The sequence below is a fragment of the Hibiscus syriacus genome, unplaced genomic scaffold (genome assembly GCF_006381635.1).
Source record: "Hibiscus syriacus cultivar Baekdansim isolate YM2019G1 unplaced genomic scaffold, ASM638163v2 tig00110450_pilon, whole genome shotgun sequence".
In the NCBI taxonomy this organism is placed as follows: domain Eukaryota; kingdom Viridiplantae; phylum Streptophyta; class Magnoliopsida; order Malvales; family Malvaceae; genus Hibiscus; species Hibiscus syriacus.
This window is the reverse complement of record NW_024062743.1, coordinates 6,980,137-7,052,225: the sequence shown is the minus strand read 5'-3', so window position 1 is coordinate 7,052,225 and position 72,089 is coordinate 6,980,137. Positions and strand designations below refer to the sequence as shown.

The window sequence follows — 72,089 nt, the reverse complement described above, 5'->3', positions numbered from 1 at the left end:
CGCCTAGCTCCTCTCGTACTCAACCTCCTCCAGCACCGGCTGTAGACGATGATCCCAAGCTTCAAGGGCTATTTCAAGATATTGACGATCCTGAAAATGCGCCGGCACAACAAGAGGATCAAGTGCCTCCATATTTCTGTTCCTTTTTGGAGACATTTGATCTACGATTTGCTTCCATCGAATCCCATTTAGCTGCAAACAACGAAGCGGTGAATCATTAATTAGACACTTTGGAAGCTCACCAAATGGAGTTTCAAAGGGAGATGCTTGGACGTATGGATGCTCTTACTCTTGAGACGCAAGCACTATTTCCTCCTCCTCTCGATCCTTCTATGGACGAGTAGACATTTCTTTGTTTTTTTTTATCTACTTAGAACTTTAATTGTTAAAACATTTTGAATGGTTTTGGGATTGTTTTACTTTGATTGTTGGATGTTTGAATTTTTTTGGATTTATACTTTGGTTGCTTTGGATATTAGATCTTAATATATATATGTTTGGTTTGAATTTTTTTGGATATCAATACTTATTTTTGCATCATTAGACATATATGACCAATTACCCATTACATGTTTATGAATATTGATTATGAAAACTAATGGCTAATCTCTCTTTTCTTTCTGATCTTAGCAGCTTAAGCTTTAATTTTAATTTTATAAAGAACAATTGGCTTATTTTAAAAATTATTCAAATGTTTTGTTATATCAAAAAGGGGGAGATTGTTGAAAACATTTTGATGTTTCGATATAAAAAGTTAAGTATAAATGAATTTTAAGATTTTACAAATAATTTTCTAAGTATATTCGATTTAATTACTCGAATATCAAAATATTACTCCAAGTGTTTCAAAGATCAATTTCAATCCTTACTAAAGTCTAAAATTGTGTTTTAATCTTAAAATAATTTTGAAATAATTTTCACAAAGTATTTTGAACAAAAAACGAGCCTAAAATCAATTTTTCAAAAGAGTGTATCGATGCACCAATCCATGCATCGATGCACTCGCATCGATACACTCAGGCTATTTTGAAACATCGAATGCACTTCATACATCGATGCACTATTAGTGCACCGATGCACTAAGGGTCAAACGATAAAAATATTTGAATTTTACACATAGTGTACTGCACTAGCCTTATACATCAATGCACCAGACACTCCCAACTGTTTTATTCATTGTATTGAAACATTTTGATGTTTCGATATAACAAATTAAATTAAATGAATTTTAAGATTTAAAAAAAGATATTTTATATGTATATTCGACTTAATTGAATATCAATTTATTACTCCGAGTCTTTCAAGATCAATTTCAAACCTTACTAAATGTGTAAAGTTGTGTTTTATACTTAATATATTTTTTAAACTAGTTTCTTAAAGTATTTTGAACCAAAATCAAGCCTAAAATCAATTTTTCAAAGTGATGCACAGATGCACTAATCCATGCATCGATGCACCATGGAATAAATTGAACATCGAATGCATTTCATGCATTGATGCATGATGCATCGATGCACTTAGGGTTTTATGAAAACATCGAATACATTTGATGCATCGATGTACCAACCATGCATCGATGTACTCAGGCTATTTTGAAACATCAAATGCATTATATGCATCGATGCACTCTTAGTGCACCGATGCACTAAGGGTCCAACGGTCAAAATATTTGAATTTTACACTTGATGCACCGATGCACCTAGTGTATGCATCGATGCACTGACGCTCCCAACTAATTTTATTAATTGTTTTCACACTTAAACGACTCTATTAACTCCGCTAATCATCCACAACGTTCAAAATCAATTGAAGGGGTATTTAAATAAGCTTAGAAGCCATTGATCAATAATAAGAAAACATAAGAAACAAGAATCAAGAGACAATCAAAGAGAAAGCATCAAACCTCAAGTTTGAGAATTTCAAGCCTATTTTTCATTCAATATTCATTTTGCTTTCAAGAACACTACTTGTACTCAATTGTATTCATTTTTTAGTGTTCTTTTATTTGTTCTAGAATTGTGCAAACAATCTACCTTGCGAGGATTTCCTTGTAAGTTTGCAAATTTGTAATCTTCTCTTTTAGAATATTGTGTTCTCAAGAATTGGGGTATATTCTTGAGGGAGTTGTAAGGTTATCTCTTTGGCCTCAAAAGAAAGAACAAATTAGTAATTTGTTGGAAAATCCTTAGTGTGGATAGCTAAGGTAGTGGACGTAGACTTTGGTTGAGAAAGTCGAACCACTCTAAATTGTTGTGCAAATCTTTTCAATTTTCTGTTAAAGCTTCCACCAAAATTTTAATTACCAATTCACCCCCCTCTTGGCAAATTCCATCGATCGATTAACTCATCAATTGGTATCAGAGCCTCACTCATTTGAAGGTTTAATCTCCTCTTGAGTCGATTCGGGAAGATTTACATCGATTATCAAGTCATCAATGGCCTCTACTTCAAATATCGACTCCGGTCTCGATTCGATGCCCGTCAACAAGCCTCCTTTCTTCAATAGAGCTAACTATGCCTATTGGAAGAATAGGATGATGTATTTCATTCAAGCAAGTGACATGGGATCATGGAATATTGTAGAAGACGGATATATCAAGCCTCTCACTCATCCAAGATTATGGAGTGAAAGAGAGACAAGAATGTTCAAGCTCAACTCCAAAGCCATCCATATCACATTTTGTGCTCTTGGACCTGATGAATATGGAAGAGTTTCATCTTGTACAACCGCTAAAAAAATATGGGATAAACTACAAGTCACTCATGAAGGCACCGACAAGGTAAAGGAATCTAAAATTAGTCTTCTAACACATAGCTATGAAAATTTCAGGATGAAACCAAATGAAGATATCAAAACTATGACGGATAGATTCTCAACGATTGTAAATGGTCTCAAATCATATGAAGAGATCATTCCAAACGAAAAGCTTGTGAGGAAGTTAGTTTACTCACTTCCAAAATCATGGCAATCCAAGAAGACGACAATCATTGAGGCTAAGAACCTAAAGTCCTTAACTCATGAAGAGCTAATCGGTTCCCTTATCACTCATGAAATGATGCTTGAAGATGAGGTGGACCTCGATAAGATTGATGAGACCCCAAAGGAGAATGAGAAGAAGAAAAATATTGGAGTTGCTCTCAAATCCACAAAAGATAAGAGTGATTCAGATGATGATGACGATGACGATGACGAGGAAATAGCATTGTTTGCCAAACGGTTTAGAAAAATGATGAGACCTTACCGAGGAAGAAAATTCAAACGAAATGAAGGCCTAAAAATGAACCAAAAGAGAAGGACCCTATCATTTCTATGAATGCAAAAAGATGGGGCATGTCAAATATGATTGCCCATAACTGAGGAGAAATGGTCAATCAAAGAATAAGCACAAGGCTCATGTGGCTACATGGAGCGATGAAGAAGGTTCCGATGAAGAAAAACAAGAAGTAGCAAACTTGTGCTTGATGGCATTCGGGGAAGATTTTAAGGTAACCTCTAACTCATTTGAATTAGAGGATTTATCTTATGATGAGTTATTAGAGGAATATAATGGGTTGGCTTCGGATTATGAGAAATTGTTTTTAAAATATAAAAATGATGTTTCAAAATTGAAAATGAAAATAAGCTCATATCCAAAACCAACAATGATTTTGAAAGAAAAATTAGTGATTTGCAAATCAAACTAGAAGAGTTTGAAAAGAAAAATTTAGATTTGCAAAATTTACTTTCAAATGTCAATGATTATCATCAAAAGAAAATTGATGATCTTAAAACTTCTTTTAATAAAGTTGGAACAAAACATTTTTAAAAAGGGGAAAATTCAAAAACCAACTTTATTAGAAAGAGTTTAAAAAACTACAATCATAGAAGTCCCCGAAAAACCTCTAATGGAAAAATTGTTAAAATTATATAGGTTCCTAAAGGACTCATTACTACTAAAGATAAGGATATCCTACACAAATGGATACCTAAAGGGACTAGGATTTTGGAAACTAATGAATATGGACCCAAAAGAATTTGGGTACCAAAAATCAAAAATTAATCTATGTTTGTAGGAAAATGAGCATTGATACAAGGCACGGGAAACAAATTCAAACTCATGGTACCTTGATAGTGGATGCTCAAGACATATGACCGGAGACAAAAGCCGGTTCATAGAGCTCAACGCCAAAAATAGAGGAGAAGTGACTTTTGGTGATGATTCAAAAGGTCACATTAAAGGTATAGGTACTATAGGTAATACATCTTCCATACAAATTAATAATGTTTTATATGTGAATGGATTAAAGCATAATCTATTGAGTATTAGTCAATTGTGTGATAAGGGATTCAATGCCATGTTTGATATTAATGGTTGTAAAGTCATTGACATTGCATCTAATTGGATTATGCTTGTTGGTCATAGAATAGGAAACATATACATGGTGCATTTAGACTCTATTGATATGACTAATTTATACCTAGTTGCTAAGGATGAGCATGATAGTTGGTTATGGCATAGGAGACTAGGACATGCTAGTATGAGTGTTTTGCAATGGCTAATTCAAGGAGATTTAGTTCGAGGGTTGCCTAAACTAAAATTTGATAATGATAAAATCTGTGATGCTTGTGCTAAAGGAAAACAAAAGCGAGTTTCTTTTAAATCCATTAATGATGTATCAACTAGTAGAGTGTTATAATTGATCCATATAGATCTTTTTAGGCCAACTAGAACTACTAGCTTGGGTGGAAAATAATATGCATTTGTCTTGGTAGATGACTATTCTAGATATTCTTGGGTTCTATTTTTAAGTACTAAAGATGAAGCATTAGAACATTTCATCACATTTTTAAAAATAATCCAAAATGAAAAAGGTTACTCTATAACTAGTGTTAGGAGTGATCTTGGCACTGAATTTGAAAATATTGGATTTACTGAGTTTGTAATTCTAATGGTATTAGCCATAATTTTTAGCACCTAGAACCCCTCAACAAAATGGAGTTGTTGAGAGGAAAATCGAACTTTAGAAGAAATGGCTAGAACCATGCTTTGTGAAAACAATTTGCCAAAATATATTTGGGCAGAAGCCACAAATACTGCTTGTTATGTTATAAATCGAGTAATGATTAGGCCGATTTTAAAGAAAACTCCATATGAAATTTTCAAAAATAAAAATCCTAACATTAGCTATTTTCATCCTTTTGGATGTAAATGCTTTGTTTTAAACAACGGTAAAGAAAACCTTGGCAAATTTGATGCTAAAAGTGATGAAGGAATTTTTCTGGGTTATTCTTTAAATTCTAAAGCTTATTGAGTATTTAATAAAAGAACTTTAGTTGTAGAAGAGTCTATACATGTTGTTTTCGATGATAATCCCCTTCCGAGGAAGGATTCTTGTGTGAATGATGATGTAGGCATTATAAATATAAATGATGTTAGACATGACATTGGAGAACCATCATCAAAGGAAGAAACGAAAGATAAGGAAACTCAAGATCCTCTCGAGAATCCAACCATTGAAGAAAGGGAAGTATCTTACCCAAGGGAATACAACTATGTCAAGGATGGTGAGATTATAGGTGATCCATCCAAAGGGGTAACAAATCGATATTCTCTTAGAAATATTTGTAATTATGTTGCATTTATCTTATGCATAGAGCCTAAGAATATTAAAGAAGCATTAAATGATGAACATTGGATTATGGCTATGTAAGAACATTTAAATCAATTTGAGAGAAGTAAAGTATGGACATTAGTTGAAAGGCCTAGTAATAAATCTACTGTAGGTACTAGATGGGTATTTAGGAATAAGCTTGATGAAAGTGGTAATATAGTGAGAAACAAGGCTAGACTTGTTGCTCAAGGGTATACTCAAGAAGAGGGCATACTCTATGATGAAACATACGCTCCAGTAGCTAGGATGAAAGCAATTAGAATGTTATTAGCATTTGCATGTTTTTATGAATTTAAATTATATCAAATGAATGTTAAAAGTGCATTTTTGGTTTTATAAAAGAAGAAGTGTATGTGGAACAACCTCCTGGTTTTGAAGATTTAAAATTTCCAAATCATATTCTTAAATTGACAAAAAACACTTTATGCTTTAAAACAAGCCCCTAGAGCTTGGTGTGAAAGATTGTCAAATTTTTTAATTGAAAAAGGTTTTTCCAAAGGGAAGGTTGACACTACATTGTTTTTAAAGCATAAAGGTAAAGATTTATTAGTAGTTCAAATTTATGTTGATGATATAATATTTGGTTCTACTAATGATGTTTTTTGCCAAAAATTTTCTAAGCTAATGCAAAGTGAATTCGAGATGAGCATGATGGGGGAGCTCTCATTTTTATTGGGACTCCAAATCAAGCAAAAAAAAGATGGCATCTTCATCAATTAATCTAAGTACGTCAAAGATATTCTCAAGAAGTTTGGACTGGAAAATGGGAAACCTCATGACACTCCAATGAGCACATCTACAAAGCTTGACATAGATGAATGAGGTAAATGTGTGGATGTTAAATTATATAGGTCAATGATTGGCTCTTTGCTTTATCTAACTGCAAGTAGACCGGACATTATGTTTAGTGTTTTCTTATATGCTAGATTTCAATCATGCCCTAAGGAATCACATTTACTAGCTGTTAAGAGAATCTTTAGATACCTTAAGGACACTCCTATATTAGGACTTTGGTATCCTAGAGACTCTAGCTTTAGCTTGCATGCCTTTTATGATGCATATTATGGAGGATGCAAATTAGATAGGAAAAGCACCTCTGGTACTTGCCAATTCCTTGGAAATATGCTGATTTCTTTGTTTTCAAAGAAACAAAATTGTGTTGCATTATCTACCACTGAAGCAGAATACATTTCAGCTGGTAGTTGTTGTGCACAAGATTTATGGATGAAACAACAACTTTTTGATTATAGAATTGAAGTAGGTACTATTCCTATCAAGTGTGACAATACTAGTGCTATTTGTCTCACTAAAAATCCCATCCAACACTCTAGAACTAAGCACATTGAAATTAGACATCACTTCATTAGAGACCATGTTGCTAAGAAAGATGTAGTTCTAGAATTTGTTGATACTTTTCACCAATTAGCGGATATCTTTACAAAACCTTTAGACAAAGAAAGATTTTGGACACTTATGAGAGAATTAGGTTCAACTGACCTATCTTCACTTAGTGTTTAAAATAATTTTAGCACTTTTAAGAATAAATGAAAAATGCTTATAATAGTAATTTTTGATTGCACTCATTGCTATTAGTTAGGGGGAATTTATATTCTTTGGTGAAAATTAATTTTATGTTCAAATGTAGTTTAAGAATTAATTGATTGATTGAACATGATTATTTTCAATATATGAGTTGTCAATACCACTAGAGCTAATTAATTTAGCATTCTGAGTGTTTTAAAATGGATTTTTGACATTTTTGTGCTTCATGCATCGATACACTTAACAGTGCATCGATGCATCCCTTTGAATGTGCATCGATACACCATGAAGGTGCACCGATGCACGCCCTGAATGTGCATTGATGCACACTGCCATGCATTGATGCATCCGTCTGGTTTTGGGTTTAAAAGGCTTATTTTCTCATTTGTTTTAAACCCTAAAAATACACGCTCATCAGTTGCACACCCCTCTCACTCTCTAAATTCTCCTCTTACTCCAAAATCATCATTTTTAATCGGAATTTATCCTCATTTCATCTCAAAGTCCTGCTACTATCATTAAATCATGCAACACAACATCTTATTCTCATCAATCCAAAATTTTCAAGGTATTTTTTTTCTAAAAACTTCTAGTTTATCATATTTTGATCTTAGGACTATTTTAATTAGTTCTAGGATGAACATTATATCGGGCATTGATTGTTTGATGATTTCAAACTAGATTTTACAACCAATTTCATCAAAAACTCACAAATTTTCAAAACATTTTGAATTTTTCGAAATTAAAAAAAATCAAAAATCTGAATTTAATTTTTAAATTTGATGTTTTTGATTTAATTATGTTGTTTTCATGAAAACAATACATATTGTGATTTTTCAAAAATTATTTTCAAATAGTTTTCAAAACCTTGCCCATTAGGATTCGGTTTAGAGAACATTGAATTATTGAGGACTCAATTAAGTTTTGGGATTGATTATTGTGCATACATGTGTTTCAAATTGCAGGTTTCATTCCTTATTCCGATACCTTAACCATGTCCAATCCTAAACATCCTAGGACTTCATCGAATCGTTCAACCCGACCTCCTAATCTCGTTCCTCCTCCACTTAATAGTCTTATAGGATCCTGTTTTAATATACCTGAACTTCGTAGAGACGACTTGTACTCTAGGTACATAAATTCTTTCCAATCCTATAAAATCCGGGAAGAGCGTATTCCTTCTCTTCAAGCCATGATAGATATTGACTTCGAATACCTTCCGATTCTTAAAACTTGGAAGTTTGATAAAATGTTTCACCTCAAACCTATCGTATATCATCAGTTAGTCAGCATTTTCTACTCCAATGCGGTATGCATTCAAAACCAAACTCAATGTGGGACTATAGCAATTAGATCATATATTTTAGGCCAATATATTAATATTGACCCCGAGACTATAGCTTTTCGTTTTGGGCTAGATGATGATGGGTTACATAATGAGAATAAAACTGTGGAATATCCCTATGTTCCAAACTCTAGTGTTAGTACTCTACGATCTCATCACGATCGTTTTCTTCATTTGATGATCTCTTGGTGGTTTAGACCATCCGGAGGTAGGTACTCCACGCTTCGTACTAGGGATTTATGGTAGATGCACTGTATCAAGCATAAGAACAAAATAAATCTGCCCCACATTATATTTAGTCAACTAATGGATATCATAAACATTGTTCCTTCAAAACATGTTGAAACATTAGTTTATGGATGTCTTCTTAGTAACCTTTTTATCAAACTCGGTCTAAATGTCTCTCTCAACAATCTCATCCCTCTCCAAAATAAAATCAATCTCACCTCGTTGAAGAAAGCATATTGGAAACAAGACAAGGAAATCAGTCTTTGGGTCTTTCGACCCGGTAAGCAAACTCCGGGAGCGAGTTCTTCGCGAGCTGCTCCTAGCTCCTCTCGTGCTCCTCCTCCACCTCCGGCTCCGGCTACTGACGATGATCCCGAACTTCAACAACTTATGCAAGATATCGATGATCATGTACCAGATAATGAGCCTGCACCCGAACTAGCTCCACAAGAGGATCAAGTGACTCTATATTTTCGTTCGGTTTTGGAGACATTTGATCTACGGTATGCTTCCATCGAATCCCACTTGACTGCTACTCACGAAGAGGTAAATCATCGCTTAGATACTTTGGAAGCTCAAAAGATGGAGTTTCAAAGGGAGATGCTTGAACGTATGAATGCTCTTACTCTTGAGATGTAAGCACGATTTCCTCATCCTCCTCCCGATCATTCTATGGACGAGTAGACCTTGTTTTGTTTTGGAACAACTTAGAACTTTAATTGTTAAAACATTTTGAATGTTTTGGGATTGTTTTCTTTAGTTTGACGTTTGTTTGGATTTATGATTTATATGTTTGGATATTTAAGCTTATTATCTATATTTGGTTTGGTTTTAACGTTCAATTTGAGCTTAATGTTTATTAATTTTTGAATCATTAGACATATATGACCAATTATCCATTACATGTTTATGAATATTGTTTATGAAAACTAATGGCTAATCTCTCTTTTGATTGTGATCTTAACAGCTTAATCTTATTTACTTATAATCAATTGGCTATGTTTTTCAAAACCTTGTTTAAAACATTTTAGAGTCTTTTTTATTTAACAAAAAGGGGGAGAAGTGTTAGAGTAAGGGGGAGTAATTTCAAACTTGATTTCAAAATTTATTTTCAAAATCTTAAAATTACACAAATATTTTGTTATATCAAAAAGGGGGAGATTGTTTAAAACATTTTGATGTTTCGATATAACAAATTAAATTAAATGAATTTTAAGATTTTACAAAAGATTTTTTATAAGTATATTTGACTTAATCGAATATCAATTTATTAATACAAGTCTTTCAAGATCAATTTCAAACCTTACTAAATGTGTAAAAGTGTGTTTTATACTTAATATATTTTTGAAACAATTTTCAAAAAGTATTTTGAACCAAAATCAAGCCTAAAATCAATTTTTCAAAGTGATGCACCAATCCATGCATCGATGCACCATGGAATAAATTGAACATCAAATGCATTTCATGCATCGATGCGCTTACCATGCATCGATGCACTCAGGGTTTTATGAAAACATCGAATGCATCGATGCACTCAGGCTATTTTGAAACATCGAATGCATTATATCTATCGATGCACTCTTAGTGCACCGATGCACTAAGGGTCCAACGGTCAAAATATTTGAATTTTACACTTGATGCACCGATGCACCTAGTGTATGCATCGATGCACTGACGCTCCCAACTGATTTTATTAATTGTTTTCACACTTAAACGGCTCTATTGACTCCACTAATCATCTCCAATGTTCAGAATCAATTGAAGGAGTATTTAAACAAGCTTAGAAGCCATTGATCTATAACAAGAAAACACAAGAAACGAGAAACAAGAATCAAGAGAGAATCAAAGAGAAAGCATCAAACCTCAAGTTTGAGCATTTCAACCCTATTTTTCATTCAATATTCATTTTTCTTTCAAGAACACTACTTGTACTCAATTGTATTCATTTTTTAGTGTTATTTTCTTTGTTCTAGAATTGTACAAACAATCTACCTTGTGAGGATTTCCTTGTAAGTTTGGAAATTTGTAATCTTCTCTTTGAGAAAGAGTGTTCTCAAGAATTGGGGTATATTCTTGAGGGAGTTGTAAGGTTATCTCTTTGGCCTCAAAAGAAAGAACAAATTAGTGAATTTGTTGGAAAATCCTTAGTGTGGATAGCTAAGGTAGTGGACGTAGACTTTGGTTGAGAAAGTCCAACCACTCTAAATCAATGTGCAAATCTTTTCAATTTTCTGCAAAAGCTTCCACCAAAATTTTAATTACCCATTCACCCCCCTCTTGGCCAATTTCATCGATCAATCAACTCAACAAATTGTTTTCACACTTAAACGGCTCTATTGACTCCACTAATCATCCCCAATGTTCAAAATCAATTGAAGGAGTATTTAAACAAGCTTAGAAGCCATTGATCAAAAACAAGAAACAACAAGAATCAAGAATTAAGAGAGAATCGAAGAGAAAGCATCAAACCTCAAATTTGAGCATTTCAAGCCTATTTTTCATTCAATGTTCATTTTGCTTTCAAGAACACTACTTTTACTCAATTGTATTTATTCTTGAGTGTTCTTTTCTTTGTTCTAGAATTGTGCAAACACATTTGCCTTATGAGGTTTTTCATTAAGTTTGCAAATTTGTAATCTTCTCTTTGAGAAATTGTGTTCTCAAGAATTGGGGTATATTCTTGAGGGAGTTGTAAGGTTATCTCTTTGGCCTCAAAAGAAAGAACAAATTAGTGAATTTTTTGGAAAATCCTTAGTGTGGATTGCTAAGGTAGTGGACGTAGACTTTGGTTAAGAAAGTCGAACCACTCTAAATCGCTGTGCAAATTTTTTAAATTTTCTGCAAAAAGCTTCCACCAAAATTTTAATTTCCTATTCACCCCTCTCTTGGCCGATTTCATCGATCGATTAACTCAACATAAAGTATTTGAGTGGAAATGAAATGATTTCGGGCTTAAAATTGATTTTTGGGCTGGTGTGTATCAGTACACATTTAATAGGTACCGATACATCAAGAGTAAAATCTGGGAAGACGTTCAAAGTGTACCGATACATTAAGGATTGTATCGATACCCCTTGAAAAGGACAACTTTCGAATTTAGTTTGTGTATCGATACACACTTTAAGGGATGTACTGATACACTATAGAGTGTATTGATACTTACCTTAAATAGAAAATGAATTCCGCCTTTCCTTTAGTTTAAGGAAATGAAAGATTTGAGTATGCCAAGAGGAATAATGATATGTATAATATATGATTATGTAGATATCAATAGAAAGCAAATCCAGATCAGTCGACAAGTATTGGGCATAGAAGAAAAGATAAGAGAACGATATTGACTAGTGAGGCCAGGTGAGTACACTTTATTTAGTATATGATGTTTAATGGGAAATAAGACTTACGATAAGTCTATTTCCAATAGTAAAACTATGAATTCATAGATAGAAGTATGTGTTTGTTATGATTTATATGTGTGCTTGAGTATATGTGATAACATGTTACTATGAATGTTACATGATTTCTATAAGTCATGTGATATATGATTTATATGAAAATGATCTACGTGTGTAGGTGAATATGTGTAAGTGAATTATTTAACTATGTGACTATGTGTGAAATGGAGTAAACTATGTAGTTATAAAGTAGGTGAATATATGTATATAAGATAAGACCTATGACTATGAGCTATGTGAAAAAGAATACAAGTAAATGTGAGAAGCTATGTGACACGAGAATGTGAATTACATGGAAATATGCTATATGAAAGTAAACTATGTGTCTACGTGAATATGTGAAGTGATATAAAAGATAATGCCCATGTCATGTGTTATAAGAGCTATAGGTATAGTTGGCATACCAAAAGTCGAGGGTTCTACGTGGTCCTACGGGACATATGTGTTTTATGTGGTCATTCGGGACATAGTGGTCCTACGGGACAAATTTCTACGCGCCCCTAGTGGGATTTATATGAACTGTGGTGACAACATTGTGCATAACCTCTATGTACTCACGTACCTAAAGTTCTCAATAATGTACATGGGCTAATAAAGAGATAATCCTGAATACAATGCATGTATATATATATATATATATGATGTGTGATATGAACTGTATGAAATGATATATGTTTGTTATGATTGCATCTATTATAAGAATGAGTTATAAGATATATGATATGAGCATAAGAGATTATACAAACAAGAGATAAGAAATATGAATGATAATAGTGTATGAGTATGATAGAAACATAAATGATGACATGTATGTATGTGTGTGTGTGTGTGTGTGTGTGTGTGTGTGTGTGTGTGTGTGTGTGTGTGTGTGTGTGTATGTGTGTGTGTGTGTGTGTGTGTGTGTGTGTGTATGTATTTATTACATGAAAGTATATGAGTTTCATGGTTATGATAGTATAAAATAGTCATGCATGGTTAGTGAATATAAATTACATTAGATGTGTTTTTATGCCTCACTAAGTCCTAGACTTAGTGTGTGATTGTTTCACATGTAGGTTCCGGAAATCGAGAAAAGAAGCTAAGAGGAGCAAGACAGGTCAGTCACTTCCTTATGAAGTTCAGATCAGAAAAGAATATTAATCATGTGTACCTTGTTATATTTAGTTGGCATGTACTAAGAGAATTGTATTGAATATGCTCTGATAGGTTTTGTGAAAACAAATGTTTTAATTAATGAAAATTGTTTATCTTACTGAATTATGGATTTAAATTTTTACCAATTTGTAAAAAAAATGTTTTGAAAAGTCAATGTGACACCTTGGACTCGGATCTGGGTTAGATACGGGTTGAGGGTGTTACATATAACACTATAAAAGTAGATAAATTTTTGTATTCATTTTACCTTAGAATCTTGCGTTGATTCTAACTTTGAAAATGAAATAAATTGTTGAATTTATTTTCCTATGAATCTTACATGATTCTATTTGGTAAAAGGAAATAAAACGTAAAATTTATTTTGTTGGAAATCTTGATCGAGTTAAATTTATTTTCATAAAATCTTGTATTATTCTTTTTGTAAAAGAAATTAAATCGTTGGATTTATTTATTGACAATCAAGTATGATTATATCTTGTAAAAGAAATAAATTGTTGATTTTATTTTTTGAAAGTCTCAAATCAAAGTTTGGAAAACATGGCTTTTCTAAGATGTAATCACATTCTTAAAGTCTTATCTGGTGCACGTTATGAAGAGTACAATGTTTAAAATGACTAAAGAATTATGTATTATATTGAAATGTAACTACGAATCGGAAGATGCTGGTACTAATGAATTATTAGTGATCAAGTTCTTAAAATTCGTACTAATGGCATAGACGAGGTAGAAAAATATTTTATTACCTCCAGTGATGATAACAAAAGTATTGATATGTGTATTTGTTAAAAGAGAAAAAGTGATGTTATTGAGAAATTTGTTTTCTATTAAAATGAAGTTGAAAACCAACTTAATAAAAATATTAAGATGGTAAGAAGTGATTGTTGTGTTGAATATGGTGAACCATTTAGTGAATTTTATTCACAACATGGTATTATTCACTAAGTAACACCACCTTATTCTCCTCAATCAAACGGAGTAGTCGAGCGAAAAAATCAGACTCGAAAATAAATGATGAATGTCTTATTAGGCAATTCTAGATTATCACAGAACATGTGGGGGAAGTTGTCTTTTCAGCTAATTACCTTTTAAATAAGGCACCCCGAAAGAAAAAAAAAGAGAAGACGCCATACGAATTATGGAAAGGTCGAAAATCTTCCTACAAACATTTGAAAACGTAGGGGTGTCTTACCAAGGTATTGGCCCCATTACCAAAGCAAATGAAAATAAGCCCTAAAAATATGGATTTTATTTTCATTGACTATGCAAAACATAGCAATGCGTATCAATTATTGTGTATGAATCAAAGAATCCTAAAATTCATAAGAATATAATGATGGAATCAAAGAATGCATCATTCTTTGAAAATATTGTCCCTTATAAATCTAAGGAGGTTGATCAAAGTTTAAAGCAAACTTTAGAGACTAACAATGAGGATAGTTTGGATAATCAACAAGAGACTGAAACTAAAATAGAGCCCAGAAGAAGTAAACTAGGAAGAGTTGAAAAATCCTTTGGGCCATACTTCTTAACCTTTATGTTAGAGGTTGAACCTCAAACGTATAGTTAAGCTATGCGATCCTATGAAGGCACCTTATGGAAGAAATCCATTAAAAGTGAAATAGATTCCATCATGTAGAACCATGTGTGAGAATTAGTGGATATTCTTCCAGGGGTTTAACCATTAAATTCTAAATGGATTTTCAAATGAAAAATGAAAGCAGATGGAACAGTTAATAAATATAAGTCTAGATTGGTAATAAAAGGATACCGACAAAAGGAAGACCTTGACTATTTTGATACATTCTCTCCTATATCAAGAATAACATCTATAAGAATGATACTTGCAATTGTCGCTTTGCGAAATCTAGAAGTACATCAAATGGATGTCAAGACAATTTTCCTTAATGGGGATCTTGACAAAGAAATTTACATGAAACAACCTGAGGGTCATGTAGTTCTAGGTCAAGAAAAGAAAGTTTGTATGTTAGTGAAGTCTTTGAGTGGACTTAAACAAGCACCAAAACAATGGCATGAGAAGTTCGATATTGTCATGATGATAAGGTAGATACAAATTAGTGAGTTTGTGAAAATTCTTAGTGTGGATAGCTAAGGTAGTGGATGTAGACTTTCGTTGATAAAGTTCCACTTCAAACCCAACATCTCATGTAAACTCTTCTAGAACCTCTAAGTACACCTCAAATTGTGATCATAAATAACCGACAACAAAACACCAAGCAAATGCACTATCTCTAAAATATACAACTTAACGAACTGTTGCAACGAAAAAGTTGTACGCACGGGAAGAAAAAGTGTGTTCTTCGAGAAACGATCAATTATACCCAAACAAAACCCTTCTTTGACGGTGATAACGGAAAACCTGAAATAAAATCTATCATAATACGTTCTCACTTCCCTTCAAGAATACTAATTGGTTGTAAAAAAAACTCGAAGGATACTGATGCTCAACTTTCACTCTCTAACAAACCAAACACGAACTAATAAGTTAAAGCACACCTCACTTTAACCCTGGCCACTAATACAACTCACGAATATCCATGTACATCTTCGTACTACTTAGATGCATAACAAAAGAACAACTATGTGCCTCTTATAAAATTTCACGCCATAACTTCGCACCGACAGGAACTCATAATCTGGCCCTCAAATTTTTTCTCTTCTATGTGCCTCATTGACCAACGGCTCCATTATTTTGTACTGACGTGACACATTAAGCTTACCAACATCTTTTTTTTCTCTCAGTCTAGCCCTCCAACTCAAGTAAATAACTAAATTTGGCCCTCAAATTTTTTTCTCTTCTATTTTGGTCACTAAACTTTAAAATTTTTCAATTTAATCACTCAATTTTTGAATTGGTCATGTTTTAATCATCATGATTTATTTTATTAATATTTATGTATGTTGTGGCATTTATGTATGATATGACATTTTTTCTTTTCAATCAAAGATTTCTTCTTTCTTTCATTACCAGATTCAATGAATCTAGATTGAACTTGTAAAGAAATTGAAAGAAGTGGGGATGAGCTACTTGATCGGGTAATGAAAGAAAACAAAAAAGAACTCTTTGGTTGAAAATGAAGAAAAATGAAATGAGAGGATAAAGGAGGAGAGTGAAGATTTGAAAATATATAAATCAGAGAGAATATTTTTTAATTTAATTATAATTTTGGAAATATTTTTTTGTTTCAATATAATTTTAAAATTTTAATGTAATTAATATTATTTTAATCATTTATTAATAAAATAGTAATAATAAATGTCACATCATACATAAATATTAATAAAATAAATCATAATGATTAAAACAAGAGTAATTCAAAAGTTGAATGGTTAAATTGAAAACTTTTAAAGTTTAGTGACCAAAATATAAGAGAAAATATGGGAGGATCATATTGAGTTATTTTCTTGAGTTAGAGAGCCAGATTGAGAAAAAAAAAATAGGATGTTGGACTGCTTAACGTCAACACAAAATAATGGAGTCGTCGGTCAAAGTACCTAACATCTCAAGTTCTGCCCACCACAATGGCGAGAGTCTAGGCGTGGCTTGTTCTTGGCCAATATGAATCACTTGTCTCAATTTTGGAATTATGTCTTTCATGGTTGGTCTCTGCCTTGGATCTGCTATGATGCATTCTTTGATAACCTCACAGATTATCTCAAGTTCTTCGGTTTTGAACAATTCGAGCGTCGGATCGATCATCGAGCTCATCTGTGACTTCTCCATCAGGTATTGATCTGCCTGCGAAGTTTCATGATCTTGATATTAGGGATGAGATTACAGTATATGAAGTTATCAGATCATACCAGAACATACCCATTTCTCGATCGGTCCTTGTCCTTTGGAGTACGGAAGCTTTCCGGAAATGGTTTCAAGTAACAATACTCCGAAGCTATAGACATTCGTTTCTAAATCAACTAAAGGTGGCAATTCAGATGAATGTTGTGATTCAGCACCACCTAAGGTCACAGACTTCAGTGCAGGCGGCAAACAACCGATTTCCCCGAGCTTCGGAAGTTGAAAGAGGAATGAGAATGAGTCGTGTATATCAAATATCGATAAGAACATAATGAAAATAGGATTTAAACCGAAATCGATGTACCTGTCATAACCATAATTTCTTAAAACAATTAGATTTTATTTTTAAAAACGATTACGACTTTAATTTGGAAATTTTGGTGATTTTGAATGGATTTGAATAAGATTGAAAAGAGTCGCCATCGACCTTTGGGTTAGGTAGGTCAAATACCTAAAAACGTTTTTTAAAAATAATTTTAAGAAAAATTATCTTATAAGACAAAAATTTGGTCTACGTTACCAAAGATTCCTTTAAAACAGGTTCGGGAGTCGGTTACGTGTGGGGAAGGGTAAACACCCCCACAACGCCCAAAATTGGTACTGTGTAGCTTACACATCGTCGTAAATGGTGGAAATTACAAATTGAATATAAAACTAAAATATGATTTGTTTATTGAGATTTAATTAATTTACTTCGAATTATTTTATCAGAGAAAATTCTTTAATTTGAAAAGAAATCTCGAGATTAACAATCCTCCGTCGGGAAAATTAACTCGTCTATTTCTTATCTTTTAAAGAATATTCTCTCATCATTTATTTAAAAATGTGTATCGAATATAAAATAAAATTTTAATTTTTACATTCACATAAAATAAAGTGAGCATCACTTAAGGTACCACACATTTCAATAAATTAATTAGTAAAATATACTCGAATTGTTACAAGTCCCTATGTCGTTAAAATGCCGTATCGGATCGCACCACTTCGACCAAGTGGTACTTTCCACGCCCATTCTACGCATACGTGTTCTTGAAAATATAATCGAATATTTCTTACATAGATAAAAATATAATGAGAACAAATGTAATTGGAAATACAAATATTTACATTAAATGGAATTAAACACATTATTTACATAATACAAATAACCATGTAATATGTAAAATACATTCATATATAAATGACTAAAATAAAAATAAATAAACATTACAAACCAAAATAAAATACAAAAATAAGTAATTAAGGGACTAAAACAAATTAAAACATAAATTCGTAAGGGCAAACAATAAATTTACCTAAAGTATTTATACTAAAACATTGACCATAATGTAAACAAAGTAAATTAAAAATACTAATTAAAATAAAGAAAGGTAACATTCAATGACTGAAATGAAACATTTGTAAATATTAAAACCAGAATCGAACATAAACAAAAATAGTATGATATATAGCATGAAGGACTGAACAATAATTAAACCAAATACCCAACAGTGACTAATATGTAAAATACATAAATATCCTGTCCAAATTCGAACATTCACAAAAATACACAACACACGAAATTAGTGACTAAAATACAATTATTACAAACATAATGTCCAAAATTCAACATAACAAAAATAGCGTAATCATACAATTATAGGACTAAAATATAAGTTCTAAAAATGAATGCTCGAAATCGAAATAAAATAAATTTCATTTACTGACTATATAATACGGTTACAAAGAATCAGGGACCAAAAGTGACATTAGACCCTAAAAACCCAAAACACGCGGGTAAGTTTACAAAGCTAGGAGGACTAAAAGTGTAGTTATCCCATAACTCGAAAACACGGATGGGGTTGAGGGCAAAACGGTCGCGTTTCAGGTGGGAATTAAAAGCCCAAAACATGGGCTAAATTCTTCTCATCCTTCATTTGCTTCATTTGAAAAGAGAGAAGAGAGATAGAGAGTTTCAGAGTTCTCTGAAACTCTCTCAACCGAGAAAAGGGCCACGGCAGCCGCAGGCTCCCACGGCGGGGCCGACGGTGGCACACGGCAGTGCACGGCTGCCGGAGGAAGCCAAAAGACTCAAAAATTCCTCCGCTCTCACCCTCTACTCGAAAACCAACCCTAATCGGCCTAGAATAAACCCTAACCCCCTAAATCTAGATGGTTACCTTTGAAAGAAGCGAAAAGGCCGCCGGCTTCTGGGCTTTCCGACGATCTCCAAACCCAGGTATGAATATTTCTTTCTCTATTTTGTGGTTCTCAGTTTTTTTCTCTCAAGGTTGTTTGCTTTTTCTTTCGTTTCCCTCTGTTTTTTTTTTTTGTATTTTCCTTCTTTTTTTTTCTCTGAACCCGAATCCTCTCTTGTTCTTCTCTCTGTTTTTTTTTTTTACCAACCGAATGACCCCCCCTCAAAATTGGTACCTTTACTTGATTTATGGTCCATTTTGCTGCGTTTGGTGAGATGATGATGATGCTAGCGTAGGGGTAAGGGTCCCTGATCTTGGTAGGGACAAATTTCCCGATTTATCGGGATTTAGGTATTTTTTAATGGGTTTTGGATTTGATTTAATTTGTGACTGATTTGGGTGATATTTTGCATTGTGGATGATACTGGCGACGTGGGAACGGCGGCTGGACCATCGGAGTGGGCCGGAACAGTGACGGCGGCGCGGCTGTCCATTTGCTGTTGCTGGCGGCGGCTGGATGATTTAGGGTTTTGAAACCCTAATTACTTGGGCCAAATCCAGGCCTGGTTTGAGTATTGGGTCTGAACCGGGTCTTGTTGGGCCTTGTTGTATTGGGCTTTGGCCTGCAAAATATGTAAAATGTAATATTAATAATATAATAAATAATAATAATAATAATAATAATAATAATAAAATAACGATAAAAAACCCGGACAAAAACGGGTGTCTACAGCTGCCCCTCTTTGCACATTCTTGTGTTAACAAGAATAGGGCAAAGATGATAAGACAACACGTTTTTGTCTGGTTCTCTTCCATTTATACATAGAAATTGGATAATATTGGTTGTTGGGGACGACACTGCTCATACATGATGAAGAGTTCGGGTCGTCTAAGGGTGACATGGTTCCTACGTGATGAGGAAATCTGGTCGAGGGTTGACACTGCTCATACGTGATGAAGAGTTCTAGCCATCTAAAGGTGATAACACGGTTCCTACGTGATGAGGACTGCTGGTTATCTATGGTTGACACGGCTCCTACGTGATGAGGAGATCTGGTCTGGGGAATGACACGGCTCATACGTGATGAAGAGTTCTGGCCATCTAAAGGTGATAACGCGGTTCCTACGTGATGAGGACGGCTGGTTATCTACGGCTCCTACGTGATGAGGAGATCTGGTCTGGGGATGACACGGTTCCTACATGATGAGGACGGCTGGCCATCTTTAGGAGTTATGGTTTCAAGAGAAACCAATTCAAAGATTTGTTTCAAAAGAAACAGACTCAAAGATTTGTTTCAAGAAAAACAAGCTCAAAGATAATGTGTTTCAAAAGCAACTGTCTCAAAAGAGACAAAATTTCAAATGAAACAACTCAAAAGATGACGTTTAAAGGGAATTGTCTCAAGCGAGACAAAATTTGTTTTTAAGGGAAACGTTCTCAAATATCTGTGTTTCATGGGAAGCTGTCTCAAATGAGACAAAATTCATTTCAAGGGAAACGATCTCAAAGATGTTTGTTTTGTTTCAAAGGAAACAAATTCAATGATGGTAAATTTTGTTTTCCAAAGAAACAAACTCAAAGATTTTTGTTTCAAAAGAAACAATCTCAAAGATTTTTTTCGCAAAATTGTCTCAAGAGAGACAAAACTTTGTTTCAGACTCAAAGATTTTTCACGAAATTGTCTCAAGAGAGACAAAACTTTGTTTCAAAATAAATAGACTCAAAGATTTTTTTCAAAATAAACAACTCAAAGATTTTTATTCAAAAGGAACAAACTCCAAGATTTTTATTCAAAAGGAACAAACTCCAAGATTTTTATTCAAAAGGAACAAACTCAAAGATTTTTATTCGAAAGGAACAAACTCAAAGATTTTTTCCTCAAAAGAAATTGTCTTTAAGAGATAAAAAATCGTTTTAAAAGATTCAAATATTGTCGATTTTGTTTATATGGAAATAATCTCAAAGGTGTTTTCAAAAGTGTTTATTTTGTTTCAAATGAAACAATTTCAGGATTTGTTTAAAGGGGAAACTGTCTCGTGCGAGACCAATCAGCTTTGAAAATCTCAAGTGATATTAATTTTGCTTTAAGTACAACAACCTTGAAATTTGTATTATGAGAGAAAATGATGTCTCAAGCGAGACGAAATTTGCTTTAAGATATAGTCTCAAATGAGACAAAGTTTGTTTTTGAGGAAACGATCTCAAGTGAGATCAACTTTGTTTAATGTGAAACAAATTCGAAATTTGGATCTCAAAGGGAAAAGGTCTCAAGCGAGACGAAATTTGTTTTAAAAGAAACAACAATCTAAGGTGAGATTAATTTTGTTTTAAGTGAATCAAATTCAAAATTTGTATCTCAAAGGAAAAAATGTCTCAAGCGAGACGAAGTTTGTTTTAAGAGAATTTGTCTTAAACGAGACAGAATTTGTTTTGAGAAAGCTGTCTCAAGCGAGACAAAATTTGCTTCGAAAGAAATTGTCTCAAGCGAGACAAAAATTTGTTTTAAAATTCTCAAAATTTGTGGAAAAAATATCTCAAGTGAGACAAAAATTTTGTTTCAAGAAAAACACCCTCAAAGGCGATAAAAAGTCTGTTTGTTCATGCACGTTGAGGAAATGTCTTGATTGTTGACTTCAGGAAGCCCAAATCATTGTTTCTGCAAGTTAGACATCTGGTCATTTCCGAGCTTTGATTTCCTGAGAGATCAAAATGATGCATTTTTGACTGACTATATTGGATGTTATGATGGATGTCAAGATGAAATTTATTTAATAATAATTTTTTTTTTTTTCTGTCCAATTTGTCCCCACGTGAGGAGAAAAATGTCTTTAATATATATGATAAATGTTTGATGCAAATTTTATGTATGTATGTATGTGTATATATGTATGTATGTATGTATGTTTTCTCGATCTGGAAGGAGAATGGTTGCGAGAGTATTCTTCACTCTATCATTGATTCAGCTTGTTTGCATTTCCACTAGGGTGTACTCTTGCAAACTTAGACCTGAGATAATTTGTTTTCTTTGCCTCATCAAATTTTGCCCCAAAATAGCTTCTCTTGCCCAACTTCGACTCTGAGCTTCGGAGATATATTTGTTGAATTCTAAGATATTTCCGTCGGAGCGATTATCTTGTTTGAAAATGTTTTTCTTCTTCTTGAATTTTCAAAATTTTGAAAAATATTGCCTCCTTCTAAGTTTCACAATTGAAGCCAATCATAAAACATGAATTCATTGGATATCAAAAGAATCAAATGCTCTTTTAATCCTTGATAGTTACAAATCTTTGGCAAATACCAAGATCGACAGGTGGGTTTAGAGGTTGGCTACCTAAATTCTAAGGTGTGTTTCATCCATTGGTCCTCGTGAAGGTAATGACATACCCCTCTTTCTTGATTTGGCACTTTAATCAGAGGCGAACAAAATGACACAACTAGCATAGTCACTTGCTAAACTCTTTAGAACACTTTTGTTTCAGTTCTCTGAAATCTTCAATTTGTTCAAGCCTCGTAGACTTACCTAGTCAAGGTAGTGCAGAAATATCGGTCTAAAAACGAGAATTCTAAGTGCTCGTGTGAAGTCGACTATAACAGGCGTTCCTCAACTCCCTTAGTCCATATTCATCGAAACTCCTTATTTATTAAATTTGATTTAATTTGCCATTGTTTGGCTAGCTGAATTCAGCTTTATTGTACATATATTTTATAATTGCCTTTATCAGGCTAGCTGAAGGATTCATGTCGTCACAAAGTCTTCGACTTGACAACCACAGTGGAGCATACACCGGATTGCCAAATACCCGATCAATGTCATGGTTTGAATGTACTCTATTCATAAAGCCAGGGCTTTCGAGTTTCCTCTATTACCAATTGCTTTAGCGGAATAGCTCAGCTTTATTGTATACATATATGTTTTTGTTTGTTTGTTTACGTATTCCATTTCTTAAGCTCGCTGAGGAGAACCTGTTATAGTCTCGGTGTTTGTTGAAGGTCAGAAAATCTCATCGTTAGAGTTCAATTCCCAAGCAACTGACCTAAACTAGATTCATCTACTTGACCATTCCATCTGAGAAGATTATGATCATCATTGAACGTCATAAACAGAAATAATAACTAATTAGTTTTGCAATCTCATGTGCTAGTTGCCCCATTTTATCCGCTCCTAACACATACCTGAATGCCAAACCCTTTGATTGACTCTCTATGTGAACAGAAAACTAGCTCGGTCTCTGCAAGAAAATGGTATGTATTCTGGTGTACCTCTGGATTAGGATCAAGGGGTCACTGTTTTGCAGGGTTCAATCTTGTCATTTGTCAAAGATTTACAACCTCAATTATTAAAATGCTTTTAATTAAAATGATATTCAAAGAATTCAAGATTAAAATTTGCTCATTGTCATTTTTTTTAAAGGAAGTATTTTATTTACAATGTTCGAACGTCAAGTGACTTACAAAAATTTAAACATAAGAAGAACGAAAGAAAAACAAATTCAAACAAGATGTCATGCATGAGAATGCAACAAAATCTCCTGATGGATGCCCTGACCGACTTCCGATCAGAATGCCCCATTACACATTGAACGTTAATGTCCCTGAATCGATCAGATCTTGGACCTTGCACTTTAATGCCCTACAATTCTCAGTGGTATGCCCTGAGATCCCAATGTGATAGCTGCATATGGCATTAATATCATGGCCTTCAGGATATGGGTCAGTTCTTGGTTTGGATTGAACTGGAATCACCAGGTTGTTCTCAATTAGAGCTGGGAGCAATTCCTCATATGTCATCGGAATTGGATTGATGCATGTCTTTTTACGAAAAACATTATGAGACACGGTCCCCAGATTGGTTAAATCCACTAGACTGACCTCAGCTCTTTCCTCAATGTCAGTATGGCTAGTACCACATATCTGGCCATTATTAATAGCTCTTTCAATCATTTCTCCACACATGACAATGTCAGAGAAACTCTTAGTGGCAACCCCTATCATGTAGTCGATATAAGGAGACTGTAATGTATCTATGAATATAGTGATGAACTCTCTTTCAGTCATTGGTGGATGCACTTGAGATGCAATATCCCTCCATCGTTGTGCGTACTGTCGAAAACTCTCATAATTCTTCATCCCCATATTCTGAAGCATTGTTCGATCGGGGGCCACATCAATCATGTGCTTGTATTGGCCCAGAAAAGCACTAACCAAATCCCTCCAGGAGCGGACTTGAGAACGACTCAGTTGGTGGTACCACCTTGAAGCAGGTCCAATCAAACTGTCCTGAAAACAGTGGATCAACATTTGATCATTGTTAGCGTATCCAGTCATTCTTCGAATAAACATCGTGAGGTGGGCATTGGGGCAACTGGTTCCCCTGTACTTTTCAAACTCGGGCATCTTGAATTTGGGCGGGAGCACCAAGTCGGGAACTAGTACTAGTTCTGTTGCATCCATCCCGTTGTGAGAGGTTTGTCCTCTCATTCCCTGAAATGTCTCTCTGCACCACTGTTTCAGATTCTCTGGGATCTCGTTCTTGGCTCTTCTCGTCGCTTGGTGACTAGAAATCCTGTTGGGCGAGATAATTGGTTGCGAACTAGCCTGTGCTTTCACACATTTAACTGTTTCACGGGTTAATGAAATCTTTTCTTTGCCTTTTTCTTGGTTGAGCTCAGCCATCTTTGCTACCATTTGGTCAACTAGGTCCTTTTGGTTTTGTAAGATACGATCCACGGTGGTCTTTTGCATCTGCTCCATTTTAACCTCCCACTCAACTTGCATCTTTTGTAAACTCTCGTTCAGCTCTTTCTTTAATTCCTCAAACTTTGCATCCATTCTCAGTACTGTGTGAATGCAATTGCACAGTTAGAAGTGCTTCCTCAAAGTTTCCAGCAAGGTATGATTAATGCATGTAAACATGCTTAAATGAATGTTATGCAAAATGCAACGATGCAAATGCAAATGCAGAAATGTGGATCCCAACAATGAATATTTTAGAACAATTTTCACCAGAAATAAAAGTTTTCACATTACAAGACAGTCCACTTTACAGACTTGACTTCTCTTAGATGTTGAATCTGAAATGGGTCGCTGCTTAATCTTGGATCTTCATCCTTGAAAATGATGCCCCTCCAGCGTTTTGTAAACAGACTCTTTTAATGCCCCGGCGATGCTGAAGTCAGTGCATTACTCTTCGATGAATAACGTCGGAACGATCGTAAATAATACTCTACTGCTGGATTAATCCCCAGACTTCAGTCTTAAATGTTGCACGATCTTCGAGCTCACTGCTTTGTCTCGGATCTTTGTATTTGGAACTGATGCCCCTAAAGCATTCTGTAACCTAACTCTATTAATACCCCAGTGGTGCGGAAGTCAGTGTGTCGCTCCTTGATAAATAGCGATGAAATGATCGTAGATAAAAATCGACTGCTGGATCACTCATCGGATCAGCGGCTCATCATTTTAGTCTCGAACGTTGCACGATCGTCTTGAGCAAGTCTCCTTCTTGTACTATGTGCATTTCTTTTTAGCCTTCGGTGCATGTCTGTGTACGCGACTGCTTGGTTGAAAACTTTTATCTCTTCTTGTGAAAATTTTCTCTCGAATATCCCCTTGCTGATCAACATTTTCGCATTATGTTATGATGATGCAATGTAAAGAAGAATGAAAAAAACAAAAACAACAGAAAATAAATAAGTTAGTGCACACAAAGAAAATAGAAGAAATTAGTTAGTACAGGTAAGACAATCGATATAGATAAAAGTGTTATTAAAAGATGAATATAACACCTACCCATCATGATATCTACCCGAGCATGCTTTAAATAGATAATAGTCCTACCCGTACATGTTATCTACCCAAAATGAATAATTTCAAAAAATGGTCCTAACCCCATGGTATCTAGTTCGCATGCTTTTATTCAAAAAGAAAACAAATTTTACGAAATTAAAACAAAAGATAAGGGTTTAGAAATATTCCTCCTTTGTGTACACCTAGTTTGGGTACCTACTGACGGACAAAGGTTCGGTATGACTATACCTAGGGTGATAGTTCGACGGTTCACTATATGCTTGGTTTCGGCTCTAACGGAAAAGAGAACTCGAATTGTCCTTGATGTCGGTGCCCCCTTGGGCTGCCAAACCCTCGATCCTCACCCATTACAGGTTTCAAACGGGACGAGTTCAATTCGAGGGGATTCATTGTCTTATACCCGTACGAGGAATAAATCCCTACGAAGGTATAAGGTATGTATCCCATGGGTTATTTGCTAAAACTCATACGAAGAATAAATTCTTACGAGAGTAAAGCATTCACCCCGACTAATTTGGATCGAAGCTCGTGTCTAGAGCTTATGTTATGCCAATGCGAGTGATGTGTGTGAGGAGGAACGTACCTACCTTTGACTCAAAACAGAAAAGAAAAACACGACAAAAAACTTGGACCGATCTTAAATAAAAAAAATCAAATGTTAGTATGACAAATAAAAAATGAAGCAATTAAAAATTTCAATAAACGGATCATAGATTAACTAAAGACTCGAACTCATAATTTCGACCACAACGACAATATGTAAGCGACCTACAGCTTGACTCTCTAAAAAAGTCCCCAGCAGAGTCGCCAAGCTGTCATAACCATAATTTCTTAAAACAATTAGATTTTATTTTTAAAAACGATTACGACTTTAATTTGGAAATTTTGGTGATTTTGAATGGATTTGAATAAGATTGAAAAGAGTCGCCATCGACCTTTGGGTTAGGTAGGTCAAATACCTAAAAACGTTTTTTAAAAATAATTTTAAGAAAAATTATCTTATAAGACAAAAATTTGGTCTACGTTACCAAAGATTCCTTTAAAACAGGTTCGGGAGTCGGTTACGTGTGGGGAAGGGTAAACACCCCCACAACGCCCAAAATTGGTACTGTGTAGCTTACACATCGTCGTAAATGGTGGAAATTACAAATTGAATATAAAACTAAAATATGATTTGTTTATTGAGATTTAATTAATTTACTTCGAATTATTTTATCAGAGAAAATTCTTTAATTTGAAAAGAAATCTCGAGATTAACAATCCTCCGTCGGGAAAATTAACTCGTCTATTTCTTATCTTTTAAAGAATATTCTCTCATCATTTATTTAAAAATGTGTATCGAATATAAAATAAAATTTTAATTTTTACATTCACATAAAATAAAGTGAGCATCACTTAAGGTACCACACATTTCAATAAATTAATTAGTAAAATATACTCGAATTGTTACAAGTCCCTATGTCGTTAAAATGCCGTATCGGATCGCACCACTTCGACCAAGTGGTACTTTCCACGCCCATTCTACGCATACGTGTTCTTGAAAATATAATCGAATATTTCTTACATAGATAAAAATATAATGAGAACAAATGTAATTGGAAATACAAATATTTACATTAAATGGAATTAAACACATTATTTACATAATACAAATAACCATGTAATATGTAAAATACATTCATATATAAATGACTAAAATAAAAATAAATAAACATTACAAACCAAAATAAAATACAAAAATAAGTAATTAAGGGACTAAAACAAATTAAAACATAAATTCGTAAGGGCAAACAATAAATTTACCTAAAGTATTTATACTAAAACATTGACCATAATGTAAACAAAGTAAATTAAAAATACTAATTAAAATAAAGAAAGGTAACATTCAATGACTGAAATGAAACATTTGTAAATATTAAAACCAGAATCGAACATAAACAAAAATAGTATGATATATAGCATGAAGGACTGAACAATAATTAAACCAAATACCCAACAGTGACTAATATGTAAAATACATAAATATCCTGTCCAAATTCGAACATTCACAAAAATACACAACACACGAAATTAGTGACTAAAATACAATTATTACAAACATAATGTCCAAAATTCAACATAACAAAAATAGCGTAATCATACAATTATAGGACTAAAATATAAGTTCTAAAAATGAATGCTCGAAATCGAAATAAAATAAATTTCATTTACTGACTATATAATACGGTTACAAAGAATCAGGGACCAAAAGTGACATTAGACCCTAAAAACCCAAAACACGCGGGTAAGTTTACAAAGCTAGGAGGACTAAAAGTGTAGTTATCCCATAACTCGAAAACACGGATGGGGTTGAGGGCAAAACGGTCGCGTTTCAGGTGGGAATTAAAAGCCCAAAACATGGGCTAAATTCTTCTCATCCTTCATTTGCTTCATTTGAAAAGAGAGAAGAGAGATAGAGAGTTTCAGAGTTCTCTGAAACTCTCTCAACCGAGAAAAGGGCCACGGCAGCCGCAGGCTCCCACGGCGGGGCCGACGGTGGCACACGGCAGCGCACGGCTGCCGGAGGAAGCCAAAAGACTCAAAAATTCCTCCGCTCTCACCCTCTACTCGAAAACCAACCCTAATCGGCCTAGAATAAACCCTAACCCCCTAAATCTAGATGGTTACCTTTGAAAGAAGCGAAAAGGCCGCCGGCTTCTGGGCTTTCCGACGATCTCCAAACCCAGGTATGAATATTTCTTTCTCTATTTTGTGGTTCTCAGTTTTTTTCTCTCAAGGTTGTTTGCTTTTTCTTTCGTTTCCCTCTGTTTTTTTTTTTGTATTTTCCTTCTTTTTTTTCTCTGAACCCGAATCCTCTCTTGTTCTTCTCTCTGTTTTTTTTTTTACCAACCGAATGACCCCCCCTCAAAATTGGTACCTTTACTTGATTTATGGTCCATTTTGCTGCGTTTGGTGAGATGATGATGATGCTAGCGTAGGGGTAAGGGTCCCTGATCTTGGTAGGGACAAATTTCCCGATTTATCGGGATTTAGGTATTTTTAATGGGTTTTGGATTTGATTTAATTTGTGACTGATTTGGGTGATATTTTGCATTGTGGATGATACTGGCGACGTGGGAACGGCGGCTGGACCATCGGAGTGGGCCGGAACAGTGACGGCGGCGCGGCTGTCCATTTGCTGTTGCTGGCGGCGGCTGGATGATTTAGGGTTTTGAAACCCTAATTACTTGGGCCAAATCCAGGCCTGGTTTGAGTATTGGGTCTGAACCGGGTCTTGTTGGGCCTTGTTGTATTGGGCTTTGGCCTGCAAAATATGTAAAATGTAATATTAATAATATAATAAATAATAATAATAATAATAATAATAATAATAATAAAATAACGATAAAAAACCCGGACAAAAACGGGTGTCTACAGTACCTTCGCAGCATAATCGTCTGCTAGGTAGATAGAAGATGAACTTAAGCTTGGATGAGCTAAGGGAGGATTTAGATCATGGTGCATATATTGAAGACAATATGCTACCCCCATGATGATCCTCATCCTTGCATTCCAATCAAGATGTTCCATTTCTTTAACTGTAAACAATGAACTCATGCTTTAAGCTCTGGAAGAAAAAATATCAAATAAAATAATTCGTTGCAAAATATATGTAATCGGCAATATTACCATGCAGATGCTCGAAAAGGGTTCCATTTGGAGCATATTCAAACACCATCATCCTGTTGAAGGGTTCATCCTCCTCACAGTAGCCAATAAGGTTGACATAGTTCTTATGGTTGATTCGCGACAATTTATCGATCTACGGAAAGTTCCAACATGAAAAAAGTTAACAATCAGGAGATGCTAAAGTATTAAAAATGGTTCCGGTTATGGCTGCAAAGTAGTCATGTTTAGGTTTTGTGACTGTAAAAACAACAAACCTTTCTCCTATAGGCTTTCTCTGAGCTTTTGGACCAATCTTTTAAAGAAGAAATGCTAGTAGCTGCAACAGCGATCTCAACCCCGCTGGAAAGTGTCCCTTTGTAAACTTTGCAACCTCCAATTGTGTCAATTATATTGCTAAAATCCTCACAGGCTGTTTCGAGTTCCGCTCGGTTTACCTTAGGCACTCCTGCATATTCGATAACAGAAAATTAAAATGTAAACTAAATGTGCAACATGAACAAAATATATTTGAAGTAACCTGTAACAAAAGCTTTCTGAAGCTGTCCGCTTAGTCCGGTTTTCCAGGGACTGATCGTTTTTGCAGCTCGTTTACGATACATGACCAGAAACCCAAGAAAGATGGCCACACAGGGAATGACAATGAGATATTTCCATGAACTACTGGAACCAGACCCTGAAGCATGTTCGGCATCTTCCTCTACATCCGTTGTATCCATCTCCGGAGGAGGGAATTCAATTGGTGAGGGTCGATGTTTATTTTTTGCCTTTGGAACCACGGGGAAACTCCCACTACTTCGGTTAGTTGGCAGAGAAATGATCCGATTGTTGGACGACATGCTAGCAGCAGGCCGAGCTGGGAGGTTCTTCGACTGCTCAAGCAGCCTACGACGTGCAGAAGGAACAACATCCCGTATGTTATGGGCCATTTGTTGATCAGACCAACATACTCAAGAAAAGAACCGTCAATTTTTCCTAGAAGCCATACTCGATTTTCCAATTCGGTAAATAGTTATACTCACAAGGCACATCTTGGCAGCAATCGTCTTGATGTTCGGCCAGCGAGTCCTTTTGCCTTGTAAGAAGGTAAATCATGTGAACGAAGAGAAGTTGAGAACATAAATAACATAAACAACAGTACGGAGAAGAAATTAAAAAGATACATAAGTTCATACTGTGCTAATGGCAGAGCAATGAGGTAATGAATGAGAGCTCCTCTAATCGGCATGAGCAACGAGCCCACTCTGCTCAGTTGTTTCAAACTGCTTTGCCATATGCTGTCAACTTAGGCAATCAAGCAATCAGGAACTCCAACATGCTACATATCAGTGCAAAATATGGACAACATTTTGCAGAATCGAGTTCAATATCCTAGCAAAATGTTCTAATTAAAATTGCTTCATAGGAATATCAACTCCAACAGTAGAATGAGGTTTAGAATGTGTGATTCCACGAAGCCCGGAACCGACATGAGCACTAGAACTAACAGATTAGTTGCCAATACAAACCGAAGATGTAGGTATATTAGATGAAATTTTAGGATGATGAAACTCGACAATGGATCTGCTTTGAGAAACATATAATCTTCTCTTAACAACAAAGATCAATATTGAATTCTACAGCAATGAATATGGCTCTTACCATAGTCCAAACTTCCTATTTACACAGCCGATTTCGGTAGCAGACATCGATGTAAGGTTTTCATCAAACTGCAGTTCGGAGAGCAAGTTAAGCCTCCCGAGACCTGAAGGAATGCTACCTTCCAACTTGTTGTCACAATGTAGCCTAAGGTGTAAGGTAGTTTAGTTAAAGCTAACAACGAGAACAAAGTATAACATATTCCATAAAAAATACGAAAACGACACTTACAAGCGTTTTAGAGACAACATTTTGCCTATTTCAGCTGGAATTGTTCCTCCCAAGTCATTTTCCCTCAAATCCAATAGCTCGAGCTTCATAAGCTCTCCGAACTCCTTTGGAATGGCACCGGAGAAACGGTTTTTGTAGAGAACACTGTGGAATATGCGTTGGATAAGAGGGTACAACAAGATCACAAGAGACCCCAAGCTGAAGTAGACAGACAACTTGAGATAAAACATGAAAAATCCACGGCAAAGATTGTGAATCTTACAGTGATCTTAAGTGGCTTAATTTCCCCAGCTCAGGTGCCAAGGTTCCTTCCAAAGAAAGAGCAGTCAGATCCCTAAAAAAAAATAAAAAATGACCTTAGAAGATTCATGCATTCACAGTTTACACCTCACACAGCTTCTAAACTAAAAACTCTTTATTCATGCACCATGCTCTCCTCTATTAGACCATTCACATACTAAATTCTAATTAGCTATCGAACGAGGAACATATCGACGATTCTTCTTTAAGAGATGTACGTATATGAATATGGATATGCATATGTATATGTATAAGATGGACTTACAGCATTTGTACTTTACCGTCGACACAATGAATCCCCCACCAGAAGCATGGGGTGGTGTCATTGGAATTCCAGTTTGAAAACGCACCATAAGGATCAGAATCGATTCTGGCTCGAAATTCCAACAAAGCCAAACCTTCATCTCCAAATCCAATTAAAATCAAAGTAAAACAAGATGGAGAAAGAAGAAGAAAAGAAACTATATTGAACAGAAAAGGTAAACAAAACCAAAAAGAACAAAGAATCAAACAGAAATACCCGAAGGAATTACCATCAGAATCAACGGCCAAAGACCCTCCAGTCATGAAACTTTGAATCAAGAACAAAAAAGCTTAACAAACCGAGTCCAATTCGTTTCCATCTAATCCCCATTTCCTTATAAGCCAAACGCTGCAATGGCCGAGGTAGCAAACACATCTGCCAACAGCCACAATGCTATACAAAAAATCGCCAGGTTTTTTCCCCTTAACACTATACACCAAACTCTTCTAAAAACGCACTACAAAAAAATGACACACCACACTAACACAAACTCCAAACAAAAGAATCTCTACGTTCCTTTTGGATGACAAGAAAACTTGACACAGACGCAATCTTTTTATCTTTCTTTTTATTAACGCTATTACAATAATACATTACAAACAGATACAGATTCTCCGCCTTAACATATTCATGTTAATTTATCAACTTTAGAAAGCTTAACTTCTCTCCTTACAATCTCCAGAGAAGCTGAAAAGCCAAAAAGCAAAAGAACATGAGAATGACTTTGATAGCAAGCAATCCAATAAAAGGAATAAAGGTCAACAAAATGATATAGGGAACACACTCTAAAGCTAGCTCTTACAGGTGAAGGACCTTTCCCTCCTAATGCATAAAAACTTGAAATTACTATCATAAAAATCCACCATTCTCACGGAAGGTGAACTTATAAAATCCCAGGAGGCGAAAATAGATTATCAATAGAAAATACAAAGAAAATATCTAAGATATATGATAATTTGAAACTTTAGGGGTGACCCCCGGCCAGCTCCCCTCAGTCCATCCCGACGGTTCTCATAATTCATTGGTCTGCAGTAGCTTCTAAATTTGAAACAAGCATTACAATGGTGATGCCACCTTGTAGTATTGCAATATAGTATAATAATCATCCACGATGGACATAGTACACATTAGATTAATCTAATCAGAATAAACACTGCAATACCGATGGTAATGCATAAATGCAACGTAGATATACATTTGAATACCAACAGTTAGAAGAACCAAAACAAAAGCTATCATATCCGGAGATATAAATTATGGTTGGAGTCACGTTTCGGTTGTGTTTATCTTAATTGCAGTTGAAGCTGGTGTAATTGGGATCATTGCAGATATCACGGTTGTGAAATAACGGTTTCGGAACTGTTATATAACAGCCGCCATTCCGGTAACGGACCGTTACTTAAATCTGATCATTTCCCATTCGAAAACAACACAAAACAATGAAGGATGAGTTGAATTTACCATAAAAGGTGCAGAAAGATAAAAATTTCGTCCCTGGTTTGAAGCCGTTGTTGCAATTGTTGGGATTCCGTCAGAAAATGAAAAGAACAATAAAATTGCGTTGTTGATAGATGCGGGAATGGATTGTAATGGAGAAGAAAGAGGTTTTTTGATAGAAGACGAACTCGAAAAAGGCAGCAAAGAAAAAAATATGGAAAAATATTTGGAATTTAAACAACATAAACTAAAATTAAAAAAAATATATCCCAGAATTTTTTTTTCTATTACTGCCCTTTTTTACACGATGATCTCAGAGCAGTAATTCCTTCTCTTCGACCACCATTGCTCTGTTTCTCATCAATGGAGGTTCGAATTTTTTAATTTTTATTTTTCTTGCGAAATTTTCCAGAGATTTTCTTTCTTTCTTTTTTTAATTTTTTATTAGCTGGAGCTTGAGGGCCCCACCAGCTACCCACAAGCTGTGTTCTGTTTTACTTTTTCCCCCTAATTTTTTCACTTCTCTTTTTTAGGATTACAATTAAAATTTGCTATTTTTGAGGCGTATAATTAATTAATTGATTCATAATTAGTGTTGGCGGGAAGGATCATTGAGAAGACTAACTGTCAACTGTGGCCCCCACAAAACAAATTGTAGGAAAAAAACTGAATAACGGTACTGTTTCTTTTTCGGGACACGTTTTTCTCTATTTTATTTAAAATAAATTATATCATTTAACACTTTTAATTTTATAAGGAAATGTTAACGTGACAATTAATAAATTAGCATAATTATTTATTTATTTTTTAATATTTATATATTCTATCAATTTAATCTATTAGTTAAATCTGTGTAATTATATATTTATTTTTAATATTTATATATTTTATCAATTTAATCCACTAGCTAAATCTTCCAACCTGATGAAAAGAAAATCAAACAATAAATAAGGGGCAAATTGACATAATGAATGGGAGGAGCCGAACCTAGGTCACTGGGATGGGTGCGCACGCCCCCAAACCATTTCGCCAAGCTCATGTTTGTGAGTAGGTTTACACAATATTTTATATGTTCATTAATTCCAGAAAGAAGAATTCCCTATGGTGAGAATTGAACTTCGGGTGTGTTTGATAGCTAGAAAATGTTTTCTTCATTTACCTGTGTCTGATAGTTGGAAAACATTTTCCAAAAATGTTTTCGGTGTTTGATAGCTATAATTTGTTTTAGAAAAATATTTTCTAGTGTTTGATAGTGGTAATTGATTTTTTTAATGTAGTTCATTTTCTTAGTTCCTTTTTTTTTCTGCAAAATATTTTACCATCTGATTTTTCATAAAATATTTTCCTGACTTTTCACTTCATAGTAGAAGCACTCAAAAAATATATTTTTTATTTAATATTAATTTAATATTTTAGTATCATTTTAATAAAATATTTAATACTATTATAATAATATATAATGTTTAATAATTTAGTATTATATTAATAAAATACTAATAACTAAATTAAGAATGTTCAAAAGGTTAATTCGTTTACATATTGAATTGAGTTACCAACCAAATTAACTGAACCTTTTTTCTTTAATAGTTAATCAAATCGATTTTTTAAAATATTAACCGAATCAAAATTTATTCATTTTGTGTAAAATCATTTTCTATAAAATTAATTATAGTGTATCAAACAATGAAGTGAAAATGATTTACAAAAAATCATCAAAACACCATAAAATATTTTTCAAAAACTATTTTTTAGAAAATATAATTTATTTTACATAAAACAGTTTTAGGTAATTAATTTTATGTAAAACGGTTTTCATGTAATTCATTTTACGTAAAATAATTTTCAGGTAATCCATTTTACGTAAATTATTTTTTAAAAAATCAATTACAATCTATCAAACAAACTTAGACACTTGATGAGAACTAAACTACTAAAATAAGACTTACATTTAAGTAATAGATAGGTAGATTTTTTATATATATCAAACACTTGTTTGTGCAATATTAAAAGAAAAATTAAATTTAAGATTTATATATTTTTAAAATAAATTTAATTATAAATTTTGTATATTTAAAAAGAAAAGTTATATATAATTTTAAATTGAATCTTTTTCTAATTTAATTATGACTTTTCTTTTAAAATATATTAAATTAAAAATCATTAATTAAATTAAATAGTTTGCTTAAATTTAAATTTATATATATTAAACATAATATATATTTTATTTTAAAAATTATATATAAAATTTAAAATATTTTTATATATAAATTTAAATTTAATATATACAAATTTAAATTTAATCAAACTATTTTGAAATTATATATAAATTTATATATATTAAATTTAATATATATATATATATATTTAAATTTAATCAAACTATTTAATTTAATTAATGATTTTTAATTTAATATATTTTAAAAGAAAAATCATTAATTAAATTAAAAAAGATTCAATTTAAAATTATATATAATTTTTCTTTTAAAATACATAAAATTTATTTTAAAACTATATAAATCTTAAATTTAATTTTCCTTTTAATATTGTAGAAACAAGTGTTTGATATATAAAAAAAAATCTACCTATCTATTACTTAAATGTAAGGCTTATTTTTGTGGTTTATTTCTGATTAAGTCCTGTGTTCATTTCTCATGAGATGCGCAGTGGCTTGGTGTGTGCATAACTTTCTTAGCAACCCAGGTTCGATTCCATTATTTCCTTTGTTGTTTTGCTCATTATTTGCTGTTTGATTTTTCTAATCAAATGATGCAACCATTAATGACATGTGTCACTATTTAATTGGTAGATTAAATTTATTAAATTAAATCATATTTATAATCAAATTGATAGAATATATAAATATTAAAGATCAAATGTCTAATTATACTAATTTTATTAACTGTCATGTCAATATATTCATCGTTTACTCTTAAAAAATGAAATAATCCCTTTAACTTCTAAAAAAATCAATTTAACGCTCGAATTTGAAAAAAATAATTTAGTGTATCTGTCACGTCACCAGCCACATCACCAACCAATGTGGACGATCACGTTAGCACCATGATTCGTCATATTAGCATCGTGAAGTGTTACATCAGCATCATAACTGTTAACGACAAAACTCGTTGATCAAAAGACTATATTAGATCATTTTTCTGAATTCAATGACTACATTAAATGAAAAAAAAAATAAGAGTCACGTTGATTTTTTTGAAAAGTACAGCCACTTTCTTTTTTGGATACGGATATGGATCTTCCACCGTTATGTTTCCATGGACACAAATCACTAACCAGGTACGGATCTTCCACTGTTAGGTTTCCTTTCCGGCGAGTTTCACCGGTTGCTAGCATTCTCAGACTTAGTAGTAGCAGTATGTGAGTCATTGCGAGCCCGCCGGCTTTTTACTTCAATGCATTTCTCCGACCTGTTGTGGTCAAAGGACTGCAATTTCAACAGATGACATTCGATTTTCACGCGGCGTTTAACGGTGTTCAAAGCGACTCCGATCTTCCTCCATCGGTTTCTGTTTGTTGTTCCATAATTGTACTTTTATTCTCGAAAAACATACATTACGCTATATCTGGACTTCAAATCAATTTTAATTCTGGGATCGAAATCATCATTTCAGACTCTCAACAAATAAATTATCTAATGTAGTTTTAAATAATCTTACATTATATCTCGTTAGTGCTTGAAATATTATGTTATCGAACCAATACTCAAAAATAGCAGCGTTGCCGATAGACATCATTAAAATTATCCAATACAATTTTATCACATCCCAGTCAGCATGCTAACATCCAGTTTAGACGGTTTTTAAATTTTCAACAGAAAATGGCGAGTTTGAAACGTATAAACAGTTAGGTAACCATCTTGTAATCTTTAATAGTCGAGTGACTCAACAAAATAACGTCTTATAGTTGAAAGATCATTTTATAACTTTTAATAATTTAGTGACTAAACCAAGCAACACTCAATAATCGGAAGACTAATTGTGTATTTTACTTTTATTTTTTTAAGATATTTTCAACTATATTATTTTCTTAAGTAACTTTTGCATTTTCAGGGATAGTTTGATTAACATAATGTAAGATTATCTTTGAGAATAAAATTACTGAAATAATGTATTATCTTAGGAATGTTATATTACATTTTTTAGTTTGTTTAGCAGGAATATAAAATTATATTGTTTGATTGAAGGAATATCATATTACTTTATGCATATTTTACTCGATTATAAAGATTTGAATGAAAATCTATAGCAATTTTTTAATTGTTACACTATCTAACTTTTGAGAAAAAGTATATCTAACATATAATTAATATAATTAACATGTCAAAATTATATATTTTTTAATAATTTTCATAAGTATAATATTTTTTATATAAAATATAATATAATATAAAAAATAATGTTATGGTCTCAAGTGGACAAAGATATTACTTTTCAATGTATAAAATTACTTTGTAGTTAGGTCAAGAAAAACCCTTTGGATCTAATACAAGAATACAAGAAAGGCCACCTCACAAATATTGATTAGTAGAATTTTTTTTTTATTCTTTGTTCTTTTTTTTATCTATATCTAATACTATCGACTACTCTTACTTGTTACTAGACGACTAAGCAATTCCTTAAAAAAAAGGAAAAAGGAGGGCTTACAACAAAAAACAAAACCCCTTGTGCAACTATGAAAAAAGTAAATTTTTAGATTTCGCATCTAATTGACTTGCGGAAATATGATAATTTCCTTCATGAATTATTATAAACCAACTCGTTGGATATTATTTTAAATAATTACACTTTACAATAATGTCATATTTTCACCTCATAAAAATATAAATGATTAATTTATTAAATATTTAAAATATAAAATAATTTTATCTACTAAAATTTATTAATATATTATTAAATTAAACTCTTTGTATAATATTATTATTATGTTTATAATTTTGAGTAAAACACAAAGAATGAGAATGGAGAAGGATCAAAGATCAATATAAAAAGAATTCATTATTTCAAAGGTATTCTTATCTAAAGTTAAAAAATTGTATAATACCTTATAATTTGGAGGTACTGACATTCTTATCATTTTAACCAAAAATTATTATTGTTGGTAATAAGTTATTACCTAATAAGACTTAATACAAAAATAAGTGTCTAAACTATACTTTAAAATATAATTTGGTGCCTAAAGAATTTTTATTTAAAAACATGTGTATAATGCTTCCAACGTTACATTTTTAGATGCTTGGACCGTAACAGCCGTTAAATTTGACTGTTATCTGACAAGTGCCACGCTTATAAAATTTTAAAGATTCTTTTATTTCGACGGCTATAGTCGTATGTACGTTACATGACCACCACCGTTGTGTTTCTCTTCGTGCTTAGAACAAAAATGACTGATGGTGATCATTTAGCGTCAGATCTGGGGCGACGGGAGGGAAAGGGATGACAAGGGGATTGAAAAATAATGTTTTTATTATTAAAAATTAAAAAATATAACGACGAACACCTAAATATGTAACGGAAAAAACGTTAAGCATCTATTTTTAACGAAATTTTTTTTAAGCATGAAATCGTATTTCGAGATAATGTTTTAGTACTTATTTTAGTATTAAATCACCTAATAATGATCTTTTAGGGGAACAGAAAATATAATTTCAAAATAAATTTTTTCGTAATGATATTTTGGTCAACCCAACTTACCCTTATTGTTTCATTATTTACGTATGAAAGATTATTTGTTTTTGTATTTTAAAAAATAATCAGACAATGTTCTTTTATTGAAACACTAAATGGGGAAACCTCATTACTTACTAAGGTATGGTTTATTTATTTTTCCCAAAAAAATCCTAAAAGCTAAATTGTTGAGCTATATTTTGATATAACAATTTAAGGTAAAATGTTTTTGGACTTGAATTGAATTTATTCAAAGTTTTTCAAAGTTTTCAAAAATAATTCAAAGTCCTTAAAACTTGGAATTGAGCACAAAACGCTTTCTGAACAACTACTACCAATACTGTTCTTACAGTATCGATACTAATTGAACAAGTAATGATATTATTCATATGGTACCGATACCAAAGGTAAGAGAAGTATCGATACTCACTAGGTAGTACCGATACTACCAGCATTGCTCAAATTCAAGAATGCAAAAATGATATCGATACCCAAAGGGGTACCGATACTACTCTGTATAGTAGTATCGATACCATAAGGCCCCAACGGCTATAAACGGCTAGTTATTTAAATATTAACAAAGGTAGTACCGATACTCCCTTTAGGAGTACCGATACCCCTTGGTCTGGACAACTTTATTTTGCATGAAAATTGATCCCCAACGACTCCAAACCACCTCCAACGGCTAGAAACGACCACAATAACATTCCAACACATAAATACAAGTTGAGGACACTTGAAGAAGGGTTAGAACACCTATCCAAGCAATCAAACACAAGAGAAGAGTTTTTCACTCTTTATTTCAATTCTCTTGTAAATATTTTGTTCTTGTGAGCTTTCAATTTGTAAACACCCTACCTTGTAGAGGTTTATTTTGTTTACTTATTTTTATCCTTTGTAAAGGGTTTTGGTTCTATCTTAGCAAAGTGAAAAAGATAGGGAGTGTAAAGGTTATCTCTTTATCATTGAAAAAGAAATAACAAATTAGTGAATTTATTAGAAAATCCTTAGTGAGGAGCTAAGGTAGTGGATGTAAACTTGTTTGATAAGTCGAACCACTTTAAATCATTGTGCCTTATTTATATATCCCTTTTCTCTCTTTACTCCCCTTATCAAAATATTTTCAATTAAACCCATTTGTATTCTTTCGGTTGTCTATTTGAGCCTCTTCATAATCCCAACAATTGGTATCAGATTCTAACTCTTTAGAAGGTTTAACCACCTTGAGACGTTCCTAGAAGAAGCTCTACCAATTCCCAAAGAAACCGAAAAAGAAATGGCTTCAACATACGGTGCCTACTACATTGAAGATTCACAACCGGTCAACAAGCCACCGTACTTCAATGGAGCAAATTATGCTTATTGGAAGAATATGATGATGCTCTTCATTCAAGCCAATGATCTAGGAGCTTGAAATTCGATTATTAAAGGATACACCATTCCAACCGGTGAGATGGACGATTGGAGTGATGGAGAGAAGAAGAAGTTCCACCTCAATGCCAAGGCTATGCACATCCTCATTTTTTCATTAGGCTCGGATGAATATAAAAGAGTCTCCTCTTGTTCCTGTGCCAAGGAGATATGGAATAAGCTCCAAGTCACTCATGAAGGATTCGATGAAGTGAGGGAAACAAAGATAAGTCTTCTCAACCATAGCTATGAGAACTTCAAGATGAAACCCGATGAAGACATCAAAGCTATGACGGATAGATTTACCATGATTGTCAATGGTCTTAAGGGATTTGGAGAAGTAATCTCCAATAAAAAGCTTGTGAGGAAGATGATATATTCTCTTTTCAAAGTCTTGGTAATCCAAGAAGACGAAAATTATCGAAGCTAGAGACTTAAAGTCTCTCACTCTTGACGAGCTAATTGGTTCTCTACTCACCAATGAGTTGATGGTAAAGGAAGAATATGAAGATGAAGAGAAGAAAAACAAGAAGGATGAGGAGGATACATTGCCTTAAAGTCCTTCAATGAGAGCTATGAAGATTCAAGTGAAGATGTGGATGAAGACGATGATGAAGAAGAAGAGACGACCAAGCTCTTCCAAAAGTTCAAGAGATTCATGTCTTCCAAGGAAGTGAAACATGAATCAACCAAGAATAAGGGTCCTTCATTGTGCTTCAATTGTTAAAGAAAGGGGCATGTAACGCCCCTAACCTGTATCCGACCCGAATATGAGTCTGAGGTATCACATTGACTTTTCAAACTTTGACACTTAAAGAAAAACAGGGAAATTTTAAACTTTCATTAAAACAAAATACGTTAATTTACATAAATGATATCACAAAATACAAAATCGATCAGAGCATTTTTAATTAACAACTTTTTACATGCCAACACTATATACACAACCAAAATACCTACTTTGTCAATTACTTTTGATATGATCTTTTAGTAGTGATGTTGTCATTTCCACTTCTATTACTGCTCTTCTTGTTTCTTGGTACCTACGTGTAAATCACTTACACGCTAAGTCATAGACTTAGTGAGGCAATATATAAACATGTAACAATAGATTCATGAATATGCATTCTTACCATTTGATCATGACATTTCAATATGCATGTATATATTTCACTATGACATATATAATCATGTCATGCACATATGAAACTTACCTTCTTGTGTCACTTTCACTTTAATTTATCTTTCAATTGCCCATGTATATTATTGAGAACAGAGGTACGTGAGTACATTGAGGTTGTGCACTAATGCTGTCACCACAGCTCGATAAATTCCAACTAGGGGCAGTAAATATTTGTCCTGAAGGACCACTACGTCCCGAAGTACCACTGGATACATCCCGAAGGACCACTGGATATGTCCCAAATGACCACTATAAACCCTCGACTTTTGGCATGCCAACTATACCTATAGCTCTCATATCATATAACATGGGCTTAAATATGAATACATTTCTAATTTCATATCTTTTCATCACTTTTCATGTAACACATATAATCATTTCCATTATTCACATACCTGGATTGTTTCTCTGGTAATGGCATTCGTTCACTTAATATCATATTAAAGCATAATGAATTATGCATGAAATCACTATAACAATAATATATATATAAATGTACATGAAAATGGAAACATGAATTCAACTATCAGAGATAGACTTATCACAAGTCTTATCTCTATACACTTTAACTATAAAATGCACTCACCTTAGCCTTGCTTGCTTTACTCGATCCTAATCTTTCGTTTGTTTCGGAACGAAATTACGTTCTATATCTACATAGTAATACATTTATACATATCAATAATCCAATTGTATACTTTAATCTTCCAATTTTTACACTAAAGGAAAGACCAATCTCATTTCTTGTATAAAGTAGGTATCGATACATCCCTAACTGAGATATTGATACCCTGCCTATGGTATAGATACCCTACCTACATTCTGGAAATTTTCATCTTCAGGGGGGCATCGATACCCCCCTTTATGGTATCGATACCATACTGACATTTTGTAATTTTTCATTCAAGAGGAGGTATCAATACCCCTTCATATGGTATCGATACCCTATGACCAGAAATTATATTTTGAGCACGCAAATCACCTCATTTCTGCTCAAACACTTCCTATTTCACTCCTTTACATATACTTTACTCATCTACTCATACTTAAACTCATTAATACTCATTCAATACATCCTTAACTTTAAAATCCACCTCTCTTCCTAGAATTCAAAAATCATACTCAAATTTCAATATGTTCTAAATCAAATTCTAATACTTCATATTCTTTAATTAGGTTGATGATAAGTCAAATTTAACTTCAAATTCAACTTATCAACTCTTTTCCATAATTTCATATAAAAACCCATTTTCTTTAATCTCTTATAACTTCTTCATCTTTTGATTATAAGACAACTTAAGCTTTCCTTAAGCTTAGTTATCATCTAATGATCAAAACTCAGCCTTTAATTCAACAAATAATCAACAAAATAGAAAACTCACCTTTGTTGTGGCTCTCTCGTATGGAAGAACAAAGAAGAAGAAGATGACTCTGGCTTTGTTTCCATCCCTTACACGTGGTTTCCTTATATTGTAAGGAAATAAAAATCTTTCATATTAAATGACCATTTTACCCTTTAATTCCTTTGATAATTATTAATAATTTTCAGGAAATACTTTCGAATAAATCATTGAACTATTCAAATATCCTACTTTAATCACCACATTCTGAAGTTTTACAATTTAGTCACTAACCCGTAGTTTGGGATGTTACAGGGCATGTCAAGTATGAATGTCCCCTCCTAAAGAAAAAAGGGTCATCTAAGAAGAAGGCATTTGTGGCAGGTTGGAGTGATGAAGATGACTCCAATGATGATGAAGAAGTAGCCAACTTATGCCTCATGGCCATCGAAAGAGATTCAATGGTATCTTATAACTATAATGATTTAAATTCACATTCTTTTGATGAGTTACAAGATACTTATAATGAGTTGTATTTGGAATTTGAGACCATGAATTCCAAATATAAGAAATTAATCTCAAAACTCAAAATTGAAAATTATTTGGTTTTGAAAGCAAAAGTTGATTTTGAAAATCAAAATAAAATTTTGAAAAATGGTTTAAAGCTTTCAAAAGTCAAAATCAGTGATTTAGAAAAAGAAAATTTTGATTTAAAAGTTAAGCTTGAGAAAAATAATTTTTATGGTCATTTGGAACATACTTGTCCAATAAAGAAAATAAAATCTTTTAAAATTAGACAAGTATGGGTTCCTAAGGGAACAAGGGGCATTAAAACTAACATCCAAGGATCCAAAGCAATTTGGATACCAAAATCCAAATAAATGTCTCTTGTAGGTGTGTGGGAGCAATGGTGATGAAGATGAAGGAATTGAGATACTCTGGCCAGACTTAAAAATGAATGGGTAACCTCTAAGCTTAATGTTTTTTATTTTGGTTATTTGGTTGCTCATTTTGAGTTAATCATGCATGAGTTTTTTATTTTAAATGATTTGATGTTTTCCATCTCATGTATGTTGAAAAAGTTTTATGATGGACATTTTAAAGTTTTAATGATTTTTCATAAATTTTAGTTCATCATAGTCAATTTTGGTCAAAATTTATTTTCAATGCAAATGATATCTCTCTAACAATTGATATCAACTTTTCAAATGCTTTGATTTTACAAACTTTAAATTTTTGACCTACATTTAAATATTTATGCTTGTGTTTTAAATGTTAAAGATATCTCTCTAACAATTGATATCAAATTCTTCAAATGCATGACATTTTTGAAAACTTTATGCATATATACTTATTTTCAATAATTGATATTGCATAAAGTATTTTAGACTTGGATATATATTGAATTTCATGTGTTACTAATATTTCTTTTTACTCTTTGTTGAATTTCAATTTTGTTTAAGTATCAAGATTTTAAAGCTAATTTTGTTTGGAATGCACGTTTTGAGGGGGAGTTTTGATTTTTCAAATGCTTTTAATGTCAAATTTACCACTTACTCTCCAAAGTTATGTTTGAACTTTAAAGTTGAATTCTTTTTTATTTAACAAAAAGGGGGATAAGTATGGGTTTGAAAAATTCAATTTCTTAATGAAAAGGGGGAGCTGAACATTTTCGCATATTTTCCAACAATTGATATCTTTTTCATTAAACATTTTAGTAAGGAGAAGTTTTGCCAAAAACAATTTTTTAAATGTTTTGTTATATTAAAAAGGGGGAGAGTTTTTAACTATATTTTGATATAACAATTTAAGGAAAAATATTTTTGGACTTGAATTGAATTTATTCAAAGTTTTTCAAAGTTTTCAAAAATAATTCAAAGTCCTTAAAACTTGGAATTGAGCACAAAACGTTTTCTGAACAAGTAGTAACAATATTGTTCTTACAGTATCGATACCAATTGAGCAAGTACCGATACTGTTCATATGATATCAATACCAAAGGTAAGGGAAGTATCGATATTCACTAGGTAGTACCGATACTACCAGCATTTCTCAAATTCCATAATGTAAAAATGGTACCGATACCCAAAGAGGTACCAATACTACTTTGTATAGTAGTATCGATACCATAAGCATAGTATCGATACCATAAGGTCCCAACGACTATAAACGGCTAGTTAATTTAAATATTAACAAAGGTAGTACCGATACTCCCTTTAGGAGTACCGATACCCCTTGGTCTGGGTAACTTTATTTTGCACAAAAATTGATCCCCAATAGCTCCAAACCACCTCCAACGGCTAGAAACGGCCACAACAACATTTCAACACATAAATACAAGTTGAAGATACTTGAAAAAGGGTTAGAACATATATCCAAGCAATCAAACACAAAAGAAGAACTTTTCACTCTTTATTTCAATTATCTTGTAAATATTTTTGTTCTTGTGAGCTTTCAATTTGTAAACACCCTACCTTGTAGAGGTTTATTTTGTTTACTTCTTTTTTATACTTTATAAAGTGTTTTGGTTCTATCTTAGCCAAGAGAAAAAAATAGGGAGTGTAAATGTTATCTCTTTATCATTGAAAAAGAAAGAACAAATCCTTAGTGAGGAGCTAAGGTAGTAGATGTAGACTTGTTTGATAAGTCGAACCACTTTAAATCATTGTGCGTTATTTCTGTATCCTTTTGCTCTCCTTACTCCCTTATCAAAATATTGTCAATTAAACCCCTTTGTATTCTTTCAGTTGTCTATTTGAGCCTCTTCATAATCCCAACATAAATGAATGATGATATTAACAATTTTGAAAATATTAAATCTGTTAAATAATATATATTATACATTTTATAATTAAAGTAATTATAAATTCACAATTTTTTCTATTAAAATAACTCGTAATTAGTTACCAAGTTTAAATATGTGGTAAAAATAAAATGGAATAAATATCTTTTCTAGAAAAGAAGGTTTTTAAAAAAAATTATAAAAAAGTAACTGTTAAATATTGGATCATATATAATTATAAATAATCAATGAGGACTCATATTTTTTATATCGTGATATATTTTTAAAAGAAAATAAAAAGTAAAACCGTCATATAACGAGGATGAGAAGGCAGTAGACATCAGTTTTCCTTTCTGGATTCACCACAAAGAAGATTGGTGGAAACAATAATGACTTTGCACGTACTTCTTAGATGCTTCTTCAACTAGTTACAATATCTCTTTTTAACAAAACTGATTGGAAAAGGGTTCAAACAATTAATGTACAATACAATTCATTTTTCCTGTATTTGTGTCATTCTTCGAGGTTATCTTACCTTATGGATGTGATTCTATCGGATTTTACTGGTTCACCGGTCAAGATTTCCCCAGGAAAGGGAGATCATGCAGAGCAACATGAGCTAAGATCAACACAGTAGTTCTGCAATTCATTTTCCATGACGAAAAGATGGGAAACTGATCGATCAAGACAGCAAGCTTGGTCCATTCTCAGCCGCTGTCCGCCCACGACTAGGACACCTCGACATCTGAATATCATGCGATGATTGGGTCCTTGATTTTGCATAGGGAGCACTTCTTGCAGCTGAAGAGAATGAAATATAATTATGCAGACAGACGAAAAACAACAAATGGATTTTTAATATTATGATTTATGACATATATCCCAATCAATGTTTAAATCTAAGCTTAGGGTTACTAGTTTACTGGGTCAAAATCTATGGCTAGAATAAAACATTAATTGCATAGACCTTTACTTGCAAGAAAAGTCTGTTACAAATAAGTTGCAAGCTTTACTGCCAATATTATTATTATTTTCTCAAGCTAATAGAAATAAATTAGAGGTCTTTATAATCTTAGTTTTCTAGTGTTCAACTTCTAATTCCTTTGTTAGGAAGATTGTCGGCTGAGTGCATCTAACACAACACTGAACTCGTCTTCACCCTCAGATGTTATCAACACATTAAGAACAATCAGGGACTCTCCTTGAACAGCATATACGTAATATATCATTTTCACTTTCCACGTTTAATTCAAGGGCATGCACCAATGGTTCCTACAATCCACCCAGCATCATGAAAGGGTTTTCTTCCTCACCGAAATCAGATTTATCAGCGAGACTACATTCCGATCTGTCAAACAGGGATTCCAAAATCTCTAACTGGGTTCCAACTTATTCTTGTCATAGTCAAGAATAAACCTCACGTGATAATTCTTCAATTGAACAACGTATTGTTTATCGACCTGGATTTAAATGTTGCTAGTGGAAAGTTTGATTAAATGTTACTGTCATCCTATATTTTTTGGGTTAAAGTGAGCAACTTTGTAGATTTTAATCAACTACCATAGGATGGGTGTCTCATGTTTATACCAGTCCCAAAGGATTAAAACCAAACAATTTTAACATTCAAAACTGTTATTCGCCAAAAAAACTTCGTCATGAGATTTATCCTGAAGTACTAACCTGCAATTTGTTGTGTTCGAAGGATATTCTGCCGCCGTTTCCACCAACACCATGAACAGAGAACAAGAAGTAAGAGAGACATAAATATGCCAAAGGCAATGCCAATCTTAGCACCAACAGAGAGGTGGGGTCCACATTTAGGTAGTCCAGGTATGCCGCAAAGACCAGGATTATCAGTAAAACTGCATGTAATTATAGTAAGTATATGATATAGAACTTGCATTAATAGACGTGCTGTGTGAAACAGCATGTTTTCATTTTAATCTTGTATTTGCATTTCTTTCGTTATCATTATCATCTGGCAAGTTCATTCCTCATAGATAGAACTTCCAGACCATACTAATGAGATTCTTAGAAGTTGAAACATACTTGAAGCTAGCACCATTCAAAAGCCTTCCTCCGAGTGCAGTTGGAACCCTTCCAGACAGAGAGTTACCATTAAGATTCCTGAAAATGAGAACTTAAATCAAAATCTTGCTGTATATTTCCAGAGTTAGTCAACAGGTCAAAAACTTACAATCTACGCAATGCAGTCAACTTTCCTAGGCTTTCAGGAATTGATCTGTTAAGGAAATTGTAGGAGAGATCCCTGCAGTATATATCGATACATTTATATCAATAAGATGGATATTGTTTAAGAAAATATATAAATTAACTGAAAGATCATGGGCTTTTTCATAATCCATATATTAGACTACAAACTCAAATTATCCCTTTGAGAGAAGAAAGAAAATATTATGCATCCAGAATTTAATGTCCTTCCAAGCATGATGGCTTTTGAAACAAGAATGCAACTCGATGGATGCATGGTCTTTCAATCAATAGCACAGAAACATTTGGGAAGTGACATTTCTGATAGAAAAAACTTTTGTTTCCTTGCAGAATGTCATCCCAACACTATAATGTGTTCATCTTTAAAAATGAAAGGGAACAAACACTTTAAAAAAACCTATAACAGACAAATGGACGTGTAAAAAGAATATGATGGTGAGGTTCCTAACTGTATAAAAAGAATATTATTTCATAAAACTTTGAATGTAGAAGTTATACAATCGCAAGTATCTTCAAGGACAAGAAATTATGCCGTGCTTACAATATTTCTAAGCTAATGACTGTTCCAAGTGAAGATGGAATGGCTCCATGAATTGTGTTTCCACTCAAGTTTCTGTAGAAGCCAAATACACCATAAAGATGAGAAATGATTACGGGGAAGTCATCTTGTGTAAAATTAAATAAGTACAACTATTGCAATAGTTTGTGAAAGCAAATAAAGAAAAATAGGCTCTATCTTTTATGTCAATGGCACTATATTATCATGCAATATAACAAGCTGATGAGTCCGGAACAGAAACCTGTCCTTGGATAAATGATTCATGCCCTATAAACCAAATAGAAGCAACTATAATGGAAGTGATGGAGAAACAATTTGCACTTACAAGCTCTTCAGGTGATGTAGTTTGGATATTTCATTAGGCAAAAAACCCCTTAGACCTTGATTGTCAAGACCACTGATCATGCAGAAACAAAAGGCAATTACTTATTACATTACCAATATAACTGATGAAGGCACTTTATCTTAAGCTTTGTAGGAATCTCATCATAAGGTTGAAATTAGGAATTTAAAAACATGTACACTCTAGGTTTATAAATATGCATTTATATTCTAGGAAACGCTTGCTATATTTAAACTTGTGCACCACAGCACCAGGGCAAGGAAAAGTTACGTGGTTTCTTTCTGAAAACTAACATGCATCTAGTTTTTCATGCCTCTGGAATAATTAGAATCTTAGGAGTTAGGAGTAACAGGTGATGTGTGAATGAATGAAGTGCAGAAATTTGGGCCTATTAGGGAAACTCAAATCGAAAGAGTAAAGTAGAGAAAGCATATGAATAGAAGCAGATTTGACTTTTACTTGCTTCTCATATCCTTAAGGCAATGCTGGTAACGAATACAAATGAAGTGGACAAGATTCATTAACTAGTAAATTGGAGTACATACGACAATCTTTCAGGAAACTAAAAGAATTCTTAACAGATAAGATTCACTCAATAGCAAATTGGAGTAAACAAGTGGTTGAGAATTCTAACAGGCTGTTGGGAGTGTATGTCTCCAGGCTTGTAAAATGCAGACATTGACTTCGTACTTCTAATATGACAAACAAAGCAGAATGATATTGGCTACAACTTGAAAGTGTAAAATGTACTACGGGATAATGAGAATACCAAAACAATCTATGACTTAAAGCTCCCTTAAAGTGGAAGAAGTTCACCAGTAATACGAATCATCTATGTTAGAATTCTCCTTTTAACATTGCTTTACTAAAACAAAATATGTAAAGGAGGCCATAGCATACCAGCATAGATATCAGTTTCCACTACATAAATCATGAAATCAACACAATAAAATTGAACTAAAGAGATGATAATAGTAGGGTAGAAAAAGCAAAACTCAAATATAAGACAAAAAGATCAAGGAAGTACAGGCCATCAATGAACCACTTTCTGCCAGATTTATCAAAATGACAATCAGCTCCACTCCATGGATGCTCGGTAGGAACACATGGGTCTCCATTCCACCCAAAACGATTAGGAAGCCCCAGTGCTTTCTTCAATGCCTGTAACGCCCTAACTAGAACCAGGAATTTTTAACAAGTTAGCAAATATCTACTGTCTACAAGAAAAAATCCTGTTCATAGGCAGTAAAAAACAATTCCCATGGGTCCTCCCATACACAGCATAAACAGACAGCAGAAGTCATAGAAGCAAAACTAATAAGTAATAGCATAACATAATACCTTCTTCTGCTGAAGTTTTGGACTCAGCAACTATAATTTGAAAGACTTCAATCGCATTAAGGATGACATGACCCTTTTTAGGGTGAAGAGTTATTGTCAGAGTCCTCCCACTAAGAGCAACTGTTTTGTTAAGTACAAGTGCAGTATAGCGATCACCACTCATGTCCACAACATCTATATTTTCAAATTCAGTTTCACCATTTATCAGGACATCAAACACCCTTTGCCCTGCACCGGTGATGGAAGCATCAATCTCCGCGAAGTGTAACCATATAGAGTAGTTCTTATTGGGATCCACATCCATTGTATAAGTTAAATCAGGCTGACTATTGGTACTAACAATTGCACTTTGGTAAAGAGCTTCTGGATAGAAGTTTGGTGCAACTGAAGCTTGTTTAATGCTACCTTCAGTAGATCGCGGTTCATCAGCATTTTTTCCAAAAGTTCTGATGGGGTGCCAAAATCTATCTCCACCCCAGTGATCCCCACTATAATCTTCATCAAATTTTGGCTTTGCTGTGCCACAAGTCACTCTTGAAGTTGTTTTCAGGATTATACCTTTACCCCATTCTGGTCCATAATAGTATGCTTTATCATCAATTTGAAGAATTTCAATAGAAATAATTGATGGGTCTCCATGACCAGTACTGTGAAAGCAAATAGATACTGTATTATCCAAGAGAAACACAAGGGCTTCAGCAAACACCTGTTCATCATGGCTGGTCCAACCTGATTTCAGTGAATGAATTATGGTGCCTTCAACAGATACTTCAAATAGAGGCTCGTTGTCAATGTCATGTTCAACTAACCCAAAGAAGATCCTCACAGAATAGTGCCCCTTTGGTACTCTATTAATTATATAGCAATTTTCTGGACCTTCAGATAGAGGGAAATACCTAAGTGTTTTTAGATGAGGAGTGATGAAACTTGGTTGCGTTGCATTAGCTGGAATTCCCCCGGTATATGCAAAATCTTTATACCAACGTGTATAGGTTGGTGGGGTTCGGACATTTATACGAGCTCCACAGCTTATGCGCATAGCATAAGGTGCTATAGTGAGAAAAAAAAATTGACCAGGTTTAGTACCAAAAACTAACCAAATAGGAAAAAACTGTTACATAATTAAATGAAAAAAAAAATAATTACAAGAAAAAAAATGATACCAAAACCTAACAAATAGGCAATGCATTAAGCATATACAATAGGGTAGACCGCTTACAATTTCCACCTTAGTCTTTCTTGTTTTCTTATTTGACAAGACAAAGTTCCATTGCCTTGTGCTTTCATTTTACCAACTTAACATTCTATAAACAAAAATGAATGGAAGTGACATGGAGCAGATGACCACATATGCTTACAAAATCGATAACCAATCCATAGATTATTCACACCTTTCCCCGTTAGGCCTTGAAAGAATCGCTATCTTTCTTTGCTTAATAAATTAATGTGTTGCTTAAATTCTTTATTCACTTCAAGTCGCATGGCATACCACAAAAATTAAAAAAAAAAAACTTTCGATCATTTTCCTACATTTCCTCACATCCAAACAGGATCGAAGCCAACCAAACACCTAGATTCTTTGACCTAGACACAGTTAACTTAAAATTTCAAAAAAAAAAAGGCACATTCACTCCGTTAGTTTTGACTAATCCTCACAACTCATTAACATGAGCATGAAACATAAATCACAATTCAGAAATAAGGCAAAGGAACAAACCATCAAAGAAGGAAACGAACCATAAACTGAATTATTATACTTAAGACTGGTTTCTAACAAGCTCAATCAAACTGCAACTAATCTACCACTTAAAAAAAAACCTAACCGAATCTCGAAGCAACCAGAAACATCCAAAGAAGAAAAGTCTAAAACAGTAATAGCATAGTTGTAGTGGAATCTAACCAGGCCGTGCTGAAGACGAAGAGAAAAAGAAAAGGAAAACAGGAAGCCATAAGAGAGTCAATCTTAGCATCTTAGCTTAGCTTAAGCTCTCAAATATCTTCTTCCTTGCTTTGCTTTTCACTTATTACGCTATTGGTTCATTTTCACATTCTCTCTTATCTTTCTTTTTTCTCCTTTTTAGTGAACGACTGATCGAGTGAGTGAGAGATGCTGCCTGCATCGAAAAATAACAGTCAAGGATTTTATAACTTTTTCTTGGGTAAAATACACCAAATGGACTCCTGATTATAAAATATTATTTTTTTGAGTCCACCAACTATTAGAAATTATGAAATAGTCACCTAATTATTCATGTATTTCAAACTTATCTTTTTTCGTTAAAAATTGATGATTGTCTGAGTTAGACGTTAATCTTCTGATTAGGATATGATAAAAATAGTATTTTAATGATGTCCATTGGTACTGTCGTTACTTTCAATCACTAACTCGATAACATAATATTTTAAACACTAACTCAAAGCATAATATAAACTGAGATTCAATCTATAAAATATAGTTCAAGTAATTTTGGGATCAGATTTATCATATCATAGTCAACATGTTAAAGACCAACTCAAACGATCGTCATTTCTTAACTAAAAAGGGTGAGCTTGGAATAAATAAATAGTCGGTGATCATTTTATAACTTTTAATAATTGGTAATCATTTTTTAACTTTTAATAATCAGGTAACTCAACAAAAATCTCAAGGATTATTTTATAATTGTTAATAGTTGAGGACTTAAAAGATCAGTATCCTATAGTCGAAGACTATTTGTGTAGATTACCCTTATTGTTTTCTTTGTCAAGTCGACTCGTGAAGGAGACGAGGTGATACAGGTACAGGTTAGCTTCATTAACTGTGATGGACACTTTTAATCCGACGGCTCTACACGGTCAATAGCAAAATTTTCCGTCACAATCGGATATTGATGAGCGGTAGAGGTTTAATAAGTGGGGCTCGACTTTATATGAGTGGTGCTGACGTAGGAGGCAGTTGGCATAACTCAGGCGCTAAGCAAAGTCGAATTAAATATTTTTCAGTGAAATGGAATCTTTAACAAAGATACAGTAATTAATTATTTAAAGTAAATTTAATAATTTTAACTTTTTTACATACTCCATAAAAGAATAAAATTAACAATTAATTAGTTTAATAGAATGAAATACTAATTTTTTTAAATAAGATTAAAATTTTAAATCTTAATGAATACAAATGACATAAATTTGATTGAGAATATCATAATTATCTCTGTAATATTCGATTCGAATTAATTAATTAATAAATATTATATATAAATGATTATATATTTTTAAAAAAATAAATACAGTGATATGTTTTCAGTTGCTGTCTCCACGTACAAAGATCTGCGATTGTGGAACAGAGGACAAAAGCCACGTGACCAGGCTTCACGGGATGAGTTTTGGAGAAATTAATAAATAACTTCAATGAAAGTGGCCCTACAGGTTTAATTATAGTTTTGATCCGACGGTACTGATCAGACTCAAGAGTATTTATTTTCCCTTTTGACCTTTTTACTTGGGCTCGACTTCGTGCGGAATCCACGGTACTGTTTTAAACGAAGAGCCAATTTTATTGGTAAGGATAAATTACATAAATGGTCATAATAGGGGAGGAAAACTCGAATATAATATGAATATAATATTATGATATTTTATAATGTTATATTGTATTTGATATATTAAATAACAATATAATATGATATACATATTTATATTATGGTTAGATCAAGTCAAAAAAATTGGAATAAATTATTGTCATAATACTATAAATAATTATAATAAAATTAGTACATAAACTCGAATAACTCAGTTCGAAAAAATTTCAAGTTAAGTTCGAGTTGTAAAATATGACTCGTCAACTCGAATAACTCAAAATTTTTTGACTCGACTCGATCGAATGCTCACCCTTAGTCACTAATGTTTTAGTAAATTTTTATTTATCCTAGTGAAATTTTAAAAGTAACAAATTAGTCACTAATGTCATCGATTTGTAACAAATCGGTCACTCACCATTAATAGCCATTGTTGTGGGTGACAGAAAACTGACGTAGTGTCTTAACTGCTGACATGACATGCTGGTTATTTGACTTGTCATTTGGTTTCCCTCTAAACTCATTCTCATCTATTTTATTCTTACCGTTTCAACTTCTCTTATTTCTCTTTTCATTATTAATCAATATGAATTATTAAATGATGGTTCTTCTTTAGGAATTTTTATTAAAAACTCAAAATTCATTTTATTAGGAAAATGACCCCACCAGGAATTATTTGGAAAAATACCCCCAAACTGTTCACATAAGACAACCTCACGTCATGCGAAACGCGTAAAATGACCTCGTGTTTTATAGAGCGCGAGACCCTTTCGACATGGAATAACTTTTCATATAACACATTTTAATATTTGGATAAATGACATCGCGTTTTGCACTGGAAATTGAATTGTCTGAGCAATTTATCGTAGGTTGTATTTTTGAACCTCACGTCCTACAGAACGCAATATTTATGCATTTTTAGCCCACTTTGCAAGTGTTTATAGGCATATTTTAGGGGTATTTTCAGGTAGTTAATATAAAGTTTTTTGTAATTTATAAGATTAGAGGCGTAATATTGGGATTTATCTTTCAGTTGATGTCAACATCGACACATACGAGATATTGTAAACGAACAAAAATCGCGTTGAAAAAGGTTCCAAAGCTTGTTTTGTGCATGAAGAAAAAGCTAAAATGGTTTGATAGACATATTCGATGGGTATTTTTCAAGTAGTTAATATGAAAATTTTCGTAATTTATAATATTAGAGGCATAGTATTATAACTTATCTTTCAACTGAGGGTAATATCGACATATATGAGACATTGTAAGCAGTGTAAAAATTGTATTACAAATGGTTCGAAAGCTTGGTTTTGTGCATGAAGAATAAGCTAAAATGGCTTGATAGGCATGTTCGAGGAGTATTTTTAGGAATTTAATCTGAAAACTTTCGTAATTTATAATATTAAAGGTGTAGTATTTGTACTTATTTTTCAATTGATGCTAGTATCCCCACATACGAGACATTATAAACGGTGTAAAAATTGTGTTGAAAATGGTTCGAAACAAAAAGAAATTGAAAACTACCGAATGTATTTTTTTAATTACAAAAGTAGTTCAATGAAAAAGCACAATTAATCGATACAAGGGCATGATCGATTAAGACATTTTTTTCATGTGTCTGGGGTTCATACAAATAGTACATAGTTTCGATTATCCAATTCTTTCTCGATGTTCAACCAAACCTCGTCACAGTAAATCCACGTTGATAGTGGATGACCCTTTTTTGTGCGTCGTAGTGCAAAATCTAGTCATATTATAGGTTCATCATCAACTTCACCTGAATCTCATTCATTTATAATGGGAGGAAATTCATATTGATAAACCTTGAATATGGTTTCAAGTAATTATATTGGATCAATGAATGCCATTTAAAGAATCTGTATAGAATAATGAGCAGCAATGACGTGCATACATGGCTATTTGAATGTTTGGAATACTCCATAGTCGTAGGTTATTTCTTGTAGATTAACCATGTATGCGTTGTGTGATATGCCTCCCAATGGCCTCAAATATTCTGAAACACGAAAATTATTTTGTTCGCGAGAGACACATGTCGCATTCATTGTATTTGAATGTTGCACAAAATGTTAGGAATTTTTCAATGAGGTTTAGGTGGACTATCTTTCAATTATTGAAGCATCTTCTCAGCCTCACATACGAAATATGTGTGGCATATCCATTAAAAACATAATAGTTAATTAGAAATAATAAATGAAAAGATTTAAACCTAAAAAAGTGAAAGATGTACCCATTCGATGCATCATTAATCGTTCATCTTTAGTCTTAAACTTTTGCAACTAATTTGCATCAATGTGGCATATACAATACCGATGATAAATATAGGGTGGCTGCCAAGACTGGCCCATACACTGGATTACGTATTTGATCCCTGTGCTTCTTTCAAAAATAAGACATATCACATCATATCTATCAAACAAAACATGTGATAGAACATGTCTTCGTAAGCTCTTAAGAAAGAATTCCCAAGAGTATATCTTCCTTTTCGACTATTGCGAAGGCGATGTGAATAGTTTTCATATTGTCGCATTGTGTAATATCCAATAACAGTGTTTGTGTGTATCTGTCGTATAACCAAGTGTCATTGATTTGAACCATTAGCTTGCAATGGCGAAATGCATTAACACACTGCATAAATATCTAAAATAGCAAGTATAATTGGAACATACCTTGTATGACACGATTATTTTAGCAATGGCCGTAACTATTTGTATGATTCTTCTCGTTGGTCATACAATTTTTGTTGAGCTCGAGACCTTGCATATCATGTTTTATGGTAGTCAATTATGTAGAAGTATTATGATGTAATTGTAGTAATATAAGCACCAACTGTTATACCTGGATTTGCTTTGACTAGTGAAATGAACATCCCAAAGCACGTACACATCTAAGTTATGATGATCCTAACTGAGGTTGTTGATGGTGCATATATGAGGTTGGGCGTATTTTTTCCGCTTCAACAGGTTGTTCATCGTCTTCAAGCGTGATACACGAACCCTCCAGTTACATTATTGGTTCTTTTGGGCATATTTTACGAGGTACTTGTCTATGTCTATTTTTTTAAAGTCAACGTAAATGAGCGATGTATATTACAGTTCTTAATGATAGCCACAATGAGTTCTTTTATCATGAATATCATTCCAATGTAGAGCTCACCATTACCATGTTGGTTGTATTGATTAATATGTAGGAATTACAAAAATTTTAGAGTGTTGAAAGCTTTCATATCAATCGTTGTGAAGTGAGGTGATGGCTGGTAATAAGAAATATGAGTGGAAACATATGGAATGTCATCATCATCCACTCCCACCGACATGTCAAAGTCTTCTAGTTCTTCATTGAAGAGGTCTACCTCATTACCATCAGGGCCAATCTCTTATACTTGTTCTTCATCAGAATTATCCCCTCAAATCAGAATAGTTTTGCATCATCGTATACAGCGATAATAGGTGTAGTTGTTATGCATCAATCATGAGATCGCTCATGAACCGTATTACCAAGATCAAAGTCGTCAGTACCAGCACGAAAATGTCTCCCCATAGATGTTGACATGTATTATGCACTAGGGATTTATGTTGAATATTGTACATATGAGAAATCATCGAATGAGTTAAATGCTTAATGGTCATACGAACTCATTTCATGCTGAGAAGATGACGCTGCCACACTAATATTGTATGGATTATACGTTAAATGTTGTGTTGGTGGTAGGTTTAGATCAAAGCTAACTATGCAAGAAAGCCTTGGCATCGAAGACGATGATGCTCCCAAGTCTTTGCATGTACTGTGTGTATTTAATAAGTTAAAGTCGTTACGTAAATTGGTTGTCGGACTCTGAACATTAGGATCAAAGTTAAAATCTACCTTTCTCCAATTTGGGACACTAGTAACATCATTATAATAAAAAAAATTACATATAGCTCAAGAGGCTCTCCTAATGAATAGTGCAAGTGGGAATCCAACATCATTGTCCTCAACGGTATATATTGAGTAGGTTAATGGTTCTAACGACATCGGTGGTCGATACTTCAATAGTTCAAGTTTTTTTTTTTCATGAGCATGTGGAACATTGTTCTTCATTTCCATCATAAACTTCTTATACGTTAATTTTCTCGGCAGCAACGTTATCATAACAGTGTTAGAGGACTACAAGACGACACCGAAAGAAGCATCATCAATTATCTGGCCATTATATTATACTAAAGCGGTAATAGACCATCTTCTTAACATATTTTTTAGAGTATCTACAATCATTAATAGAGAAGAATGAACATTAGATAAATTGTAATGACTTCAAACTATGTAAGAATCGAGAAGTTTCTCTTGCATAAACTTACAATTAAAACTTTTATCTAAAAGTGACGTCTAGCAAATTAAGTTGATGATATTCACTTTCGTTCTACTTGTGACCAGTTTGATTGCAACCACTTATGTGTGGTTTGATTGCCTTCACTTCTTCTGATATAAATAAGGGTTTGAAAGGAACTCACATTCTACATAACGTGAGGACTGTGTACGCAACTCGCGTTTTATAGAACACGAGTTTCACAATGACTTGATAGACTCCACTCGACTGCACTTTTATGCTACGATGATTTATAGGTAATTTTAAATATCGATCAGTAGTTAATTTTAAATATTGATACTTAATCTATGAGGTTCAATATTTTAAAAGTTTTAAATATTAATACTATAAATTGAGTTAAACCAATAATAAAAATGGTCCAAAAAATACAATAACATAAAATACAATACCATAAATTAAAATAACATAAATTTCAATACCATAAAATACAATTAGATATTTATGGTACATAAATATCGATACTATAAACTAAGTTTAAGGGAAGCCTTTCGTACTTTATCCATGGAAAAAATATGCAAAAGACAAGTAGAGGTGTGTCATTTGTCAGGCCAGTGTCAATAGGGAAAAGAAGATGATGCTACTACAAAAATGATGTGTTTTTAGAAATGAGAAGTTTCTCGAGAAGCCATGTTTAAAGGAAAAGAAAGCCATGTTTGATGGAAGAAATGTGAAATATTTACCCATGACCTTGCAAGAGAAACTCAAAGGGTCTCGCCCTTGTAAAAGGCATCCCATTCTGGTGACATAACTTATAGCACCGATATTGGCATAAAGATTTCCAAGTTTCGTGCCAAGTCATGCCATTAGATGAGAAGCCCCTTATAAGAAGATACCTCACGTTCAATATTAGAATGTCACTATAAGATGATGTCTTTTATAAATGGGGTTAAACTCGTATTGAAAATGGAGATGACAATGACACATATGAATAATTTTAATTGGGGTTCAACTCTTTTGCTTAAGTCACCAGAAGATGATAGTTATATAGGCAGGGACTTCACGTTCTACAAAATACGATGTCCATCTAGATTCTTGATGTGGCAGTACCACTTGTGTACATATTCGATTTGACATGTCAAAGGGCTCGCGTTTTACAAAACGCGAGGTTTGTTAAATTATGGTTATATAGGCAGGGACCTCGCGTTCTAAAAAATGCAATGTCCATCTAGATTCTTGATGTGGCAGTACCCATTGTGTACACATTTGACTTGACATATCAAAGGACTAACGTTCTGTAAAACTTGAGGTTTGTTAAATTTTATCTATATATATGATACGATAATCATGTTGGATGGATAACTTCGTAAAAAAATTTAATGGTAAGATTTTATGCAATTTTGTTCCATTATGGAACTTATTTCTACACTTTTTTCAACACCAAGATCAAGAAATATGAAATATATGATTTGATTTCAACGAAGCTTAAAAAATCTACAGCACGAAAAAATGTCGTCGTTGGAAGTGAAAGTTCTCGTTAACGAGCCCAACTCTAAAGCATATTACATGCTGACCTTGTCAAATACAAGTGACATTTGGAAGATGTTTAGGGCTTACACACGTGCTGGTGGTATGAACATCGAGTTTTATGTAACATTTGTTGGTAATGCTCAATCCCACATAGTATTGGAAATACTATTGGGAATGGGTATTTATGGTTTGGATTTCCCACTTCCTTGTTGGGTGAAAGAGAACAAGGAGGACTCTCGCACACTGCCACCGCCGTCGTCCGTCTCATCTCAGCACGGCTCGTGGTCGTGGTCGTGGTCGTGGTAATACGTGTCTTCGACACGTCCACGCGGATACTATCTTTTTAGAGAAAATTCTTGAGGAATTTCTCTTTGAAAGAAACAAATGGAAAAATGTGAAAGATTTCAACTGATATTTATAGGCTGCTGAGGACTGTTTAAATTTAAATGATAACAGCTGAATAATGATGCAATGAACCTGGACTATTTTTGAGTCAAGTTCATATAAATGTTTCAGCTGTTACCATCAGAAGTGCAATACCATCAGTAGTCTACTCCAGTTTCGGGTGTAAGAAATTCAGAGCGACCGTGTTAACCTCGGGGGATGGTCCGCCTACTGCAGCGATTACACACATCGGGACGAAACGACTACCATCAGAAGTGCAATACCATCAACAGTCTACTCCAGTTTCGGGTGTACGAAATTCGGAGCGACCGTATTAACCACGGGGGACGGTCTGCCTACTGTAGCGATTACACACATCGGGGCGAATTCGTTTCTAAGGCAGTTGTTATACCACGACACGGTTTACCAATCTGTTCTTTTTCAATTACTGTTTATCTTTTCTGTCAGTGCTAACGGTGTGGTTTTACAGTCTATTTTACCAACAATATTTGAGAAAGAATCACCTTCATCAAGCAACGCAGAAGTAACTCGATTTTCACAAGACCAAGAGGACGAAAAGGCAATTCTGCTACGTTACGCTCGTAAACGTTAGGAGAAAGAGCAAATAATTGAGAAACTGAACTTAACATCTGACATTTCTTTTATTCATTTCAACTAATCGTAACTTCGTGTAGTTCTTTTTCTAATGTTTATAAATTAGTATTTAAATAAATTAATATGTTGTTAAAATAAATTTTTATAAAATATGATTGTTTTGAAAAATATTTATGCATCGAATCAAACAATTAATTATCATATTATTGAATGATAATTTGTTTGATAGTTTGAATATTTGATATATAAAAAATTAATTAATAATTTAGAAAAAGTTTAACAATTTATTCGATGCGGTAATTCGAACATAAAAATTATTTTTAAGATAAAAAACTCTATTAATAAATAAAAAAGTTCAAGAGAGGTCTGTCCTAACGTGTTAGACACCTCGCTTTCTATAGAACGCGAGGTCTATATTGATGTGGGCGAGATCCCTGAACTTGGTCATTTGATATATATAAATAATGATTTTTTATTGTTCGTAAAAAATAAATAATAGTTTTAAAATTTTGAAACCATAACTAAGTTTTCACTTATTATTGTAATTCTAGTTCTATTAGCTAAATGTATTTTCGATACGTTCGATTAACTCTATATATTTGTTGAACTTATATTTTGATATAACAAATATTTTTAAGATTGATTTTAGACATAATCAAATATTACAAAAATAATTCAAAGTCCAAAATAACTTTAAAAATATGTGTTCCAAATTGTTATATATATATATATGGAATATTTTTGAGTTAATTAAAATATGTTTAAAGTGTTTAAAACATATTTAAAGCTTTTTAAAATATGAAAAAACTATTCAGACACCATTTGGCACTGTTCATGACACTGTTCATACACGAGTACTATTCACAGTTTTGAAACTTTGCCCCTTGAAACTATTTTAACGGCCCGATTTTCTTCAACGGTCATATTTTTAAGTAAAAGTTTCGAAACGTTCACAATAGTTTCGAAACTACATGTGCATGTGGCCTTTATTGCATGTTTTAAAGCTTCCAATGGTCATAAACGGCTAGCAACTCATTTCAGACAATAAAAACACTCTAAGGACACATGAGGAAGATTACTACACCTATCCAAGCTTAAAGATCAAGAGAAAATAGTGTTTCATTCTTATTTTTCCATTTTCTCTTGTATATAGTGTATTGAGCCTTATTGAATACCTTTGCATTCATTCTTTGTGAGCTTAAATATATGTGAACACCTACCTAGTGAGGTATTCTTGTTTACCCAAAATCAAACCTTGTAAAAGTGAAGTGATTCTAGTTTAGCCTTAGAAAAACTAGAGAGTTGTAAAGTTACACCTTATCCATGAAAAGTAAGAATAAATTAGTGAATTTTTTAGAAAATCATTAGTAGAGTTGGTTGAGATGTCGAACCATAAGTTTTTCTATATTTTTTACTTCCACACCAAAGATTTTTAAAGGCCAATTCACCCCATCTTGGTGGTTTTTGATTGATCGATCGAGCCCAACAATATTTTTTTAATTAATAGAAAAGTATGAAACATTACATGTTTTTCATTTCAACTTAAAAAAAATAATGTTGCCTATATACACCCGTACCGCACCATGGTGGACGACGAGCCCTACATGGATACCTATGAACCAATATATATTCCTCTTTATCATTATCATCATCATCTTCTTCATCTACATATAGAGTACCACAACTGGCACTGAGATTGAGACCAATGTAGAATATGCTCTGCTACAACGTCTGCTCAATAATATCATATCTAAAGTCTATTGCCAATGGTGGAAATTGAAATATCAATGGTGGAACAGATAAAAATGAAAATGAAGGATAATGTGGTTTAACAAGTACGTGATGTAATACCCCAAATTATGGGTTAGTAGTTTCGGGTTTACCCGAGAGGTAAGTGGACCCTGTAGATTTCATGATTTAAGTCATTGGGTTTAATTAGGTTGGATTTGGACCCAATTAGCCACAAAAAGGGGAAATTTTAAATATGAGACAAAATACGAAGGACTAAAAGTGTAATTAGACCGTTAAAAGAAAAAAGATGATATTTTTGGCTTTTAAGTGTGTTTTGGACGTGGGTTCCCATGTCCCATCTCTTCTTCTTTATTTCTTCTTTCTTCCTCCTCTATAGCAAGATCTAAATTCAAGGTAAGTGTTTGGGGTTCTTTCATACTCTTCTAAGCTTTAAAATTCATCCATAATCTTCCTCATTTCAATCTTATGCTAAGAATCATTGTCTTCTTTTTTGCTAGAGGAAAAAGGGTGAAAATCAACCATGTTAAAAAAGAAAGGTGCTTGCAAAACATCAAGGTAGTGTATTTATAATCCTTTGGAATATTAAGTTTTCATAAATCATAAGAAATTGCTAAGATTTGTGTAGTTGAGCATTTAGGGTTTCACTTTGATTCATGCCAAAAATCACGAATTTGTTGTTTAGTATGTGTTATATGACACCTTAAGACCCTAAATAACTACCCATAACATTGATACATAATTTAGAATCAAACTGTGGCCTTTAGGATGGAATAATCATTTCAGGGTTTGAATATCAACACTAGGATGAACATTATCGATACTGGATGAATTGGGGAAAAATTAAGGATTTTGACTAGGAGTATCTATATTCCCCCTGCAGTATCGATACTCAGGGTGACAATATCGATACTGATGCCCTATTTTTATAACATAATACATTTTTGGTATTGATACTCATAGGGGTATTGATACTTGACCCTAGAGTATCGATACTACAAGTAGAGTATCGATACTACTCATTTTGGATGGTCAAATTTGACCCGTTTAAGGTCCATAAGAGCTAAGGACGATCCGTAATAGTAAGATTTAGTTTGTGAGCAACATAAATGACCAAGCATACATAGAAACACTTGTAAGAGTAGGTTACATAAGGTGTAACCATATTAAGCATAATCTACCGAAGTATCTTCAATCGAGGACATATACAGATAGTTGGTACTGAGTATCATTACAGAAGATATTCGATAAGTGGTATGATGAATATGTCAGATTTAATTTAAATAGCGAAAAGTATGAGCTTCGAGAATGTTAGTGAACCCGGAAAGAGTAAGTTATCTTTCCAAATCAAGAGGTTCTGAAGGGAAGTACGATAAGGTCGAATAGAGTACCTCTACTCAGAAATGAACCCGAGCCAGATATCGGGCTAGCCAGTACCATTGTTAATAAATAAGCATTCTCATAACATTCTAGATGAGAAGACGAACGAGACAGAAGCTAGTATGATGTTGAATTCACTTTAGTGAGTCCAACTATGTTAAGGTATACCCAGGTTACTTTAGTTGCCATAGTAGGGCATTACTAGTGCATGAGGCACTTTAGGGGCTAACTAGGGTGTGAGGCCCGAACACTCGCGAGGAGTGGGTTAGTGATGTCAGTGTTATGTGGCCTTTGGGTCTTAGATATGCATGCGTAGTTATATTAGTTCAGTTCAGTTGGGTAAGCTTCCGATGCACGTAAATTTTGGTTTTTACCCCTAGTATAATCCATATTCATGGTAGGCTGGGGTGTTGTTCTGAGATGCACGTAAAAATTCTTCCGACCACACCACCAAACCTACTTAAAGTTTGCTTTTGTCAGTTATGTATGTATAGTCTTATCAATTGAGTACAACATATATTTTAAAACTTGGCTTGAAGGCTATGTGAGACCGAGCCAATGCTTCAGTTAGGTGGGAATTGTACCGTTACTATGTGACAGCGGGTTCCCCTCAGTGATCTACCTGATGACTATATGAGGACTAGGAGACCATTCAGTATGTTTTGTAAGAATTATACCGACGCTATATGACACCGACATTCCCTCTGTAACTAGTATCTGATGGCTATGTGAGACAAGATACTATTCAAGTTTGCATCCTGAATGATGCACAATATGTCAGGTTTGCATTCAAATAATGCACAGTATGTCAGGTTTGCACTCAGATAATGCGTCGTATGTTTAGTCGTTAGGGTTATAGACCCTTTAGAGGTGTTCTCATGGAGAAGTCCTTAGCAGAGGATTAAGGGAAGCATGTGACTTTACTGTAGTGATAGAGCAATAAAGTTTTAAGTAGGTAACACTTGATCTAGTTCATGAATATACCTACTAATTAATACCATGTCTTCAACATGTTTTCGTGTATAAAATTCTTATGTTGATCTAGATTAATGATTATGCTAATGGGCTTTGTAAGCTCTGTCTTCGGATGTTTTCCGTTGCCAGGTCAGTAGCTTGGGCAGTTTTTGGAGCATAGTCGTAAAAGGACTTCCAGCATCTTCGATAAAGTACTATAATGTAGCTTTAGTAGGCATATGTATTTATAGGACCTTACTCATGTATTCAATTTATTAAACTCAGTGTTTGTATTATTTTGATTTAAATTGTGTGTCACGGTGCTCCGATTTTGTAAAATGTTTTTATAATAGTTAATTATGTTTTATTTATGATACCATTCAATATGTTTGAAAAGGAATTGAGGGGTTATCTCGGTAGCCGAGTGTGGCTTTTTAGGCCCAATCGAGTTTAGGGTGTTACACATGAAGACTATACGAAAAGGCAAGCGACGTATATGAATGAAACACGTCGGTGAAAAAACCTTTAGTCAGAGGCCCCATTTACTGAAATCATGATTGACTCCCCATATGGTAAAATAGTGAATGAGTCAAGTGGGTGAATGACGGTGGTGGCATTGGTGTTTGAGGCTCTGCTGCTGGCCGTTCAGGTGTATGTGTTGTTCCCGATGATGAGGTTGGAGCATGTTTTATTTTCTGGCTTGATTCCCTTTCATTTCTACCACCACGTTATATCGATAAACGTTGCGTTGGTCGAAAGTTTGGGGAAAGCTCATATATTTCTCGTGCTCGCTCCTCTTCGGTTAATATATGGAGCTTCTCATTTTGTTTGTACCATAACATATAATCAAATGAAACATTATGGTCAAAAATGAGTTCAGAAATGGGTCGTCTATCCAATCTCATATCCCACTAGAACACCCACATCGAATGATGAAGTGCCCAATTAATATTCATCTTCCCATGTCGTGTTAAACGATGCAATTCATCCAAGTCTAGTGGTGGTGGTTGAATCACTTGGACACAATTAAATTGTCGCAACACGCGATAGATAGGATGCCACTCGACTATCCCATAAAGTATCAACGAGATCGTAAATATCAAAACATCCAAACTAAGATATATTTTACTTAAAGTACACGATGTAATAGCATAATCATTATACGGTGTCCACAAGAAACTACAATTTTTTTAAACTAAGTTAGATAAACTCGAATTAAAAAAATGATTTTTAAATTAAAAATGAAATCGATTAAAACTATTATCTCATATGTCTTTTTATCGATCAACAATCTAAATATCACATAGAGTTTTGGATAGGTGGGTATGAGATAGTGTATCAATTCACCTATCATTCATACAACAAAATATTATTATTTGTCATTTTATAAAAAAGTGTAATGATATAAATAAAAACGTAGTTTATTTTTAGGCATAATGCAACAAAATACCCCTAACGTTTGATCATAGTGTCAATTTGGCACGTATTTGTTTTGGAGCATATTACCCCCCAAATGTTTCATTTTAAGTCAAAAACCCCCTCATTTTGATGAAAACTGTTAGTCAACTCATGGTCAACGCTTTGAGATGACTTGACAGACTCACATGGCACTAGTGTAGACGTGTCAGTGCCACATATAAAAAAAATACTGATGTGGAAAAAATGACATGTCATCAATTTTTTAATTTTATTTTATATATTTTTATTTAATATTTTATGTTCAATGGTTAAACAAGCAAAATATGCTTCCATTGAGAACTCAAGTTGCTACGCGTGGAAGTCCAACACACAACCACTAGACTAAGTCCTATATTTTGTCTTATTTTGCAAGAAATAGTTATTTAAGATGTATATTCCATCTCTCTCACACATTTTATCAAACACCTTCTCCCTCCCCCCTCTTCAATTCTATAAAAAACACAAACAAAATAACTATTTATTTTCCTAATAATTTCTCAAGCAAATAGTATCAAATTTTGTTCATACAATAGAAAAAGTCAACGATTCAACTCTCGGCTCTGGAAACAAAGTATCAGAAGAAACAAGTACCCCACTTCAGTGGCTCTGGATAACTCACGGGGGTCTGTGAATTTGAAATCGGGGAGTGAGAGAAGTAAATGGCAAAACCGACATTCATCGGATCCGCTGGTGGGGGACAAAATGGCCGTTGTGGTTTTTGGGATCCACCTAAGGGAAATATGCCTTGCTTTTATAGTTTGTTATAAGAAGAGAACAATTTCATAAACGGAGCCTTGTTTTTATCTGAAAGAGAGAGATAAATATGCCTTTATTTGCTTTGTGGGGCCATCAGGTGGAGACCGTACCGACTGGCGTTGCCTTGGGAAGTGAACATGCATCTTTCGTATCTAGAGATGGCAAAAAAACCCGAACCCGACGGAGAAAACCGAAAACCGAATTAAATGGGGACGGGGTCAAACCGTTTATGCTAAACGGGGACGAGGACGGGGAAAAATCGTTTATGTTAAACGGGGACGGGGACGGGTTTAGTAATCTCCACCTCGATTACCCGATTACCCGGCCCGATAAATATTAAAAATAATTATATATATATATATATATATATATATATATATATATATATATATATATATAATATTAATAAATTTAATTTAAATTAAAAATATATATATAATATTTATATATTTAATTTAAATATATATACCCGGCCTGATACCCGTTTATGCTAAACGGGAATACCCGTTTCCCCGCGATTTTCCCCGATTACCTGATGGGGATCCCCGTTTAAATCCCCGCGGTTTTTTAAGCGGGGACGGGTACGAATTTTTTAAACGGGAACGGGGACGGGGACCAATACCCGGCCCAAATCCGGCCCGTTGCCATCCCTATTCGTATCGCGGTGGACGTTCAAGATTTCACGGCTATACCAACATTTCCTGGACATGACGGTTCTGCACATCGTTAGCTGTTGGATCGGATGTCTGGCATTGATGGCGATCTACGCTTTACGCATGTACTTTGTGCATGACTTATAATCATCACGTACAGCCTCTACATTTACTTGGTGATTCTGCTGATGGGATTCATTTCCCCTCAAGTGGATCCCGAGACCCAGGATGACCATTGGCTCCCACCAGCGGATCCGATGAGTGTCGGTTTCGCCCTTTCCTTTGCACACTTCCCGATTTCTTCAGTTTCCATTGGATTAAAAAACGATTCAAAAGAAATCGGAATCAAGTGAGTTCAATGATTCAACTCTTGATCACCATGGAAGTCTCTGCAAAACTGCGGCCATAAGACCGTAAAAAGTTCAACGATTCAGCTTTCGGCTATGCGCACTAATTTATCCACTTCTTCATTGTTTACTCTCCCTTTCAGTCTCGTACCATACCTTGCTGGTTGTATTTAATTTGGCATTTTGTAAAGGTATTTGCTTGAGAAATCATCATGAAATTAGATGGCCATTTTGTCACTGTGCGAAGAGGGAATGAAAAAGGTGTTTGATAAATGTGTGAGAAATCATCAAGAAATTAGATGACCATTTTGTAAATGATTATTGCTTGCCCAAAAAAGTCAAATACAGGACTTAATCTGGTGGTTGTGTGTTGGACTCCCACTCATAGCAACTAAAGTTCAAGTTTCCATGGAAGCATATTTTGCTTCTATAAATTTAAACCAATGAGGTGATGACACATAAAATATATTAAATTAAAAAAAATGATATGTTGGTAGAGCACAATATTATTAATCTTGAGGTCGTGGGATCGAGTCCCATAGAGGGTATTTCATAATTCGGAAGGGGACAACCTACTATCTTACCTCCCCCTTACCCCATTATATATGGGAATAAGGGACAACCATTTTTTCCACGTTATCATTTTTTTATATGTGGCACTGACACGTCAGCACTAGTGTCATGTGAGTCTGCCGTGCCATCTCAATGTGTTGACCGTGAGTTGACTAACGTTTTTTATCGAATGAGGAGGGTTTTTGACTCAAAACGAAACGTTTGGGTGTAATATGTTCCACACAAAAAAAACAATACGGGGTAAATTGACACTATAGTCAAACGTTAGGGGTATTTTGTTATATTATTCCTTATTTTTAATTACCTTTGAAGTAGTGAAAATTCAAATGGGGTCGATTCTTTAATAATCGGACGTAAAAGCGACATTCGAAACCAAGCCCGCAACTACAATAACATCAGACACCCTCGAATAACATGTTTGTCTGGATCAACAACCTTACAAAGCTCTCGGAACAAAAATGTAAAGACAACTGATCCCCAACTATTATTTTTAGAATAATAAAAAACGCGTAGATGATTCAATCACATCAAATGCACTTTGTTCCAGGATTTATTTGGTATCAAGATCCCCACAATAACTCATAAATATGAACACGAGCAAATAGCTGTAAAAATAATAAAAAATAATCATAAATAAAAGATTATCAAAAAATTACAATAACATAAAATAAAATAAAATTTTAAAATTATAAATAAATAATCAAAATAAATAATCGTATATTTAAAAAAAATCTCTCAATTTCTGGAGTTGCATCCAAGGGTAGCTGCATAAAAATGTCGTCCAAAAATTTAATCTTTGTCTTACCACCATCCAACTCTTTTAGAAGAATTCCAAGCAAGTCGAAACACACGTCGTACCAGTTGTCTTCGACAAGACCAATAATAGTCGTTCCGTTAACAGGAAGCCCAAGATGGAATGCAACATCTTGAAGGGTAATAGTCGTCTCCTCACTTTTCTAGCAAAGTGGAGGATGAAACTTGGTACAACCAATTATACTGTTAAAGTAACAAAAACTAGCTTCATGCAAATACGAAAGAATATCATCATGATGTGGTGTGAAACGATTGATAAAACATGTCAACGTATGTTCATACCACTTCAAATAAAAATTTTAAAATAAATAAATAAATAAAAATTAATTAATTAATTAAAAGATTACATTTGGATTTATTCGCCAATAATCAAACACATGTCTTTGATCAAGCCTCAATAATCCCGCTATAATAATCGAATAATCGAATAGATAAGAAAGAAAGAGACAAAGAGAGAGAATTCGAAAGGTTTGAGGACTTTGGTTGACGAGGGACCCTATTTATAAGAGTCATCGAACCTCTTACGAAGCGAGATTAATGGGACATTGCATTATGCAAGGCACGAGGTTCATTAAAAAGACGTGTCTGTAACTTTTCAGATAGACCTCGCGTCTTGCAGAAGGCAAGGTCATGGGGAATTTATTTTGAATTTTCAACGATAAATTGCCCAAACGATTCAATTTCACATGGACCTTGGGTTTTGTAGAACGCGGTATCGTTTATCTAAATATTAAATTGTGTTATCTGAAAAGTGCTTTTACGTCGGATGGGCCTCGTACCCTATAAAACGTGAGATCCTTTTACGTGTTTTGCAGGACGTGAGGTATTTCAACGTGGCAGTTTTGGGTTATTTTTCCAAATAATTCCTGGTGGGTAATATTCATAATAAATGAAATTTTGGGGTTTTTAAATAAAAACGCCTTTTCTTTGTTTCTACCCTGTACTTTTTCCAGTTTTAACATCAAATCAATTTTCGATTTCTCATAATTTCAAACCAATTGATTTCAAAAGTAACAATAAAAACAAAATATTGGTATGATAAGTTTTCCTTTGATTTACAAATCTAGGTTTTCCTTTTCCCAGGAAAATTCTTCAAAACGGTGTAGTATGGTTAATTTTAGTATCATAGCTTGGAATTAACCCGAAAAATCTCGAGCAAATTGGTCGACATTTGCCTGGTCGTCGACGAACAATTGCTTTGCATAAGCAACAACTTCGTCACCCCATTTCTACTGCCCACCACCACTTCATGTGTTTTCTACTCTCTGAACAATCGCGCCAAAGTATCGCCACCGCGTGCTCTACTGCATTGCTTGATATTTTCATCACTTGCTCAACAACCCTTTGTAATAACACTGAATCATGTCATATCTTCACTCCCTCTTCTTTACATGTCGATAACGCTTCCGGTAGCTTCAATGACTTCATTGATTTGATGTTAAAACTAGGAAATGGACAAAGCAAAAATAAAGAAGAATCATCATTTAATGATTCATATTGATTAACAATGAAAATAGAAATGATAGAAGATGAAATGGTAAGAAAGAAAAAGAAAAGAACGGGGTTAGAGGGGAGTCAAATGGAAGGTCAAACGGTCAATAGGCCATGTCAGTAGTTAACGCGTCAGTTTTCTATCACCTATAGTAAGGAATCTTAATAACGAGTGATCGATTTATTACAGATCGATAATATTAATGATCGATTTACTACTTTTGAAACTTCAGTGTGGAACAAAAAAACTTACTCAAATATTAGTGATCATTTATGTAGTTTACCCCATTGATAAAGATGAATATTCGATCCAAACTAAAAAATTTAAATTAATAATCAAAAAATTTATTTTAGAATGTATATTTTATTTTAAAAATTGACTTAAGTATATAAAATTTGAGTCGATTCGAATCGAATTGAGTTTTTTTAATTTCTATTCAAATTTAATTGTAAGTAATTATAATATTATGATGTGAATTGATCAATTTAATGATTCTTTTTAATCATATAAGATAAACATATTTTTTTTTCACATTGTAATGTTATTTTATAAATCAAATGCCATCTAAAATTATAAAATATATTTATAATTTTACTTTTAAAAGAAAGTATTTTGAGGAGAAAATATTGATAGAGTATAAATAAATCAATAAATTGTTGAAAAGTAAGAATTTGTAAAAAAAATATAATAAAAACCTAATAGAATTTTACTGACTCATGTCGCTCAGTTTTTGGATCAATTGGCTTAAGCGAGGATATTTTATTATTTTATTATTTTAGGTTTAATGGGTCCTCGAGTACTCAAACTTTGAAAATATATAAGCCAGTAAATTTATTTTGTGTCTATTATGACTTTTAAACTGAAAAAAAATTACCAATGAAAATTATCAT

At 33.5% G+C, this 72,089-nt stretch overlaps 2 protein-coding genes across 3 annotated transcripts; both read right to left on the bottom strand.

Annotated features, from left to right (window-relative positions):
• Nucleotides 1-16,852: 16,852 nt before the first annotated feature.
• On the bottom strand, nt 16,853-32,736 carry LOC120126189 (protein MALE DISCOVERER 2-like). The gene is made up of 14 exons (XM_039144454.1): nt 32,542-32,736; nt 32,274-32,406; nt 31,971-32,042; nt 31,709-31,852; nt 31,481-31,624; nt 31,015-31,116; nt 30,864-30,914; nt 30,360-30,790; nt 30,097-30,287; nt 29,843-29,975; nt 29,594-29,751; nt 29,401-29,477; nt 17,207-17,492; nt 16,853-17,131 (listed from the first exon to the last, which is right to left on the bottom strand). The coding sequence occupies exons 1-14, from the start codon at nt 32,573-32,575 to the stop codon at nt 16,853-16,855; spliced, it is 2,235 nt and encodes a 744-aa protein (XP_039000385.1). The 5' UTR covers nt 32,576-32,736.
• A 13,789-nt stretch (nt 32,737-46,525) lies between these two features.
• On the bottom strand, nt 46,526-52,721 carry LOC120126014 (receptor-like protein 4). 2 transcript variants are annotated; one of them, XM_039144316.1, is made up of 9 exons: nt 52,521-52,721; nt 50,621-51,670; nt 50,307-50,454; nt 49,262-49,333; nt 48,919-48,990; nt 48,343-48,414; nt 48,195-48,272; nt 47,826-48,007; nt 46,526-46,946 (listed from the first exon to the last, which is right to left on the bottom strand). In XM_039144316.1, exons 1-9 carry the CDS (start codon nt 52,588-52,590, stop codon nt 46,828-46,830), a joined length of 1,863 nt encoding a protein of 620 aa, XP_039000247.1. In that variant the 5' UTR covers nt 52,591-52,721; the 3' UTR covers nt 46,526-46,827. The 2 variants fall into 2 exon arrangements, with proteins under 2 accessions (XP_039000247.1, XP_039000248.1); XM_039144317.1 differs by lacking the exon at nt 49,262-49,333.
• Between the last annotated feature and the right edge of the window lie 19,368 nt (nt 52,722-72,089).

Bases quoted from the DNA above. Each gene is read 5' to 3' on its own strand.
- LOC120126189 (XM_039144454.1), bottom strand. From the start codon at position 32,575: ATGACTGGAGGGTCTTTGGCCGTTGATTCTGATG. The intron at 30,288-30,359 runs GTTACTTCAAAT...TCGAATATGCAG, and splicing joins TCAGAAAGCTTTTGTTACAG to GAGTGCCTAAGGTAAACCGA. The intron at 29,976-30,096 runs GTTTGTTGTTTT...AACTTTCCGTAG, and splicing joins AGAAAGCCTATAGGAGAAAG to ATCGATAAATTGTCGCGAAT.
- LOC120126014 (XM_039144316.1), bottom strand. From the start codon at position 52,590: ATGCTAAGATTGACTCTCTTATGGCTTCCTGTTTTCCTTTTCTTTTTC. The intron at 48,991-49,261 runs GTAAGTGCAAAT...TGGCTTCTACAG, and splicing joins CTACATCACCTGAAGAGCTT to AAACTTGAGTGGAAACACAA. The intron at 48,415-48,918 runs GTAAGCACGGCA...TATATACTGCAG, and splicing joins GTCATTAGCTTAGAAATATT to GGATCTCTCCTACAATTTCC.